This window comes from Olea europaea, chromosome 15, assembly GCF_002742605.1.
Source record: "Olea europaea var. sylvestris chromosome 15, O_europaea_v1, whole genome shotgun sequence".
Lineage (NCBI taxonomy): Eukaryota > Viridiplantae > Streptophyta > Magnoliopsida > Lamiales > Oleaceae > Olea > Olea europaea.
The window spans coordinates 26,349,542-26,421,630 of NC_036251.1; the positions used below are offsets into that span (position 1 = coordinate 26,349,542).

Here is a 72,089-nt window from a genome sequence, read left to right on the forward strand (position 1 = left end):
TTTAATGGTGCAGTGAAATGGCGTATTTGGGGATTATAAGGGTTTGCAAAACGTCGTACCTTTTCAAAGCTATGGAAGAAAACAATGATTGAAATTCTTGGGAATTTCGAATGTTGCTGGAAACACAAAAGTTAATATGGCAAAATTTAATAATTGATATTAATTCTGCCATATTGGGGGGTAATTGTTGACACATAAAAGTTCAGCCCAAATCGAACGTCCCAAGGAATGAAGCCCAATTGGAGGATCCCCAAATCAGATAGCCCAAAGAATGAAGCCCAATCAGACAATTCAGGATGAAGGCCCAAATAGGGAGGCCCGTGAACGCGGTAACACCATTGCCCAACCTTGCAAGTTGCCCAGGATCTGAGCGAATGGAATGCCATGCAGTCGCCCAGAGCTGCTACTCTATTCTCGCCCAAACCTTCAAGTCACCCAAGGTCTTAGCAAATATGAAGTTTTATGGTTATCAAGAAGCGCAGTTATCAAAGCAGTTATTAAGCAGCCCTATCACGTTCCACAATTCAAGAAATTCAATCGAAAACGGTTGAATGACAAAGAGTAATGGCAGCAGTTAAAAAAGGCAATTCCATGACAAATTGGCCATTACGAGGAAAGTGGGCAATTATAGAACAATCAAGTAGTTTTTAGGCGATTGATTACAAAGAAATCATCCAGGGAGTATAAAAGGAAGAAAAGACATAGAGCAAAAGCCCGAATCAAAAAACTCTCAAATAGAGAACATGTAATTTTAAATTTTTTAGTCTAGATTTAAACACTTCTTTCAGTAACTCGTGTGCTTGCGCATCTTGAAAGCATTCTGTTTTTACTTTCCAATTGTAAAGACATCGCCAATAAAAAACACTCATTTTTGGGACTTTGTTTCAAGAGGTTTATCCCTTACACAATCGTCTGATCCCTTTTTAATTGTTAGCGACGAACCCGCGCGAAACACACGCATAATTATCTTCTTGTATTTTTTTGACTTTTATTTATTTTTTATTGAAATTATTTGATTTTTTGTTTATTTTTCAATCATCATTTTCACGTGCAATGTATACAAATTTAAATGGCAAAAAATAAAAAATTTGTCTTCTAAAATACAAGTGTTAATGATGTAATGAAACAAAATAAGGATATGGAAAAGTAATTCATTGGGAGCTTGTCTCAATATATGTCTTTGTTTGAGCCCCATTATTTTGGGATAATAAATTTAGGAATAGTGATGTTTTAAAGAATGTGTAGTTCAAAAGTAGGGAAAAAATTTTGGTTAATATGTAAAATTATTTTATTAAAAGAATGTATGTTGAAAATAAATTTTGAGAAAAATATGTTTTGGGGTAAATATGGCTTAAACAATGGGCATTTTATGTATGCACCGAGCCCCCGTTTGAGCCACTATATTGTAAAAATGAGAATGAAAAATATAATCGTTATGAGTCCTACATAAGAGATAAAAAGTCAAATATGGTGATTTGATGTGATAAATAACGATCATATTTTTCATTTTAACGAGAAAATAATGGGGCTCAAACAGGGCCCTAGTATGTGTTAACCTCAAAATCTAATTGAACTAAGCTATCAACAATCTTTGCCCTCCTCCATGTCCATCTATGTTTTAGTACACACTTTGACACTGTTAACATGTAAAAATAACCATTCCATTAGAAGATTCCAATTTACACTTCGATGATCAAATCAATTGCCATGAGGTATAAATATAAGTGCACGAGTATTGATTAGAGTATGAATATTGCATACATTTTCCTACGAAGTGCATAAAAGAATTTAAGAATTTATAGGAAATATGGAATGCAGGGTATTTCGGCATTTCCAACCTTTTTTGGATTGGCTCAATCATTGTTACTAAACTTACGAGGGTGTCCTCAATTTAGAGTTTAATAGATTTTTTAATATGTATAAATTTTCATGGATTGTATGGTATTTATAGAATTTAATAGATTTCATAAGATTTGAAAGAATCTTTATTTTGTAGATTTTAATAGCTTTTGGCTAAAATTTCTACAGTTCTTTTTTTATCTGCACGAATCATGGCTTACTCAAAATTCAGACGCAGTAGGATTCAAAAAAAATGGAGAGTCCATATACTCTTTTCAAGATTATCATAGCTTTACGTTTAGTTCATAAATATTATGTAATGGATCATTACAATTTTTCGAAAAAAAAATGGTTTTACCCACATATTCAACAGAATGCGAGAGAGCGAGAAGGAAAAAAAATAGTAGTATCTTTTCAATAAGAAAAAATAAGAATTGTGGGAAATTAGGGAGAGAAGAAGAAAAAGTGTTCACATTGGGGAAGAGGGGGAGAGAGAGAGAGAGAGATTTGTAGAGACATGAGAAAAGTTGTGAAATTTTTAGGTTTAAAATAAAATTGTTAAAGATTTTTGGTATTTATATTTATGGCTTGAAATTTTTCAAAATCTATCTAAGTAATGAAATCCTTTTAAATCAATTAGTTATCAAGGACACCTAAATTTCCAAAGTACCTATTAAACTCTATATTAAGAACACCTAAATTTATAAGTATTTCTAAAAATCCAGATTAAGGATACCTACATTTTAATGAATTAAATTTTAATCTAAATTGAGGACACCTCAATTTATATAGAGTTTTAAAATCTATCAAATTCTACATTGAGGACACCCCCCCTTATTCTGTTCTATGTTGTTCCCTTTCCTAACGGTATTGGTATACGTGGTAGCTGTCCATCTTACCTGGTGGCAGCAAGAATATTCAGATTTTCACTAATCCTCAAGGAAGTCTAGTGCACCATCTACCTTGCCACCCGAGGCATTTGAAGGATCAAAAATCAGAGTAACCTTTTTTTCACCTAGCTTCAAGGTTCTCCAATGAGCAAACTATCCTCAATGAGTGCTTTCTGCAAAACCGATGCATTTTGCAGGACTTCACGCTCATAGCGAGTTTGGTTTTGCCATAGGCTATAAAATCTCTGACGAGATGCTCGAGGTTCGTACGAAAGTCTAATGATATTCATTGATAAGTGTATTTTACATACTTATTTGTGTTTATAAACCAGATGTACATTTGCACGTAGAGCGAATTTCTAATTAATTTATTACTCTAGAAATTGGAGGTATTTGGAGCTAAAAATAGGATTTTGTGCGTAAATAGAATTGGTTCGAAGCAATTGAAGTTGAATCAAATTGTACGAATCGATAAGAAGCATTAAGAGATGATGGAGGTAGTCATAAGTTTCGGGAGTAAAATTCAACTCGTAAAAAATTTGGGAATTGATTTACTCACTTCTAGATCTTATGGAAGGCCAGGCCAACTTAAAATGATTATGGAGGTTCGTGGACCAATGTGAAAACTTTTGAAGTTTTGGTGTCAATATTGAAGATTTGGATTTAAAAATGAACAAAATCGTATGAAAAACTTGGAGTACCAAATTGCAAAAACCCAAAAGTTGCAAGATGGTCGGAGTGTAATGAAGGGCACAAATGTCCACCCAACTATTTGCCATTAAGCCCCCTGTTCGATTATCACTATAAAGAAAAAATAGGAAAAATGATATTTCGAATAGTAATTTTTTTGAGAATGTACGATTAAAAATTAGGGAAAATTTTGAATTTATGTGAAAAATATTTTATTGTGTAAATGAGTGATTGAAAATGAGTATAAGAAATAAATAGAGTCAAACAAGGGCTAAAATCGGATTTAAATAGATGTAACTATATTCATATCACAATTGTTATTAGTAGCACCACCCACTTAAAATTCTCGATCTTTGTTCATTGTAAAACTTTTGTCAGACTTCTTTTTCATCAAATTTTTATTATCAACGTTTTGTTTATTAGCAAATTTTTTTTTATTTTTTTTTTAATGATGGTTTCAGTTAAAATATAGTTTGTGTGTGTTTGAAATGAGGGGGGAAATTTTTTGTCCCATTTTTGTATTTATTATTAGTTAAAATATAATTGAAAAATAAGTCATTTTATGCTTTTGAAAGGATTTGTTTGACACAAACATTTATAAGAAATGAGATGTGTTAATTAATAAAATGTTGTAGATAAGAAAGCTTAAAAAATAAAGTTGAGGACACAAGGGTTATAATAAACAAAGATTGAGGATCTTTAATGAAATTAAAATATTGTGTAACAAATAAAAAATATAGTATGAATATATGGTACAGATATTCTGCCCTCGATGGATAGGATATAAACTTTTCTCTTTAGACATGACCCAAAAAAAAAATTACTTATGAACTTATGATTCTCTAAAATGGTTGTAAATTCAGAAAATCATTACTAAAGTTTGATTGTCACGTTAATAGTGAGATCAATTATACAAGAATATAATTACCCAAAATTAAAATCCCAAATATAGAATGGGCGGCCTAATTCGCCCTTACATTAAAAGTGAAACTGAAGTCAGCAAACCCAGTTAGCTGCAGAAATTGGAAGGGTACTGTCCAAAATGGGGATATGACTGCTACCCTAGGCAGAGGTTGGAGATCAAAAGTGCAATTTATCTCCATAAATAAAAATGAGTTAGTTCCCTGTCCATCATTTTCTGGACAGGGGTACTTTTAAGAATGACTAGATCAAATGGCCACTTCACCGATTCACCACTTTAATTCAAAATTTTTGCCAATCTTCACAATAGCTTTTTCTAGATTAAAAGACAAAAATAACCTTAAGTTGTTTATAAAATTACAATGGTATAATTTTGTTTTAAAAGACAAATATACTCTTATGTTACAAATCAAAAAATCAAACACTTTTCATTTCTTAATATTTAACTACTTTATTTAATTATTTTTTTAAAATACTTACTTCAATAAAAAAAATTAATATTTAATTTAATTACTTCTTAAAATATTCACAAAACTTCAATAAAAAAAATTAATATTTAACTTAATTTCTTCTTAAAATATTCAGAAAAATAAATAAAAATGAAATCAAAAAAGTCTTCCGGACAGTCCGAATCCGAACTCGTGTAGTCCGTAACAGATCATGGGCTAGCGGCCCGGAAAATTACTTTTTTTTTATTTTTTTTTTTAGAGAACGAAATTTGAATCTTATAATTTTTTTTAAAAAAAAATCTAATCTAATTCGTTTCCCATAATTTATTTTTTATTTTTTTCTTTTAATTTTTTTGCTCATTTATGTATGTATTTTTTTTTCTTGGATTTAATTTATTTTTCATTAATTTAAGTCAATTTATGTATTATTTAATTTTTATTTACTCTTTTTAATATGTGAGGAAATGATTTTATTTCTTACATACTAATGCATGTAATTTGATTTGTTAAATTTTAAAATATAATAAATGTTGATAATTTCTTATAAATGCTTTTAACGTGTATTATTTTTACAGAATGGAGTACCACCTAGACAATATCATGTGAGCTCATTTTGGGAAAAGTTACGTTGTATCGATATTGAAATGACTCGATGAGGAACATATAGACATACTCCGTCGATCATTCCTATGGTCCTTCTATCCGTTGTAGGACATGCAATTTTTCGCCCAGATTATTGATTTCCTATTATTTTGGCTTCGAAAGCCAGTCGATGTTGATCAACTTTTGAATACAACTGTGACTAAATAATTAATTAAATAAACAAAATAATCAATGAAATATTTAAAGAGGAAATTAAATTAAATATTAATTTTTTATTTTAGTAAGTCTTTAAAATAAATAATTAAATAAAGTAATTATGATCATGTCTGATTATGATCCTATGAGCAAATTAGAAGACTGTAATCAATCCAGCATGTGAATTCCCACAGACTCATATCTCTTTCTGATTACGATCCTGTGAACAAATTTTGTGTGTAATAGTGAGATCACGATGAGTAACAATTATTTCGAGAATAATGTTTAAATGTGAAAGATTAATAGGGTTTCGGCTTACTGAGAATTAGAACTAGTACATTTTCTAACTATTTTATGAAAGTAAAAGGCAGTATTGGTTATGTATATTGTTCATTTAATATTTAATTACTTTATTTAATCACTAATTTAAATAAAAACTAATATTTATTTTAATTTCTTATTTAAATATTTTTTAATCAATTGTCTTAATTAGCTATGTATATTATTTATTTATTGTTGAATTATTTATTTAATCACTTAATTAAATAAATTAAATAAAAAATTAATATTTAATTTAATTTCCTATTTAGATATTTCATTAATTAATTATCTTAATTGGTTATGTGTATTATGCATTTAAAATTTAATTACTTTATTTAATTATTTATTTAATCACTTATTTTAAAAAAAAGAATTAATGTTTATTTTAATTCTTATTTAAATATTTCATTAATTAATTATGTATATTCTTTATTTAATATTTAATTACTTTGTTTAGTTATTTAATTAATCACTTAATTAAATAAAAAATAATATTTAATTTACTTTCTTATTTAGATATTTCAGTAATTAATCATCTTAATTGGTTAAATCTATTATTAGGAATTAATATTTAATTACTTTATTTTAGTTACTAATTTAAATAAAAACATTATATCATAATGTACAAGTGGCATAACATTATTGGAGATTTGAAAAACAGTTTTTTCGATCCTCCACTCATGGAATTTCACATGTACATCATGAACATCCTTATAAATTAGCACATGTAGAATTTTCTAATATTTAATTTGATTTCTCGTTTAAATTCTTTTTTATTAATTACCTTAATTGGTTATGTATATTTAATTACTTTATTTAATTATTTATTTTAAACATACTCATATAAAAAATTAATATTTAATTTAATTTCTTCTTTAAATATTTCATTAATTAATTACCTTAATTTGTTATGTATATTGTTTATTTAATATTTCATTACTTTATTTAATCACTTATTCGAATAGAAAAGTAATATTTAATTTAATTTATCCTTTAAATATCTCATTAATTAATTACCTTGATTAGTTATGTAGATTGGTTATTTAATATTTAATTAGAACATAAATCACACGTTGTATTAGAATATCTAACAGAAATGGGAGTCGAACTTTAGGCATGGTCACATTTCAGTACATTGAACATTATTTAAGAATGCCGAAATTATATTTCCTCTATTAAATGAAGTCAAGGGAGAAGTTCCTGATTATAGTATTTTACTCTCTACCCAACGGATGTGTAATATTTATTTAAATCTTATGTACTCTCTATTTATAGTGTGTTACTGATTTCCTCAATTTTCTTTATTTATAGTGTGTTATATATGTAATTAAGAGTATTAGTTATTTATTATACAATTACATAAAAATTAAAGTATTACAGACATTTTAAAAAAATGCTTACATTTGAAATTATTATAATTACGAATCAAAATGTAAATAAAAGAACGCTTGCATTTTAATGTGTTTTTAGTTTATCAGCTCTACGCCACATTCGATGCTAAAAAATCAATGTACTTCAATTAGGGCCGTCAATGGATTGAATTTTTATCCGAATTCGATGTAATTAATGGGAGATGGATTTAGGGTCTCAATCCGATAACCCAATCGAGGTTCAAATTCGATAATTCGTTAACTAAATAAATCAATAGATTGGATTTTGATCCGAATCCGATCTGAATTCGATGAAATTAATGGGAGGTGGATTTAGGGTCTTAATCCGATAACCTATTCGAGATTCAAATCCAATAATTCGCTAAGTAAATGAATCAAATATGGATATAGGTCAATCCAATCTGATAAATAAATAAAATCTTTATTTTTCTATTTTTTTCAATTTCGGATCAGATATCTGATAACATAGTTAATCGGATATGAATTTAACATTCAAATATCCGTCGGATTATTGAATTGGATCGGATATAGCCTTAACTTCAATGCGAAGATTTTCACAATCACCCGGGTCGATTTCGCAGAAGAGGTTGGTCAATATACTGTCAGTAGATGTTCTCTTCTTTGTTTCGATCGTGTACGGAGAAACAATGTGTTGTGACAACAATCTAGTCCTCTTGTTAACCATTTGCTCTGGCACGTCAATAATATGTTTCGTACAGGGTATCATCCAAACTCACGACGTTATCTGTCAAGTTGGGGGTCCTCTCCGACATAGTTATGTATATTATTTATTTAATATTTAATTACGTTGTTTAATTAATTATTTAATCACTTAATTAAATAAAAAATTTAATATTTAATTTAATTTTTTATTTAGATATTTCATTTATAAATTATCTTAATTGGTTGTGTGTAGTATGTATTTAATATTTCATTACCTTGTTTAAATAAATTTTTCAATAAATACAATTATTTCATAAATAAAAAAATATTTACAGTTATTTCGTCCCCACCATCGGCACATCTTCTATCTCCACTGATATCCATAACGATTCTAATGACATATCTGTGTACATCCCCACACCTCCACCCTCCCTGTCACCATCTCCGTTACTCTCTGTCACTATCTAAGACTCTTATCACCTGCAGACTGTATCTCCTCAGATATGACTCTGACCTTCTTCCTTAATTAACGATGTCAGCTCAATGAACAATTCAAGCCGACATATTAACATTTCACCGAGTTAATGACCATGCATCAAAATTTCAAAATGACGTACAACACAAATCACAAATTAATAATACGTATTTCAAGATCGCTGAGGAGAGCTGATAACTGTCAGCCTTGTCCACATGGATAGTTGTTGAATGTGTAAATGTCATCAATAACTTTCAAATGAAAGACATCGATCGACGTCTTCTTGTGATGACATCTAAGTATGCTCTTTAGTATAAATATCCTCAACTTCAACTTGTCAAGCATATCGTCGCATTCATTAAATGCATATCCTAACTGTGCTAGAGTTACCATCATAAGCAGGATCGATGTAACAGGTTTGGGCCTAAATAACGATCGGCCTAGATGACTGGGACATCTGGGCGCCAGGCCACTCAGTCAACTGGGTGCCCAAACGGCCTAGTCAACTGGGCGCCCAAATGGCCTAGTCAACTGGGCGCCCAGGCGACCTAGTCAACTAGGTCGTCTGGGCACAGTTGATTGGCCCAGACGGCCCGTTTGGGTGAGTCTGGGCCAGTCAGCTGGACCAACCGTCTCCTTTAGGGTTGGGCAAATCTCCCGAGCCGAATCGATCGAATCGAACTGAACCGAACTCAATGGTTTTTATCAAATTAAATGCCCGAACGGGTATCTGAATTGAGAACCGATGAGTACGGTTCGATTCTCTGTTCTAGACTAAAAACCGAAAAATCGAATAAGAACCGAATCTTTCTAATTTTTTTTTATATTGAGTAAATCAAATTATTTTAATTTTGATTTTAATTTTTTCTAAACAAATTAACAAATTAACAATTTCTAAATCAAAATTTTTGGCCCAATAATTTGTTTCATTTCTAATTTTTTAATTTTGCCCAATTACCCATTTTATTGTTTAATTTCTTAGCTCAACAAGATACAATCCATTAAATAACCCTAAACACCTACACTAAAGTACATAACGTTGTCTCGACTCTCGCAGCCTCGCTAATATTCCAAAACCTATACAATCGTCGACCGACATTGTGACCTCCGATCGAAACTTTGACCGTAGCGATTATTTGAACAATGTAGTATACTAGTCTCTGACATTCCAAAACCATTGAATGTATCATTAGTTGTATTTATATAATGTTATAAATGTTAAAAAATTTAATTATAATACAGAACCGAACGGACCCGAGCGGAACCGAACCCGAACGGTTCCATAATTATATTTGGACCCGAAGGTTCCATTTACTAGATACCCGAAAATTTTGGTTCGGTTCGGTTCGGTTCTCTTTAGAATCGAACCGAACCGACCTGCGCCCACCTCTAGTCTCCTTCGTGAAGATCGTTGGAAAACTCCATTTTCGACGATCTCCACTCCATTTTCCTTCTCCCAAACTATTATCCTTACCCAAAAATCATGTATTTTTCCAAAAATCAACACATGTATATAAGATCGTGTTTTTTCCCCCCCAAAAATCAACATAAAAACATTAAATATGAGTCGTCTATTTTTCCTTTTTTGTCGGTGCCACAATAATTTTTCTCTTTTCTTATTATCTCCTCTTTCTTCTTTAAATGGTAAGAATAAATTTGAATTTCTCTTAATTTTAAATATTTTAAATATTTTTACTTTTTTTTTTTAATTGATCAGATGCCTCTTTGGAAAAATGGCCAGATCAATCGACCATCGGCCACTATTTCCTCTTTTCTGGACAGAAAGATCATGCTACATGTACTCACACTTTTGTACAAAAAGTTTTACTTACACTCACAATAGGGGTGGGGACCATACATCCGACATTTTTGAATTCATGTGGGGTCCGCATTTTTTGTGGGTGTGTAACCCATTTTGTCAAAAGTGTGAGTAGATATATATTAATCCCTGGACAGAATTTTGAAAGATAAAAAACCCTAATCCAATCTCAGATGATCCTCTCAAACTCATCCGCTCCTAACCAGTAACCACTTGCCAGATATGTGCTTAGTCATCGGAACCTTAAACCCCATCTTGAATTACCCCCGAAGAACCAATCTTTTTCAGCCAAAACTTCAGAATTCCCAGCCAAGACTCGGTCTTTGGGCTCAACCCACACATAGAATGGCTTCCCCTTCATCTTTTCTTGGAGTGTTAAACTTCAGAATCAGGGCTGGTGATAATGCTAATGCTTCTGGTCATGATAGTGGCAGTAGGGTCTGTGCACTGATGGAGTACATGGGGGAAAAATGGGGTAAATGTGAGTGATGAATTGACGTTGTTGTTCAGTCATTTGGAGTATGCTTGCAAGAGGATTTCTGCTCTTGTGGCTTCACCTTTAAACTACAGTATTGGGAAAAGCTTCAGTGTTTCAGGTGGCAGTGCTGAAAGAGATAAAGCTAAGCCTCTTGACATTGTTGCGGTGAGCTTAATTCTTGCTTTCTTGATCGTCAGTTACTGATATTTGTAATTATTTTCATTCTGAAGTTCTAGGATTCTTGGCATTTCTGTATTGGGGAATGTTCATATATGTGATTATAAATCCAGTTGTGCAGAGTTTGTAATTGGCGTGTTTTAATCAAGGAAAAATAAGTGTGTGTATGGATATGGCTTGATAATATGCTAGCATGCGGAGTGCCTCTACATAATGCTTTATCACGGCCTTAATAAACTTGGGATTAGGGAGTTCTCAAAGGGAAAAAAGGTTAAAAGGTGGACTATGTAATGCGTTGAATTCAGAAATTTTTATATTTTTTTCTATCTTAGCTGAAAATATACAAGAATGAAGGTTTTATACTTATAAATACTTGCTTAAAACTTGATTCCCACGAAATTAAACGTTATAAGCTTTGTGTGGATATTTTCTTTTTCCAAATGCTGAGTCAGATTGGTTTGTGCTTCATGGAAGAATTCAATTTTCACAATGTCAATCTTTCCATCTTTCCTGACCCAATATCTTTGTTTGGTAGGTAAATCCACAAGTATTGTTCTGATAGATTGAAACCTTTTTTTCCGTGATGCAGAATGATATTGTTCTGTCTTCCCTTAAAAATTCTGGAAAAGTTGCTGTGATGGCCTCTGAAGAAGATGATGCTCCAGTTTGGCTAGCAGATGATGGCCCTTTTGTGGTGGTTTTAGATCCTTTGGATGGTTCCCGAAACATTGATGCCTCTATTCCTACTGGAACAATCTTTGGGTTTTATAACCGGCTTGAGGAATTAGATCATCTTCCATAAGGCAATCCTTAATTCCCTCCAGAGTGGGAATAAGCTTGTTGCTTCTGCCTATGCCCTCTTTTCTCCAGCTACTATACTGTGCACCAGTTTTGGGTCTGGAACGCATGCATTCACCCTGGACCACTCAACGGGAGATTTTGTTCTCACACACCCAAACATTAAAATTCCTCCACGAGGGAAGAGATTAAACTTAACTTCTACCAATGAATATGGCAGCGCATTTCGAACATATGCAACATTGAGTCAATCTAATAATAGAAGTAAACTGCAAATAGTTTTGATGATATGATGATATCAATGTTGATCCCTTGTTATGCCAGGGCAAATCTATTCTGTCAATGATGCACGGTATTTTGACCGGCCTGAAGGTAAAGGTGGTTTATTGATACTATAAGACAAGGTAAGGGCTTACATCCTAGGAAATATTCTGCCCGGTATATAAGTTCCCTTGTTGCTGATTTCCATCGCACTCTTCTATATGGCGGAATTTCAATGAATCCAAGGGACCATCTTCATCTTGTCTATGAAGCAAATCCACTCAGTTTCCTAGCAGACCAAGCAGGATGCAGAGTTTCTGATGGTAAAAGTTGAATTTTGTCTCTCCAGCCAGTTAAGCTACACCAAAGACTTCCTCTGTTTTTGGGGAGTCCAGATGATATAGAAGAATTAGAGAGTTACGCAGATATTCAACAGAAAGTAAACCCTGGCTATGAAGTGTAAAATGGAAGCCATCCTATGTTTCTCTGTCCTATGTTGAATTGGTTTCGAGATATCTCACTGTACACTCTATTCAATTGGAATATATTTTTTTCTTGGATAGGAGATTCCCCTCACTGTCTCACCTGCATTTTGTATGCCCTGCAATGTATAACTGTAAAAATTGGTTTAAATGCCGCGTGCTATATTCTCCTCTAGATTTATGAAAGTTCTCACAAGACAAAATGAGTTTGTATTGTATAGTGAAGCCTTGCTCAGTGAAGGATTGCCATTGGATTCAGGTGGCTAACTTGTCGTTTCTTCCATTGGCCATTATTTCTTTTTCAACTTACACCATCTCCACATATATGGTCAACACGCAGAAAAATGTTCACATATGATGTTCTAAAAAACTTTGCCTAAGATATACCCTTTCCTTCAAGATTGATATCCGAGTTGGGCTGTCTTTTTGGGATTCTTCTTGTGTTATATCACCTTAAGCATTAGTTTACTGTTTACATATCTTCAGTATGTGACATTTATGAAAACGTGTTGCCCTGAAGTTCGCTCAAAATTTAGTGGACAACCGGGTATTTTTTTTCCTGTACAAATAATTGCAATTGCATTTATTCACTGGAGATTATCTTTCCTACATTTTCTCTTCTGTTTTCATTTGTTGTCTATCTGATATGTATTTCAAGAAGCGTGCTGTAATTTCATTGATGCCGTAGTTTCCATGATATTATATTAAGCTTATATTTTATTCAAATAGCTGATAAGCACTATTTCTCTAAATGTATTGGAATTGTATACAAGTTAAATCTCGTCTTCTAAAAAGTAAAAAGAATTAATCTATGCTTCAGAGCTGTTCTTTCTTTTGGCGTGACTATTTATATCTAGTGCTATTATTAAACTTCAAAACTAACTTAATGACGGGTACATAAATTTTGATCTTACTCGATATCTGAGCATTACAGTATCACAACACACGTCTATAGAATTGACGGCCTCTACAATTACTCTGGCAATTGGATTTTATTCTTATTTCTTCCTGAACGATGGTTTAATAAATATCTTCACATTTCATTTTTACAACTTACACCTGCTTGTGCCCTTCAGAAATTTTATGCATCTTCAGACGCTGGATAAACACGTTTATGTAACTGCCGTGGAATCCTGATTGTTGAAAATCCCATAAGTGAGGTCTTCAAGTTTTATTGCTCTCCCTCTGGTTCTAACACAACTTTTCTGACAGATTTGGCAATATCCTGATTGAAAGAACCATCTTCATTTCTGGGGACCATGTGAATTTTATACCCTAATTAGAGAGCAAAATGAGAGAAAACACGAATGGGAAAAGAACGTTTCTCTCTTAATTCTGTTCGTGATACAATTGTGTATATTTATACATTTAACCAAAAAATGACAGCTCAACTAACTGGTGAATTACATAAATAACCCTACATTCCCGTAAGACTCCCCCTCAAGATGGCAGATGAATATTCAAAACACTCATCTTGGATAATAACATCTGAAATCTGGCTCCCCCTAAAGCTTTAGTCAACAAATTTGCTAGCTGATTTTTTGTGGACAAATACATGGTTTTTATGTCACCAGATTGTATCTTTTCTCTCACCAAATGACAATCTAGTTCTATGTGTTTCGTCCTCTCGTGAAAGACAGGATTGCTAGCTATATGCATTGCCGCTTGATTAGCACAGAATAGTAGAGCAGCTTTAGAATGATCAACCCCTAGACCAGTCAACACCTTCTTAAGCCAAATTATTTCACAGACTGCTGCTGCCATGGCCCTGTATTCTGCTTCAGCTGATGACCTTGATATAGTATGTTGCTTCTTTGATCGCCAAGATATCAAGGACCCTCCAAGAAATATGCAAAAGCCTGTAACTGACCTTCTTGTATCTGCACACGACGCCCAATCTGCATCACAAAAAGCTTTGAGCTGAAAATTAGAATTTGCTGCAAAGAATAATCCTTGCCTTGGTGTTCCTTTCGCATACATGGTGTGTGGCATCTAAGTGAGGCTTTCTAGGGGATCAAGATATTGACTTAGAGCCTGCACTGAGAATGACAAATCTGGTCTTGTAATGGTCAAGTATAACAGCCTTCCAATTAGCCTCATGTACATTCCTGGATCATCTAGCAACTCCCCTTGATCTTTAGTCAATTTTAGACCCTGCAACATAGGACATTTGGCAGGCTTTGATCCTAAATAACCTGCATCTTCAAGGATTTCCAAGGCATACTTACGTTGACAGACAGCAATGCCTTTGGATGATCTTGCAACTTCAAGCCCCAAAAACTATTTTAAGACTCCTAAATCCTTCAGCTTGAATTGATTGTCCAGATTCCTTTTAAAATGCTCAATGTATGTCAGATCATTTCCTCCTATTATGATGTCATTAACGTAAATGAGCAGCACAGTATAAGAGCAGTCAGTTCTCTTGCTGAAAAGTGAGTAATCAGACTTAGATTGAACAAATCCTTGAGATATGATGAAGGATGACAGCTTGGCATTCCATTGCCTTGAGGCTTGTTTGAGTCCATAGATAGATTTGTTAAGTTTGCATACCAATGTGACACCATTCTCCCCCTGCTGCTCATACCCTGGAGGCATCTTCATATATACTTCTTCCTTGAGGTCTCCATGAAGGAAGGCATTGTTTATGTCCAGTTGGTGTAGATGCCAACTTTTACTGGCTGCAACTGCCAACAACGCCTTGACAAAAGCTAACTTAGCCACAGGAGAAAAAGTTTCCTGATAATCAAGGCCAACCTATTGAGTAAATCCCTGGGCAACTAACCTGGCTTTCTTTCTATCTTCAGTTCCATCTTGCTTAAGTTTGATCTTGTACACCCACTTACAATCCACAGCCTTCTTATTTGTAGGAAGTGAGGTGACTGTCCAGGTATTATTATTAACTAAAGCCTGATATTCATCATTCATAGCTTGACACCAAGCTGGGGATCGAATTGCCTCTATAAAATTCCTTGGCTCAACATTGGTAGATAGTGACAACACATAAGCCCTGTGAGCTGATGAAAGTGAATCATAACCCAAAGTGTTGGATATATCACAGGATTTGCCAGCACCATGATTGGGAGTAGGTGAGGTAGAATGTTGTTGGGAACGTTGAGAGGCTAGGTCACAATGGAACTGTTGGAGATAGCTGGGAGGTTTTCGAAGTCTAGTAGATCTGCAAAGAGGATTGACATTTGAATGTTGTGAAATAGATTGAGGGATAGGATTAGATATAGGTGAGGATGGGGATAACCGGATAAGGACACAAGAGTAGAGGTAGAAGGTGGCAAAGATGGACTAGGCTATGATGGTAAAGATGATGTATGAGGAATGCAATCTGATATAAGAGGAGATGAAAGAGGGAATAAAAGGGCTTGTGGAGATTGAGTAAAAGTTGCATCATAGTAACCAAAGGTAGCTAGGAATGTAGGATCATTGAATGGAAATATATTCTCATGAAAAATGACATCCCTAGAAACAAAAACCTCATGTGTATGCAGATTGTACAGCTTGTATCCCTTTTGAGTGGGAGGATAACCAATGAAGATGCAAGGAATAGCTCTAGGGTCAAACTTATGCCTATGCCTTTGAAGAGTGGAAGCATAGCGTGGTGAACCAAACACTCTTAAATGAGAGTAACGGGGCTTTGCTGAGAATAGGATCTCATAAGGGGAGTTGTTTGATAGAGATGTACTGGGTATACGATTAATGAGATATGTGGCTGTCAAGATACAATCTCCCCAAAAATTGTCAGGAAGTTTGGCTTGGAATTTTAAAGCTCTAGCAACGTTCAATAAGTGTTGATGTTTACATTCAACTATGTCATTTTGTTGTGGTCTCTCAACACAATTCACTTGATGTATGATCCCTTTTGAGGAATAAAATTCAATCATGATAAAGTCAGCACCATTATCAGATCTTAGTGCCTTAATTTTGGTACTAAACTGAGTTTCAACCATATTGGAAAAGGTTAGTTCTCATTAGGAAAGTCCATGTGGATCTACTATAGTCATCCACTATAGTCAAGAAATATTTCGAACCATCAAGTGAATGTGATTGATAAGGACCCCAAATATCACAATGAATTAGCTCAAAAATGGGTTGAGAAACATGTAAACTATGAGGAAAAGGTAATCGATGCTGCCTTGCCATAGGACAAATATTACAATGAAAGTCAGAATTCAACACAATTTTAGGTACAAACTTCTGTAAAGTGGAAACTTTAGAATGAGGAATATGTCCTAACCTATAGTGCCATAGTTCAAAAGGCAACCTAATGACAGCATTAAAACTAGGAACATGGTCATTGTTCATGACTTTATTACAACCAGCATTGAAATGATGAAGAACAGATTTGTTGGAACAGGTAGTGTGTGATGGACCACTGTTTGAAGGAGTACGAGCTGGTAATGATACAATCCAGCTTCAAGTTTCCCAACTCCAATCGTTGTCCATGTAGAAAGGTCCTGAATGAGGCAATGGTCAAATAGGAATATTAGGCAACAATGGTGAGAATGAATGAGTTTGTTAACAGAAACCAGATTGCATTGGAAAGAAGGAATGCACAACACATTGGTTAATGATAGATTTTCAAACAACTTCACAAATCCTATATGAGTCACACTAGCCTCATCTCCATTAGGAAGTTTAACACTTGCATTTACCTCAACAGTAATGGAGGATAAATGATTGATAGAACATACCATGTGGTCTGTGGCACCAGTGTCAATTATCCATTTATCTTTAACAGCTGAGACTGCTAGACAATAAGTGTTACCTGAGAATGAGGGAACATCTGGCATAACTAGGTTTGCTTGGCTTTGATTATCAGCATTACCAGATTGAGGGATCACATTTGAGAGTTGAGTGTGAAGTTGTGGCTTCAGTATATTGAGAACTTGTTGGCATTGTTCCGGTGTGATAGTCAAACTTGAGAAAGCATTTGATAGATCAGAAGAATTAGCATTTCCAGTTGCTTGATGTGCACTTGAAATTGGTTCCTTGCTTCTGTCCTTTGCCAACCTATGTCGTGGAGGATATCCATGAAGTTTATAACATTTCCCTTGTATATGTCCAAGCATCCCACAGTAATTGCATTTTGGCCGTTCCTTCCTTGAATTTTGGTTTGTGTGTGCCGATCTCTGGTTATTTCCAAAATTTGTTGAATTATTCATCAAACTACTCACAAATGCACCAGTTTCCACATGGACTTGGCTCCTTGATGCAACATCTCTCTGCCTTTCATCTTGTTGAACTAATGCAAACACTTTGTTCAACATTGGTAAAGGCTCCATCAGTAATATCTGACTTCTTACATTGGAATAGCACTCATCTAACCCCATTAGGAACTGCAATATCTGTTCCTCTTCATAATAAGGATTGTGAGTTTGAGGCCTATAATTTGATAATTCTTCCCAGAGCCCCTTCAACCTGTTAAAGTAAGCATTCACAGATCCATTTCCCTGTGTAATTGAAGCAATTAACTTTTTCAATTGATAAATTTTAGGTCCATTACCCTGATTGTACCTATCCTTCAGTTCGAGCCAGATTTCACGGCATAACACTAGGATACAACTCCTTAGGGATCGAATTTATGATCCATGATGAAACAATGTGATTACATCTACGCCAAGCAGCATATAGAGGTGAATCTACTGAAGGTCTTGATAAAGATCCATCAATGAAACCTTCTTTGTTTTTCACGCTCAAAGCCATTTCCACAGCTCGACTCCACGTCGAGTAATTTTCATCAGAAAGCATAACCGATACAATCTGCATACCCGTGTTATCTCCATAGTGCACGTAATAAGGACTCGCAGGATCTGAAATCATTCGTTGAGCTGCAATTATCAGGTCTTCACCACGATTATCAGCTTTCGGTGAAGAATTGTTAGTCGAAACTTCAATTTTAGCATCTGAATTCGTTGCCATGAACGAAAGTCTTGATTAAGGCTCTGATACCATGTGAATTTTATACCCTAATTAGAGAGCAAAATGAGAGAAAACACGAATGGGAAAAGAACTTTTCTCTCTTACTTCTGTTCGTGATACAATTGTGTATATATATACATTTAACCAAAAAATGACAGCTCAGCTAACTGGTGAATTACATAAATAACCCTACATTCCCGTAAGAACACATAGCCGATTTCTTTTTCCATCATCAGCATGGCATTGAGTTCTTGGTCAGCTACCATTGGCAGAAGAATCAGTGCATGTCCAGAACATAAAGCTTCAAAGTTCGTACCCCAACCAGAATGGAAGAAACACTCTCCAGTTGCAGGTAGGATGAGTAAGTATTTCAGATTAGGGTAGCCAACCAAGAGTAACAATGCCCTGGCTTAAAGTATGCTGGCAAAACCAGGAGGCAGAAAGTCTGAACTTTCTATACCTTCTTGCTTTCTTAGAATCCACAAAAAGGGTAGTCGACAACGCTCGAGTGCAAAAATCCAATTCACGAATTTGCTCGATTGGCATCTTGTACTCACTCCTGAACCCACAAATAATTCTGATTTGGCTTGTTGTCCATTCTACCATTTTAGTTTACTGAACGAGCTTGAATCGATTGCCATATAACTTGTGTTTTCATCTGATACGGGTGGGAGAATTCCAATTGGAAGAAGTGGCTTCTGATAAAGTTCTTCAACGAGATTTATGTGTTCTCCCTCGAACTCTTTACAGCTTCTCACTATGACGAAGCTGCATCCTTCCACAAATTTGGCTATGTAGGACCGAATTCCACAGCCAAGCAGTGCAAAATCGGGCTCAGTTTACCAAAAACATCGACACCATTTCTTGAGACAACTCCAATACCACCTTGTGCCACCACGATCCGGTTGCTATGGATTGGGAAGACCACAAAGGTCGCAGAGAGGGAGGGAAGAAACGACCGAGAGAGAGAAGCTCACAAAGAGGGGTTTTTCACTCTAAATGGAGGCCGAGAGGTTGAGAGGAATATATGCCAAGAGTATTGTCCAAACAAGGTAAGTTACAATTAGGGCTAAGTGGTGGATCAAAGGCTCAACTCAAATAATTGGGCCTCAACAATAATAACATAGCCTTCCAAGGAATGGTGCGAGAACCGTGAGCAACACTATAAAATAGGTTACTTCGAACGGTCCATAACAAAGTGGATTGTGTTGTCTCGTTAATTGTGTCGATGTGCTAATCAATCATTAGGTCGAGGCCGATTGATAATAAACAACCGAGGTTACATCATCGTCCGGGGAGGTCGTTTGACAACAAAATTGCCTAACAACCTCCACCTTGGTGTCAAAGGACCTGCAAAGAAAATTGTTTCCCATTAGTGACACCTCTAATAAAAAACAATAAAATTGGAAATCATTTACCTGTACCAATGTTTAGAAGTTCCTTGCAACTCCTAAACTTTGCCAGTGGCAGTACCTTCGTCCCCATATCAGATGGGTTATAGTGGGTATGAACTTTCTCAAGTCTTACCACCTCTTGAGATACTATATCTCTAATGAAGTGGAGTCTTACATCAATGTGTTTAGTGCGCTCGTGAAAAACAGGGTTTTTGCATAGATGACTGACTATCGGAATACACTACCACATAATCATTCAGAACACATAATTCATGAAGTAGACCTCTAAGCCATAGAACTTCTTTAATAGCTTCAGTGGTGGCAATATATTCTGATTCTGTAGTGGATAATGCAACAATATGTTGTAACTGTGATTTCCAACTTACACATGAATTAGATAAGGTAAACACGTAAGATGAAGTAGATTTCCTACCATCCCTATCACCCGCATAGTCAGCATCTACAAAACCTTTTAATTTTATGCCTTCTCTATTAGCACTAAACTTTAAGCCTACGTTACTAGTACCCTTCAAGTACTTTAACAGCCACTTTAGCGCTTCCCAATGTTCAGGTCCCGGATTAGCCATATATCTACTGAGAGTACTAACAGCAAAACCTAAATCAGGTCTAGTGCAAACCATCAAATACATTATGGAACCAATCACATTTGAGTAAGGTACTCTACTCATGTATTCAACTTCACGCTCATTGCAAGAAGATTGTTCTTTAGATAGAACAAAATGATTAGCAAGGGGCAACGTGACAGGTTTGCATTCACTCATATTGAACTTCTTCAATACTTTGGATATATATGGAGACTGATACAAAAACAAAACAAAATTTGACCTATCGCTTTCAATTTCAATACCTAAGATTCTCTTAGCCTTACCTAGGTCTTTCATGTCAAATTCACCACTTAATTTTGTTTTTATGTCATTTATCCACTTAGAGGATGATCCAATCAAAAGCATGTCGTCCACATAGAGCAACAAAAACAGATAATTATCATCAGTCTCATTGTGTTGAAAGTACAGGCAGTGATCAAATTTATTTCTTTGAAACCCTATAGTGAGTACAAAGAAATCAAACCTCTTGTACCACTGTCTAGGAGATTGTTTTAACCCATACAAGGATCTCCTCAAAAAACACACATAATCAGGTTTTGACTTATCCTTAAAGCTCTTAGGTTGATTCATGAAAATTTGTTCATCAAGCTCACCATGTAAGAAAGCAGTTTTTACGTCAAGTTGTTCAAGTTCCCAGTCAAATTGTGTAACCAATGTGAGCATGACCCTAATAGTGGTGAACTTAAAAACTGGTGAGAAAATTTCATTATAATCAACGCCCTCCTTCTGTGTGTAGCATTTAGCCACTAACCTAGCTTTAAACCTTAGGGGTTCCAAACTGCTAGTTCCTTCCTTAACCTTAAAAACCCATTTGCAATCAACAATTGATTTGTTCTTAGGCTAGGTACTAGCTCCCAAGTATGATTCTTTTCCAGAGAACTCATCTCTTCTTTCATTGCCTTAAGCCATTCATTAAATTGATCACTGCCTATTGCTTCTTCAAAAGTCTTTGGCTCTTTTTCAGCTAGTTCCTCATAACTAGCCTGGGCAAAAGCTAATTCAGATTCAAAACCAAACTTTCTAGGTTCCCTCGATTGTCTCCTCTCTCTATCTCTAACTAAGTTATAGTTAGCTAAGGGGTTCTCTTCCTCATAGTGTTCTTCTGTCACTATTTCGTTACTATTTTCAACTTCGGGTTCCTGAGTTTGAGTCTCCACCTCATTTGAGACAGTAGGGGCAGGTGGACTGAGTTTTCCTAACTCCACCTTAAATTGGTCTCTCTCTTCACCCGATTCTATATCACTTTCGGGTTCAGTTTTCCCTTTAATACACCGCATTTCTTTTTTGTTAAACGTGACATCTCTACTTATGATGATCTTAACTCCGTTTTGGCTTCTATCCCATAATCTATAACCCTTAACACCTTCGGGGTATCCTAAGAAAACACACTTCCTAGCTCTAGGTTCTAGCTTACCCTCACTTTGATGAGAAAAAGCTGTACAGCCAAATGTTCTAAGTATCGAGTAATCACTCAGTTTACCAGACCATCTCTCATGTGGAGTATCACCATTCAATGCAGCAGAGGGTGTAAGATTAATCAAATAGCAAGCTGTCATAACAGCCTCACCCCAAAATGATTTGGGAACACCCGAACTGATCATCATGCAACGTACTTTATCAAGTATGGTTCTATTCATCATTTCTGCTACCCCATTTTGCTGAGGGGTGTAGGGAACAGTCTTATGTCTAGTTATGCCGCTTTCTTTACACATACTATCAAATTCTTTATTGCAGAATTCTAGGCCATTATCAGTCCTTAAAAATTTGATTTTCTTGCCAGTCTGGTTCTCCACTTGTCTCTTCCAATTATTAAAACTATTGAAAGTATCAGATTTATCCTTCAAAAGATAGACCCACACTTTCCTAGTGTAGTCATCAATAATAGACTGGAAATACCTATTACCACCCGATGTGGGGTTACTGGCAGGGCCCCAAAGGTCAGAGTGCACATATTCGAGCATGCCTTTAGCTCTATTAACACTCGTGGAGAAAGAAGTTTTGTGATTCTTACCAAGCACACAATGATCACAAAATGGCAAATCTGACACACAATCATTACCAAAAGCACCCTTTTCATTAAGTAGCTTAAATCCCTTGACTCCTACGTGAGCAAGCCTATTGTGCCATGTGTGTGTGTGATCAATCTTGACAGAGGAGATAGAGGAGTTCATATCTCTAATCACTTCCCCAGTAGTACTGTATATATCGTTTTTCTTAATTCCCTTAATGGAAACTAAAGCACCTTTGATCATTTTTAGCATACCATTTCCAATTTTACTAGTAAAGTCATCCTTCTCAAGTCTCCCTACTGAAATCAAATTCCTAGACAATTCAGGAATATTATCTAACATCATTTAACGTATACACAAAACCCGTGTCAAATTTTACGTTTATGTCACCAATTCCAGCGATAGTATAGGCAAAGTTATCACACAGCACAACATGCCCATTTTTAGATTCATGCAACTTACAAAACCAGTTCTTTTTCGACGTCACATGAAAAGATGCACCAGAATCAAGTATCCACTCATGAATGCGGGAATTAGCAGTTAGATTTAATTCAGCAGTGTATGCAGCTGGACTTGTAATCATATAGACCTCACCACCACTTATATCAGAAGTGGATGCTAACACATTTACCTCATCTCTCTCCTTAGCTTTTAGCTTACCCTTCTCCTTATGACAATCCTTTATAAAGTGCCCTGTGTTTCCACAACCATAGCATTTTCTCGCCTTAGTTCTAGATTTTGATCTGGACCTACCTTTGCCCTTCTTTTTCCATCCATTACCACTTGACTCGCCACTAATTTGATATCCCTCATGACTATTTTGCCTAAATTGAGTTCTACCCCGCATCATATGTACTTCACCATTCCTTTTATCATGTTTTTCAGCCTTAATTTCCATTTCTTTACTTCTAAGAGAATCTATGACAATTTCAGGTGTTAATGTGTCGCTGCCATACTTAATGGCATTCTTAACTTCCTTATAGGAATCAGGGATTGCATTTAGCAAAATTATAGCCTTATAAGTTTTGGACACAGTCTCATCACAATTAACTATGTCTTGCACCAGTTTGTTAAACACGTCTAGATTGTCATCCAGATCCTTTGAAGAATCCATTTTGAAACTGAAAAAACGTTCAAGCAGGTAAAGCTTATTAGGTGTAGACTTAAGCAAATACAAGTCTTCTAATTTCTTCCAAAGTTCTTTGGTGTTTTTTAATATACCCACCTTTCTTAAAACAGCGTCAGACAAGTGTAAGATAATTGAGGTATAAGCAAGCTCATCGGCTTCTTCTTTTTGTTCTTGTGAAAAATCAGTTGAAAAATTGCCTTCAATGGCTTTTGAAACTTTTTGTTGGACTAAAATACCCTTCATTTTTTGTTGCCAAATAGCAAAGTCATCCTTTCCGTTAAAAATTCCCAAATCAAAACTATGAGTTGTCATCTTCACACAATAGCCAAAAATACACAAACCACAATCAAACCACATAAACTAGTCCTAGGGGTCACAATAATATACTCCGTTCTAGATTCCCAGGGTTTCGTAAGACTCGCGGTCTTAGATCAAGGGAATGTTCGAAAAGGGTAAAGTCACGATATTTCTAACGGAATAAGTAAGCAGCGGAAATAACAATGCAGCAAAAAATATGTCTGGCAGATAACTAGTCCCACAATAATTTTGATCACTAAGAATTACAAAACTGATTTCAAACCCAAATCAAATACTCAATCAAAAAGATCAATCAAGAGCACATAACCTTAATTCTAGCACAAGCAATAGTTGCCAAGCAATGACAACCCCCAACCTATTGTCACCCCACACGGTGACGCGCTAATGCTGAAAAATTAACGGGTTAAGCCAATTTACCAGAGCGGACGTGTCTGAGTCCGTATTATCGAGAGAGATTCGAATCTACTGCTTTAGGACCGCAATCTTGGCCTAAAGTAATTCAGTAGATATGTACAGATTCAACCGTCGATCCACCGGGGGCAAAATTGTCCAACTTTTTCTGTATAACCTGAAACAGAAAATAAACAGTGTCAGTGCGTTCAGTGGAATAAAATAAGCAAACTGCCCGAAGGAAGCTCGCCCGGAACCGCCGCCACGCGCCGTCGCCGCCACGCGCCACAGCCGAGGGAGCGCCTCAGCCTGCTGAACCTGGATATGGGTTCGGTTTCGCCGGAAAGTGGCTTGATTGGCTGGAAATCAAGGTTGCAGCCGCGGTTCCTCAACCCCAAAACGCGATTGCCGCCGGTTTTTGACAAATTTCAGGCCGGGAAAACTTCAACTAGCTCTGATACCACCTGTAGGACCGAATTCCACAGCCAAGCAGTGCAAAATCGGGCTCAGTTTACCAAAAACATCGACACCATTTCTTGAGACAACTCCAATACCACCTTGTGCCACCACGGTCTGGTTGCTATGGATTGGGAAGAAGAAGGCCAAGAAAATACCCACGATATATCAACCACAAAGGTCACAGAGAGGGAGGGAAGAAACGGCCGAGAGAGAGAAGCTCACAAAGAGGGGTTTTTCACTCTAAATGGAGGCCGAGAGGTTGAGAGGAATATATGCCAAGAGTATTGTCCAAACAAGGTAAGTTACAATTAGGGCTAAGTGGTGGATCAAAGGCTCGACTCAAATAATTGGGCCTCAACAATAATAACATAGCCTTCCAAGGAATGGTGCGGGAACCGTGAGCAACACTATAAAATAGGTTACTTCGAACGGTCCATAACAAAGTGGATTGTGTTGTCTCGTTAATTGTGTCGATGTGCTAATCAATCATTAGGTCGAGGCCGATTGATAATAAACAACCGAGGTTACATCATCGCCCGGGTAGGTCGTTTGACAAAAAAATTGCCTAACAAGCTATATGTTGGCCACTGGACATGCCCAATACATCAGGAAAGTGCATGTTATGCAACATTTTTGGTACATAATCAGACCGTGTACTACGAGAGAAGGGAAAGGAACCCAATCTGGTGTCCTCGTAATTCGTGAACTGTTCTGGTCTTGTTCGTAGGTTTCCGGACTTCAGTTCAGCCAGTGGCCCCTAGTAAGCTAATGTCGCAGCTGTGCTAAAAAACGTAGTCAGCACACCAAATCTCACAGCTGTTTCTGGGATCCAATATTGGTGCAAAATCAACGAGTATCTAGTCTGGTAAGTTTACTTTGAAGATTTCCTGAAATTTTTGGCTAATTCGTCATATGCATTTTTTAAATACTGCACTCCTATTCTTGAAGGCCAATGGTTGCCTCACAGTTTTCGTGCAAACCAGGAATCAGTGGCATTGGGATCTCTAGCAGCTTTGTTTGGTCAACTAAATTAGATGGAATTGAAGGCAACCTCTGTAAGTTTATTGGGGTGGAAACAAAGGATACTAAGATGTCTTTTGCTGCTAATATTTTTGGAGAGTTCAAGGATACTAATTTAGCATGTGTCCAAATGCTAACCATGGGAACATCATTACATGACATTGTTCTGATGCCATGGAACCTTTCAAAAGGCATAATCTGTTAACTTTGTGCTGTTAAATCCTGCTAAAATAGAGAATAATCAATACTAAATGTCACATTCTTTACATGAGAGTTGATTTAGCCATGAACACGTATTCACAACCTTTTAAGTTTTATGTGAAGAGTAGGTTCAATTACAAATTTAAGACTTGTTATTATCCTTGGTACATTCTGAATTATGTAAAACTAAATTTCCTGAAACTTCGTTGGAACAAGCTATCAAGTTCTTTATCTTGATTGTGGGAATTGAATTGACAAATGCACATCTCCGTCTCTGAATGTTGTAAATGAAGGGTGTAAGCAAAGCCTGCCAAAGTGCATATCGAAATCTCCATTTTTAAAATAATTGATTCGGTCACTTCTTTTGATCGAGCTTGTTCTTGGTCACAAGGAGAAAAGATGGGATCAAAGAGCTACTACTTCACGCTTGGCCTGGACTCTTCGATTGGTCAACAATGGCAAATAGCAGCTGTGGTGCTTTTTCACTTGGAACCTGCTTTGGTTGGAGCTTAAGATTCGCCTAATTCGAATGCCCCTCTTCCCCTTGCTTTGGAATCAAATCATAAGACCTTTCCCACCTTCGAGAAGGCAATGTTTTTTTCGAGTATGCTAGTTATTATGAATTACGTTGTTGTCCGTCCTTACGAGTGTCCCCCTTTTTTAAATAGAAGCTAATATAGTTAACTATAGAAATTGAGGGATTCTTGCTTTTATCTCACATCTAATGAATATGTATGTTTGAGGGTGAAGCCACTGAGTATCCAGTGGGATTAGAGATGGCAATTTACGCCGCCCTTGTCCCATTGCCATCACTGAGTGGGATCCATCGTTACCACTAGACTTTGAAGGGGAAATTTTTCTACCCGTGCATAGAGGGGATAACATTGGTGGCTATATTTGGTTGGATAAAGTAAGAGCATCTTTAATACATTTTTTGGACTGTTATTTAGGTGACACGTAAATTGAAAGACTTTAAACTTATGTGACATATATATTTAATAAATAAGTACTTAAATCTAAAACTAATCTTTAATGTGTTCTATGAATTTTTATTTTCGTGCCCTTTATTTTCTTAAAATAAAAACATAATCATGTCTAAATTTACATAGGAAATATAAATCTATAAAGAAAGTGTTTTTTTTCCCCAAGTCGCTCCGTGTGACAGAGGTACAGCTCTAGATACCATCTATTTTTTCCTTTTGTCATGACAACTTGATGAAATCTATATCGCTTGTATTGAAGAAAATTTTTTCAATACTATCAATTTTGTTTGTGATTACACTTTTTAAGTAATCCACGACTACATTGGTGATGCTCTAATGGCCAGTGGCATGGATTAATTTGGCCAAGGCATTATGACTATAGGCAGTCCCTATTAAAAAAAATTTTTAAGAAAAAAAATATTAAAACTTTTGAAAATTATTATTTTAGAAAATTATACACGGTTCGCCCTAATATTTGATGGGCCTATGGACCGGATAGGGCCGGACACTTCGAAAAGGGTCCTTCCCTACAACGGGCTGAATCGGACGGAAATGGTAATTGCTCGTGGGCAATTTGGTCATTCAGAAAGTCTGTGGGCTCTATTGAAATTAAATGCAGACTCGGGGGGCCAAAATTGATTTATACGCAAAAAGGGAAATATGTGACAAAGACAGACAATATCGTCAAGGTTTCATGTACGGACCACAGACCACCATGAATAGCGGCAACACCGTACAACACCCGGGTACAACTTACGTAGACGAAGAGGAAGACGATGACGTACGGTGCTCTAATGGGAAATCCATTGATAATCCTCCATCTCAGATCCGTTATGAGGGTCCGAACAGCTCTCACTCCCCGCACGCGCTTCAAACTGCTGGTGGTGGTGGTGTCATGGATGCGGTAGACACCGTTGCACTCTACGAAGCCGGAAGCACTGATATGACTTCTGCTGTTGCGCCGGCTAGCGTGGAAGGTGGCCCTGATCAGCTTACTCTGTCTTTTCAGGGAGAAGTCTATGTTTTCGACTCCGTGTCCCCTGAGAAGGTATGTTTTGTATTGTTTAATCTTAAGTTCTGGATAACTTTTTTCTTGTAATTAATTAATTTATGGATATGATTTTTGAGTGGTATTAAAGAGAGGTTTGATGTTTACAGTGAATTTAGCTTGGCTTGTTGATTTTATTTGTTTTACTTTGTAGATATGCAAAAAATTAATTTTGGTCCTGGAATTTTCTAGAATTTATCGCCCCCGACTGTTCATGCTCAACGAAGTTTATGGAGACAAGGGGGAAAGGTCAAACGACAAATTGGGGGAAAATGGTCTGGTTAGAAATATGAGTATATCTCTTTCTGTGGTTTTCATGATTTTGAGTGAAGAAAAAGTCCATTTTTGGGGTTTTTGATTAAACATATAGGAGTTATTTGGTCCTAAAAGAATTGTTGCAGTGCTTGTGGGTGTTTGCGTTTGTGTGTGCATAGAAGATCAGATTTATGGTTCTTAATTACTTGAACAATTTAGTGTGTTGTGGCTTCTTTCTGCCCATTCTCTTACAAATTCGGTCGAATATAAATGTAACGAGGATGAAAGGTAAGTTCTTCTTCGTTGATTACGCAGGTTCAGGCAGTGTTATTACTGTTGGGTGGATATGAAGTACCCACTGGCATTCCTAGTGCTGGGATGACTCCTCAAAACCAGAGGGTGAACATTAACTGGCTGAGCTTAGTTACTAAACTTTACACATGACATGACTATTGTATCTGTTGTCACTTTTGCATTTTCTTTCTTCATAGGGGTTGGGCGAATATCCTGGAAGATTAAATCAACCACAAAGAGCTGCTTCTTTAAACCGGTTCAGGGAAAAGAGAAAAGAACGATGTTTTGATAAAAAGATTCGTTATACCGTGCGCAAGGAAGTTGCTCTCAGGTAATGAAGATAGGAAGTTTGGAGAACGCTATTATTGATGGATGATTTGTTGCTGCTTCACTTAGTCCAGCACACAATTTTATATCTAAAACAATGACAAGGATACTGATGCATGATTTTTGGTTTACTATATATATATTGACTTTTTATTTCTGCTGGAACATGTTATTATTTAAGAAAGAAAGTGATTTGGTGTTCTGGTACATCAGCAAATTACCCACATTTAAGAAAGTAAGTAATTGGGTGTTCTGGTACATCAGCAAATTACCCACATCTCATATTAAATAACACTGCACAAGACACATGGAACATATTTTTGACAGCACATTAGTTTTGTCATTTGTGAGAGTAGAGTTTGAATATGTTTTATATAGGTATCTAGCTTTGTGTTGGGAAATGAGTTGGAAGTGTGTTTCTGAGCTTACTTTTAATAGACACTTCTTTAGTTCCTGGCATTCCCACCCTTTAAGAAAGGTCCGTTGCCTTGTTTGCCACTGATTAACCGATTTGAGTCCAAATACGGTAAACCGAATCTAACGTTTTTGTGGTGAGAGGATGAAGGAGTAGTATGGAATTGTTGTCATGCTCTTAATTAGTCATTTATGGATCATCATTCATTGTTCAATATCAGGAAGATGCAAATTTTCAACTAATTGTGAGTAATTGGACATCTTTGAAAGATTTTGAAATAAGGATGATTTTGCTTGAAACGTGTAAAAATTCTCTCATCTACAATAAAAATATCATATGCTAACTGTAGAGATTAAGCTTGTCTGCAATGGGATGAAGCAGATTGAATGACTTGCATGCTTCTATAATGGCTAACACTTTGTTTGTATGCAAGCTGCATGTCATTTCTTTTTAGTTATACACTGCTATCTTTCAGGATGCAGCGTAAGAAAGGTCAATTTACATCATCTAAATCACTTTGTGATGAACTGGGTCCATCTTCTGCGGACTGGAGTGGAAGTTCTGGTCAAGAAGGACAGGAAACTTTGTGAGTGCTATTTCTTCTGAACTTTTCTGGTCATGTTAATGTAGTTGATCCTTAACTACTTATTATGTTTCCTTGTCATTATTCCAGTATTGGAAGATAAAATGATGAACTGAGCATTATTGGACCTGTATAGATCTTTACTCTAGCTTTTGTTGTCTTTGTTGTCTTCGGAAAATTAGGTTTCATTTTTTTTTTTTAACCTCTTACCAGATGTAGGCATTGTGGAATTAGCTCAAAGGCAACCCCTATGATGCGACGTGGGCCACATGGACCAAGGACATTGTGCAATGCATGCGGTCTCAAGTGGGCCAACAAGGTCCGCTTATTTTAATATTGAAGTTTAGCTCACTCATTGTTTAGAGTGACCTTATATTGTTACAGTTCTTGTCCTACCCTGTTGCGGCATATCCTAGAATTTTTATCTGGAGAAATAACAATTTCCATGTGTATGCAAAGTCACACCAAACCATCCTGAAAGGAGAGCACTTCAATATGCTGTTCAAGTGCTTTCTGCAGGATTATAAAACTCGGCCCGCTGAAACCAGGCTGAACGTGCTGTGACACTAATTATATTACCACTGCTCTCTTTTATTCAATGGCCTGTTGCCTGTTAGTCAAATTTGTGCATGTATGCTTGACTGAATGCATTCTCTATCTGGTTTTTCCAATCTATTTGAGCGTGAACCTGAAACAATTTTCTTTACTGTGAACTCTTTCACCGGCCTTTTCTCTTGCGCTGCTTGTTGGTTTCTTTGTTTGACTAAGAAACATATTATCTGTTACGTGTGTTGATCTTTTCTTCTGGGATCTGTGAGAAATTGCTGATATAGATATAATTTGTTTCTTTTATGCAAGGGCTTTCTGAAGAATCTATGTTATGTCGTTTTCAACTGTTGGGTCAAAAAATGGAAAAATATTTAAAAATTTCATTTTTCCTTTCTTCTCGTGTTGAATCTTTGAATATTGCAGGGAATCTTAAGAGACCTTACTAAAGTTCCAGTCGGAGCCCAACATCATACTCCGAAGGCTAGTGAACTTGTATGTAACTTCTGAAGAGAAACTTGCTCTGTTTTAAAGTTTTATCCTGATTCCCTCAAATTATTATGATAAACGTTGGAGATGTGCATATTCTTACCGTTCCTGTTTTATCGTTCTCCTCTCAGAGCGATGGTGGAGATATCATGACACCTTCTGCTAAGGCCATGACTACTTGTAATGGTGACAATATAGCTTTGACTGCTGAACAGTAGTCGGTAAGATAGATATTATGTTCTCTGCAGTTATTTGAGTGCCAGTTCTAATGGCACTGATAACCTGGAAACACCTGTGTAATTTCTCTCAACTTTTCGTGCGAGAATGTACACGTTTCTCTGTATCATTGATATCATACATAGGCTTTCTTTTCTAATTTGTTGGCCGCCCCTTGCCTACTAGTGTCGACCTTATATATCGAAAGGTTCCCATCTATCTTATGTGTGCCCATTGTGGTTTGATCGAGTTGAATATTCGCGTTTTCTTCGCTTGTTCAGCTAGTAGGGGAGTTTGGAGGCTGGTCGGGCTATCGGGAGTGGTTAAATATGGGGGTGGGGTGATCGATCTTGAATACTGATGCAGTGATCGGAGCTGAGGGGTGCCAGAGCATGGGGAGGTGATAAGAGATCAATCGAATAAGGGGCCTTCTTGACTCGAAGGTTGGTGAAACTTTTGCAGTGTCTATAATCAATTTCCTCGAGGTTCAAGTGAAACAAAAAGTACATATTGCTATTATTTGGATAAAATACAGAGTTTCAAAATCAATGCTAAATAAATTCATGCATACACAAGCCTATCCAAGTATTTTCTGTGCCATAGCAACATCAAGTGACAATTGGAAAAAGGATGAAAAATCCTTAGAATACGAGGTACCTATTCTTTGGCTGCTGAAAAGCGTAGTGTTTGCCACACGCCCAAAAAAGGGGAGAAGCTATGGCAGCTATCTTATTTTAATTTAATGCATTTACTAACTATAGTAGGCAAATAATGGTCAATTCTTCTGTCTTCCTCGTACCAAAAAAAAAAAAAAAAAAAAAAAAAAAAAAAAAAAAAAAAACCAAAGTAATAACGAATCTGCTCCAGAAAGTAGGATTCCATATCAAATGATTGGCTCTTGGTAGCCGAATGAACTCTTTCAATAAGACCTACATGTCAAACCCTCCCATTAGAATCTGCATTACCATGAAAGGGCGAGCGCATCTCCCCTGAATGTGATGACTTGCGGGGCTTAGGGGTTTTGGGTGAAGCAGGATAGTATTCGGTCGTACCACTGCTGGTGGTATATAGAGATGAGGTTGGAAGCCCATGGATCTTCGGCAGACCCGTGGGATCGGTACTTAAATTGTAGCCCCTCTCGATTGTCTCTGCTTCAAGTGGTAGTTCGTCCAACGTCTACATATTCATCAAGACAAGTCCTTTAGGGAAAAAAAAATTACAAAAGACAAATAATATTTATTTGACATTCTATACAGACAGTTTCGAGGCCTAATCATGGATAGCCAAAGAGATCGACCGTATGGATACATGGGTGGGGATCTCCTCTGTCAATAACAAAATCGAATAAATACATTCAAAACAATGGAAGTGGAGGGAAGATTCCAATCAAACCATCATGTCAAAAGTAAATATTGATAGCGTAGGGGGGACTACTGAACACTGACTGTATGCCGCATGAGAATAGGTATATCTAGAATTCAGGCTATAGTTGCAGAACCTTGATGTAATTTCTTCTATCGAATTAGAGGAATTGAGCACTTACCCGGAAAGCTTGTTGCAGAACCCGAAGTGTCTCACGGGTACGTTTTCTCTTGACTGATACCTCATCAGGTTCCTGCAACATCTCTTCGAACAAGTTGTCCCTGCTCCAAATACAACATTAACATACAAGCAACAGAATTTATGCACTGATGAACGCAACCAAAGAATCAGAATTCAGCTAAGTTACTTGCTAGTCAAAGCCAGATACTATAAAAGAAAAATGAGAGTAAAGAATGGAATCTTCATTTTGGGACCGACAAACTTCTATCCTTTAGGTCGTTACATTACTACAAAATTTCTTGCATTCTAAAGAAAACGAGAAAGCCTGTGTTTTCCCTCCGTTCTTTTTTCTCTCTCCTCTTAGTCCAACACACAATCATGCACAGATTTTTTCCTATAACAAATAATGGATTCTTTTGGTCTACCTAATAAAATTATGAAACAGAAAGTACCTGTAAAGTTTTCTGATGAAAACATTGTGAAGCTCTTTTTTGGTGTGGTTCACCTAAGGAACAAATTAAAGCAACGGAAGAATTGATAAATAACTATTTCTTTGTGAACGCAAAAGGCAAGGTAAAATTTCTGAATTACCGATAGAGCAGAGATAATAATTACAGCCAAATAGTTGTAGGGGACAACGGCTAAAGATAGCTTTTGTATCTTTCAGGGGAGAAGTAAGACTCCTAGATTTTTTCAGCTAAAGATCCAAGACAATTGTTGGGTACTATTGAGTGTCATTATTATGGCAAAAAAAAATTCAAATCGATAATTAATAAAAGAGAACAGAAAGCTGAGATTTCATGAAATGATAAATATTTACCAGAAAATGCATGATTGCTTTCGGCACAAAATCTTCAATGTTTTTCCGCACAATATCATAGTATGACTTCAATAACAGTCTCGTAGCAGTGATTTCAATAGCCGCCTCATCAGTGTGTGTTTCTGAGGGCCTCAAGACAATAGGGGGCTTTGATAAAGTGAAAAAGGAGCTCGTTAGGACACAAAGAAATAGAAAATTGATCTCTAACTTTCAAATAGTATGAATGTTCCCGAGGGTCTATTCTCTTAAGGTAGGTACCTCTCTCAAATGAATCAATGAAACTCCATGATCAATGATGCTCTGAATAGGTTCACTAGATGGCTTGCTAGTTGAATTCTCTTTAATAGATGAACGATCGGAGATGCCAAAAATTGATGATATTCCCCAGGTGGCACTGGTACTGCTAACTGGTTAATCATTTATATTTACAATATCAGGACTTTTTGATAGTATTGGCTACTAATTATTATCTACAGAAGATGCACAACCAGGACTATTATGTAAAATGACAATTATACCTCCTTTTAATTAAAGAAAAAATAAAAAATCTGCCTCACTCATCTACACTTCCTGTTCGCATCACCCAACTCCCATTGCCATTCCCCCATATCCAGTCCCCACCATATTGATTCTTTTCTTTCTTGTTCATACTGGAAACGAAATCAAAATGTATAACTCCAATAAGCGAGATATCTTCACATGAATAAGATGTCAATTCGCCACATTTATTAGAAGCCTTGGCTGGTTTTTGGTGTCTATATATCACATCATTGAAATAATAATCAAGTGTTCAGATTTTAATTCATGGGGTTCCTCCCGAAATGAATTGGACATCAAATATTGAAACTGTTTACTCCATGAAAAGATAATATTGAAACTGTTTACCCCATGGGAAACAAAAAATTAAATTACCAGATGGTGTAGTATTCTCAACATTTGCAGGAGGTCGAACACCCTGTTTTCATCAGTAACAAAACAATTAGTAATTTGAATAATGGAAATCACAAGTTTGTGTTCTGAACTTTTAACAACATGCAACTCAATAGCACTTGTTGCGTCCCATAGGCACCTGAGTCCTAACGGGTGGCTTACCTGCTCAGGAACAATTCCATTGACATGCCTTCCAACAATAGCCCGAGATTTGATATTTTTCTCAGGGTTTGGTGCTATCTCCAAATCTCCCGTATCCTAATTGGTAAGTGCAAGTTGTAAATTGAGGAACAGATCATTAGTGAAGAAAACCGGGGGGGGGAGGGTACTCAAACAGTCAGTTCAGCGGAGTATACATTTACCTTTTGCCTGAAAATGGTTGCAGCAACCCTGGGGGCCTTGATCTGTTGGCGTGCTACCTCTAGAGCTTTACTCCCACCAATAAAATTTGGATGGGAAGTGTTGATGTAATCCATCTGAGGAACGGAGAAAGTAGATTGAAGAAAAACACATAAACCAACACACTTGTATCTGCAACAAACAGTAAGAAGTGGAGCATAAAGTAATCCAAGGACAATGATTTAGGAAAAGAGCCTAGGAAGCATTTAACAAATAAATTCAAGTAGTTCTTATAATTTAGGAGATCTTAATTCTTGCCTTTTTCCCTGTTCGGAGGAAGATTCAGTACCCTTCATGATCTATATATCATATTAGAAGGTGATAATGCAGACCAAGAAAGCGCAAATTCTCATCCTGGAATCCAATTGATATGTGAACATTTTGAAGCATGCACAAATTTATATACATTTGATGACAGATTTCCATTGAAGACTCGGAATTGTTTGTGAATTACCTGCTGCATAAAACTCAAGTTCGGCCAGATTACATCCAGATTAATCCAATCAGGATATTGCAATACCAAGGTTCTACAGGAGAAGGATGTGGCTGAAATCTAAATGTACACCGTAATGCATCGTGGTTTTGAGTATACGTGTAAAAATGCACTTTGAAACTACTGAAATTCAGCAGAACCATTCATACAAGCTTGAAATTAAGAGGAACTTTCAGATTCTAGAATGAAAAATGTTTTACATTACCTGCAAGTTTAGTGATTACAGCCAGGGTTTAGAAAATTATGAAGTAAGTACTGTAACGAGCAGGTAGGGAAACCCTTTACAACAGAAGAAAGACTATTAAGAGTAGCTCCTCAACCAATTCGTTAGATTCTCCAATCTTTGCTTCCCAGTTAACTAAAATGTTCTTTTTTTATGCGAATGTGGGTTTTGACTCTGATATTGCTATGGTTGTGCTTCAGGCACCATCTTAATGAACTACTACTTCTAATTTTCATGAAAACTTCTAAGAACAATGATAACATATTCTCATTATTTCAGAAGATCAAAAGAATAGTGGATATTACTGTGTCCTTTGACAACCAAAACCTAAATAGGGCAGGGGACACAAAAGTTCACATATAAAGACAGATGGAGGCCCGGAAGGATGAATGATGAATATGCCATTTTTTGGGTAAAATGTGTATTTGGTGCGCACTAAAGAGAGGAAAGAGTTCAACAAAGAGGCTCACAATACTAAAAAGACAATTGAGTAATATTAAACTTCATGGTGAACATACCTCCATTTCAATCATGTGTCCTATCATTGTCTCTGATGGCTCAAGGCCTTCCCATAAAAAATTTCCTATAACTTCATCAATGCGCTTTCTTAGGATTGGAAACCGTTGCAATTCATTGACCATACAACGATGACTCATCTAAAAGAAAACATAGAAGTTAAGGAAAAAAGACAATTGAGTAATATTAAACTTCATGGTGAACATACCTCCATTTCAATCATGTGTCCTATCATTGTCTCTGATGGCTCAAGGCCTTCCCATAAAAAATTTCCTATAACTTCATCCATGCGCTTTCTTAGGATTGGAAACCGTTGCAATTCATTGACCATACAACGATGACTCATCTAAAAGAAAACATAGAAGTTAAGGTCCACGAGCACAGGCATAATAGCCAAAAAGCTCCAAGCACATACCTTCACTAACTCATCATAGATGAATCTGGCACACTGGAGACTTGGGTCCAACAAGAGAGCTATTTGTCTTCTAACAAGAACTTCAAATGGAACCTACATGTTAGCATTTAATGCTTATACTAAAAGTCAAATGGAAGACCCTTCATATAAGAAAGGAAAATTTCAGAATTTTTAAAGATAATAGTTACAATACTAGCCAGAGAAGAACTCTGGTATAGAAGACCTACTTCTGGCACAAATAATGCAGATCTAGGACCAGTTGCATTTCGAATGGCAGTGTGGATGTCATCATCAGTTAAATCCTCACAAGGGTCAAACTCCTGCCACCAAAAACAAATCATCTCTATTAGTCCAAACCAATCACTCCACATTATGACATCAGATGACTGCGTAGTATGGGTAACATCCAGAAGCCTAAAAAATGCTTTTAGGAAAAGTGAAAGCTCGAGGAAGACCAATCAAAGTGGAAGTTTCACAAAGATTAATTTGCAGAAGGCAAACGAAGGAAATAGTAGATAGACCGTATTATGTTAGTAATAGTTCTTTTTTATTTATTAAGTTGCCTTCAACCCTTCAAATCCTGCACCCTTACTTTCAGACATCTCTATTTTCATGTATTAGCTTATTTCAGCAGTGATGTACACTGCCTACGTTTTCAGGCAAGTGAGAAGATCGAGCATGCAGTTTTTACTCGTACACTGAACAAAAAGTAGAGTTCGACTCTGAAAACAGGCTTGCATTCACATTTTGTTACTGGGAACATATCTTATATCAGAAATATAGATTCTACAATTTCAAAATGCATGTCCACAACATTCAAATAAGAGCACAAACCTCCAAGCTCTTCACAAATATATTTTGGAATATGTAATGGATTCTCGCTCCACCAGACAGCTCGGATGTTGACATCTCTTTATTTTTCCCTTCTATCATTGAAGAGTATGCTGTTTCCAACATCAAAATTTGGCACCTCCATCAACAAGGTCTGGCATTCACTAAAATCTTGTGGGGATGGGATATCATGCGAAAGTAAGGCCACAAATAAATGGAATCTGAGCTAGGATTTTTTCATTTGGTAGTTATGTTTTCTAACAAAAACGTGTCTGCAAATTAAAAAAATTAAGCAACAAAATAATATATCACTAAGTTATTAACACGTTATGTAAAAAATTAAGCCCTTGTTTGGTTTGGATTAAAATCAAATTAAAATCTCAAATCAAAATCAACAATTAATTTTAACTACACATTTCATGGGACACACACTTTTCAACCACACATTTCGTCAACTTTTATCAAAATCTATTAAAAATCTGATTTTAATCTACACTAAACAAGGGCTAAATTAGACAACTGATATAAACTTGTAAAACAAAGGGAAATATTGCCCTTCTTTCTATAATATGAGTGATAAAAATAAGACAATTTTAAAAGTTTGTCAAGAATCAGTATCTCATATTAAAATCAGACAAGGAATATAAACATGAATGAACCCTAAGCAACGGTAATTGCAAGTTATTAACAAAGAGCAAATTCATCTGCTCCCAACATGAAAGCATATAATGCAGTCCTCAACAAGAAATCAAATAAGAAAATGCATAGAGTTGAACCTAAAAAGTTTTCAAATAAAGAGAAATAGAAATCATATACCTTCGGAGTATTTTGAAAGAATGTTAAGTAGTAGCGCTCCCTGGCCAGCCTATTGGTCCCAAAAGGTGAAAGATTAATAAGACAGGTAAACCAACAGGAAACCAGATGGAAGGCTTGGTGCCGTCACCAACCCAAAGAAAAAAAAAAAAAAAGAAAAAGGCAATTAATCTAAAGGTGAAGAGCCTAGACCATTTTATAAACAGGTTGTCAATTCCACTTGCTATTAAGGAAAATCAAAAGTGAGGGGGTAAAAGTAGATCTAGTGATACGGAAAATCTGTTATTCCAATATTCAGCCTGTATACAAATATTTTCCCATTTAGTAAATTTGAGATACATAGTTAGCAAAATATCACCAAACAAGATATAAGAATATAACCTTTGATTCAGTAATCTCCCCATAGCTAGCATGCTCCTTTGCAACAGTAACCAGTGAGGCACTAATGCGTGACTTTAACCCTGGAAGAACTGTCTTGATATGTTGCACGAGAATCTGCATCACAAGGGGAAAGCTCAAGTCACATCGCCTCATATTATGAGAAAGCGCTTAATAATAATAGTGAATTACAGAAATATAAGACTAAAGAACAATCAGACATCACAAAAGAAGAGGACAAACAACCATGATATCTACAACTAGATAATTGTATGTTACAGTAGGTACTGTGGCATTTGTGCACTGAGTTGCTCTATTGAGATGTCCATACCCTTCAAGACATGTATATATGCATAGGAGAACATATATGTGGTTGGCTGCATAGATTACTCAAGCATCATGTGGAGCAGGTGTTATGTGAACAAAAGGGCAACAAATGTTCAGCTCATGTGAAATGGAAAACATAGGCAAGAGACACCAGAAAATGCATAAACTGAAAAAGCTGTATGTATGCTTACAAGTCCATGAATTCAGAAGGCAAGTTACGTTAAGATGAAATAGAAAATACAGGGTCAGGTCACAATATGTACCTGGTTCAACTTCTTTGCCAACTGAGAAATGCCACAGCGATCAGCAAGATCACCATATACCTAAAACCAAGAAAGTTTATCCACCTGAGTGATTAAGTGGTGGAAGGACAAGTCATCAACTGTTAATGAAAAAGATTAAGGTCATACTGGCCGACTACGAAAGAACTTTTCCTCAGCTATTAATGCATCCTTGATGCTCCGGTTCATCATAATATCCTGTTCAGATACAATAACGTCCAATCAGATCAGAAGTCTTAAAAAAAAAAAAAGAAAAAAAGAAGGCATTCATATACAATAACCACCAACCAGATCAAAAGTCTTCAAAAAGAAATACAATGAGATAGTAAGCAACAATCAGTGTGAATATATAACAAATCAGTTGAAAAACTTATGGATGCTCAACATTCCGCCAGAAGTGCGCATATTCATCTGGGGCAACATCATCTCAATGTAGATATGGGGGTGTAGCAGATATGGTCATATGGACAAATGACGTCAAATTCTCATAATTTTTTCAACTGTCATGCGATCAAATTTTTCAGGAAAAGGGCTAGTTCGTGGGATATTATCAAACCGGGTTTCAAAGATTGTTCGGCAGATGTGCTATTGGGAATTTTTCATAATTGTTCTAAAAGATAGGCTTGAGCAAACAGGTTGACTCGTGGTGGGGAAGGGAGAGGCGCAGAGGTAATTGCAGATTCAACAACTACAATTTTACCCTCCTTTTACTTGGTAAGGGGCGGAAATGATCAAGGGTCGGAATAGATGGAAAAGGGTGAGCGGTCTCTCAAGGGATACACCCCAATAGTAGAACTCTGTGGCCCATTCTCTTGCTACTTTTGCAACCCTCATTTTCCCTCGTCTGATCATTGGATGAGTGTATTCCTAAATTGTTTGTTGGAAATTTTGTGACCATAAGTCACAAGACATCCTTAATACATGCCTCCAATATTAACAAAATTCAATAATGTAAAAAGTTTAATTTTTCCCTTGAAGTTAAAATGTTACCTCTTGACTACGATTCACAACACCTACATAACCCAGTCGAAGAGGGATCACTTTTCCAAGTAAAAAGTTGCGGGCATCAGTTCCTCGGTCCATAATATCCAACTAACCCAGCAAAGAGAATACGAAAGCCATGTTAGGATAACAAAATGCCAACCAAAAGATACAAAATTATTACACAGAAAAAATCTTCACGATAAAGAAACTGCACCTTAGTAATTACTCCAATCGTTCGATAACCTGCAGCCAGAAACTTGTATGCATAAGCTTTAGAATACAACAGCAAGCTCCACAAATGCTAGATATTGATTTTTGGTGATAATTCCTTTAAATAAGAGAAGATTTGAGAGCTGAACCTACCATCAGGATCTGCAATTCCTGCCATCTGAAGAGCATCCGAGTTGGCTAAATCAGAATTTGCAGGCGTAACAGCCAGTATCAAGCAAGTTTGAAGTTTTATATATGACATTATCATTGTTCTAATACGTGCTTCAATATCAGATGGCTGGTCACCAACAGCAACTTTTGTTAAGCCTGGCAGATCCACAAGAGTAATATCAAGAACATTTGGTGAGAAAATCTTTAGACGAATCTGCTTGTCTGACACGCCTTTGTTTCCTCCTGCTTCTCTCTCGGTTTCAGCCTAAACAGAATTCCAGAAGGCTGGGTATTAAGATAAAAACCTATTAACAAAATCTAAATAAAAGATAGATAAAATGAAACTTTTTTAACAACTAAATCAATGAAATTGGTTACATGAAGCAATTCATCTCCAGTGCTAACCATAAAATAAAATACTGGAATTCTTCTAACACAGAAGTATCATGGATATATATGGAGTGATTTATCGAAATAGGATCGCTTATATGTATTTTATATTGCACTACTCAAAGTAAAATAAATAAATAAATCTAACTCCATTAAGTTTAAAATGATATTCCTAGTTTCACAATATCAACTAACATAGGAAAAGGATCAGGCCCTAGGTGAGCATTTCGTGATACAAGTAACTTTTCCAACTAAAGGCTAATGTTTTAGATACTAGAGTAGAGATCTTTCCCTTATTCTCCACTAAAAAATTTCACTTTTGAGAGCCCAAGACAAACAGAAACCAAAAAAAATTAAAAAATAGAGAAAGAGTGACGAACCATGCATGAGCTGTACTCTAGAAAGTATGTTCCCTCAGAAAGCATGTAGAAACATTTTTATTAACTTATGATCAGATTTAGCATGGTCCACGTGGAGAACAGTACAACTCTAAAACAAACGTGCAATTTGATTTACGGTGGTAATAATCCATATAAGCACGGTTTTCACCAGATTGAGATCCAAGTTAGGATTTTACATCATAATGCGTGAAAACTATACTTATCCTTTGAAAAAGTTATAAGAACAGAAGCACTGCAGAGCACTCCCCATATCACTGCCATGTAGTGAGGCTCAAAGTCTTTCCATTTTGAAATTCCATTCCCACCCCCAACCCAATCCTTTGTTTCGAGCAAAAACGTAAGCAACATCATCATCTCCTTGTAGGAGATGTTAATTGGGTATCCATTCCAAGACCCAGAAAGAGTAAAGGAAAAACTGCAACATAAAGAACTAACTTGATTACGGCTCTTCAGGCATCCTGCTATGAACATGAATATGAGAAAAATGTGTTTCACCAGCATAATATTACTTTTGTTCGCTTATTTAACAGTTGATTGCTGTATCAGTTACCTCAGCAAAATTAGCTCAAAGTAGTCAATCACAAAACGAACAAGAACCTTCGAACAGTATCTTCTCTAAAGTGGAATCGCCAAGTTTATATATACCAAGATCGCTAGAAATAACCGCAAATAGTATGTACACACATAAAAAAATGCAATTTAATCACGAGCAGATGCTAACAGCCCTCATTTTCAACAAAAAGATAACCCTGTTCTCCAGTAAAACTACCTCACTCTGACATATTTCCATTAAAATTCAAAGCCCCTTCCTCAATTCCCTGTTTCTGTCCATCCCAAATCCCTCCCTACACACCAAAAACTCACACATCCACAGAGCCCACTTGAAAAAGCAAGCTGATTACTTATGATTCAAGTTACACCAAACTACCAGAAGAAAATATTCAAAATACTACAGTTAGCCATTGTGAATAAAGGACAGCCAAATTTTCCATATTCCAAAGCATTTTTATTGAAAAGTTTCTAGCCAAGCTCAAATCTCTGCCTCCTTTTAGAGATCCTAGCACACACTAATTACTTTTCTCTTCATGTCAAGCTAAAAAGTTTAAAAAACAGTAATTTTCCGCGCACATGGATGTAAGAATCTGCCGAAAGGATGCTACTAGAAGAACACAACCATATCTATGAAATCACCTGAATCTCCCTTCGTATTTCATTGAAATCAAAGAATTTCTTCCCAGGCAAGTGCAAGAACTCTCCCCACTCATCCTCAGTCCCATCAGCATTCCTCTTCCTTTGCACGAGCTGCAGCACCAGTGGCCGGCGCGTGCAGATATCATTTCCCCGCGGCAAGAAATCACGTCCCACGATCGCCTCCAAGACACTAGATTTGCCACTGCTCTGGCTACCAACCACAGCCACCTGCGGCAGTTCGATCGTGGACTGGCTCCCGAGCTGCGCAAAGATATCCTGCAGCTTGTTCACCATCGGTATCACAGAGTGGCCCAATGGCGCTGCCACATTGTTGCTCGACTCCGCTGCTTGCTCTTCGGCCATGCAAGTAAATTACCGTATTGAATAACTAATTGATTGGTTAACTTTGAAATTCGATCGATATACTTTGAATTGATATCTGGAGTTGAAGATCGTGTAATGAAAGTTGAATCCCTGAAGAGAATTTTCGGGATTTGCGGTGAAGGAGGGCGAGAGGGTTTGAATTTCGGAATACAGAGAGAAATGGCAACGACAGGTCACAAACTAATTTAGCCCAGCCACGTTATTCTAAAAATAAGAATGAAATATACATTGGTTATGAATTTCATATAAAATTAAAGATCAAATTTAATGACTTGTCGATATACAACGATCATATTTTTTATTTTAATAAAAAAATATTATAAGGATCTTATTTGCTCCCAAAATAATTGAATAGCTCCCAAAATATACAAAATGTACATGGCAACGACAGGTCACAGACTAATTTAGCCCAGCCACGTTATTCTAAAAATAAGAATGAAATATACATTGGTTATGAATTTCATATAAAATTAAAGATCAAATTTAATGACTTGTCGATATATAACGATCATATTTTTATTTTAATAAAAAAATATTATAAGGATCTTATTTGCTCCCAAAATAATTGAATAGCTCCCAAAATATACAAAATGTACATGGAATAGTCCCAAAACATATAAAATATAAATAAATATTAATTATTATTATACGTGCATGTAAATAAATAATTGAGCTCCTATTTGGTTCCAATTATTTCTCGTTAAAATAAAAAATATGATCGTTATTTATCATATCATACCACTAAATTTGAATTTCTATTTTTTGTGTGGGGCTCGTAACGACTATATTTTTTATTTTCATTTTTCAAAAAATGAGAAATAAATGGGGGCTGAATTTTAATTATAGGGTTAAAATCGTCCAAAAATTAATTCTCACTTGACGTGATATTATTATTATTATTATTATTATTATTATAGATGTAAATTTACCTAAATAGACAAAAATATTTATACTCATTAAATATTTTTTGACGTTTATATTCTTTTAGATTTTACGTTTTATTAGAACCTATTTAAACAGTGGATAACACAATATAAACTTTTGTTTTGAGCATGGTTCATAACTTATATAAACATGACTTAATTGGAACAACCTACAACTTCTTTAGTTCATTTCGCACTCTCCATGCCTTGGTTGTACAACCAGGTATATTCTGGAAAGTTCGAGAATTTCATCCCTTGTATGTTTTGACGGACGGCCATAATCCTATCAATAACGAATATGGATGCCCGAGCCATTCACAAATGTTTGGTCCGAATATCATACATCAAGAAAATGGAGGGAGAAAAAGAATAAGCAGGCTACCAAACAGAGAATTGATGCAACATCGGATCCAAGTTGTTGGAATTGAGTTTCAGTGGTTATAGATGGACAAGATAATGATGATGTTGAATATCTTATGCTAAGTGAGGTGGAGAAAGTTAATTTGACATGTTATGCAAATTCAAGGGAGGAGGGTAATTGATGTCCTAAATATCCCATTTGATGTTGCTCCCTTCAACTAATATTCAAATAAATTAAGGGGACGTTTGTTTCTCAATTTCGTTGAAATGAGAATAAAAAATATAGTCATTATGGACCCCATACAGTAAATAGAAATTCAAATTTGGTAGTTTGATGTGATGGACAACGGTTATATTTTCATTTTAATGGGGAAAGAATGAAAAATAAATAGGGGTTGAGACATACCGATCATTTTGCCACTAACAAATCAAATTCTAGAGGTAAGGAGAGAAATAGCTCCTTTGGATTGAAGAAAAAACTATCGACATTTCTATTGTACTAATAATGGAAAGTTAAGATAGCCAGAGCTCATGTTTGCAGGGTAATCTCTGCAAATTGAAATGAGTCGTGGTTCTATTATTGAGTTTATTTTCATTCCTTGCATCAAATTAAGAGTTTTTTTGGAATGTAATAGAGATTGATATAGTACTTTTTTTTAAATTGTAAAATGGATATATTTAGAATGAGATAAATATATAAAAATCGTGTGAATATATTGCCCTTATCTGGTAGGGATTAAATTTAATTCAGGTCAAATTCAATAATTAATTTTAACCCCCGTATTTTATGGGATACCAAACTTTTCAGCTACTCATCGGTTTTTATCAAAATTCGCTAAAAAAATTATTTTAATTCTCATCAAACAGGAGCATAATGTTTAGATGAATGAATTTAATACGAATAACGTTGGAAAAATATATAATATATTTCTTAAAACTTTAATAGAGATACTTCAAATGTGATAGACATATATTGATGATGGATAAAAATAACAGTTTCCGAATAAATTTTTTATAGGTAATTGACACAAAACGTCCCTACTTTTAAGGTTTATTGTGAAAAACGTTCCCACATTTCATTTTTTGACATTTTTGCTCTTATTTTCACCTTTTTTTTGCGGAAAACTATCTTTTCCCCACTTTTGAATGTAAAATGATTAAAATACCCTCCCATTTAAATAAAACCCAAAAAAAGAAAAGAAAAATAAAGAATAAATTATAATCTTACTCTTAAATGTTTTAAAAAGTGCAAGTAAGTCCAAATAATTATTAAAATGTCTAATAGCACAAACGTCCCTACATTTGGTCTATAGTATGAAAAACGTCCCTACGTATCAAATTGGTGAAATGAACGTTTTCCGCAATGAAACATGAAAATAGGGATGAAAATGCAAAAAGAAAAAAAAGAAAAAAAAAAAGAAATGTAGGCACATTTTCCGCAAGAAGTGTTAAACGTATGGATTTTTTTGCTATTATTATTATTATTATTATTATTATTATTATTATTATTATTATTATTATTATTATTATTATTATTATATCTTCTATTCTTCTCCAAATGAGACTGCCACATTAGAAGTGAAAAAACATCGACTAATCATCGCCCAAACCGTCGAACCTCCATACCGCTGAAACTATCTGTTGATATTTTAAGATCATGAAAAGAGGCGCCCTAGTGAGTATAATCGATTGGTGTGTTGGAAATGACATGGGTCTCTCCGAAATAGGTGATGCCGCCAGTATTTACATTCGCGAGTTGGGTATTTTGACTTGCAATTTCTAACAAATCTATTGGCATAAAGGTTTTAAGATTGGATGTTAGGTGGTATGTGTTTAAGGAAGTGAGGGTTTTTCGCTGATATGGTAGTCCAGCAGTTTTAATGGTGGTTTGCTGGAGTTTTTTGACTTTTAAGGTGGGAGAAGAAGAGAATAGAAAGAGGGGGAGAGAGAGAGTTTTTGTTATTTTTAATATTTTAATAAAGGCTAATAGCAAAAAAATCCCTACGTTTGATACTTCTTACAGAAAAACGTCCAACTTTTCAATTTTTTAGCGTTTTCATCCCTATTGTCACATTTCATTGCTGAAAATATCCCTTTCACCAATTTGAAACGTATGGATGTTTTTCACACTATAGACCACATGTAGGGACTTTTTTTTTAATAGCAAAAAAATCCCTACGTTTGATACTTCTTACAGAAAAACGTCCAACTTTTCAATTTTTTAGCGTTTTCATCCCTATTGTCACATTTCATTGCTGAAAATATCCCTTTCACCAATTTGAAACGTATGGATGTTTTTCACACTATAGACCACATGTAGGGACTTTTTTTTACTATTAGGTCTTTTAATAATTATTTGGACTCACTTGTATTTTTTAAAATATTTAGGAGTAAGATTGTAATTTATTCTTTATTTTTCTTTTCTTTATTTTTGGGTTTTATTTAAATAGGAGAGTATTTTCATCATTTAACATTAAAAATGGTGAAAAGAATGTTTTCAGCAAAGAAATGTGGAAATGATGACAAAAATGTCAAAAATAAAAGATGAAGACGTTTTCCACGATGAAACAAGGAATTATCTAGAAGTTGATAAACCCTATAGGATATTCCTCGGCATCTATACCAAGCAATACATACTACCGTAATTCAGTGGGCCTCACAACTGATAGGTCTAAATAAGTCTTATTGACCACTAACATTTTGACACGTAATGAGCGATCCATTTGATATTTCTAGATAGGAGTATTTATTCTTATATATAGGATAAATATATATGTACAAATATATTGTTACAAAATGGATTACTCACTCTCATAAAAGAAGCGGACCCTACATAAATTTAAAAATGTTGTTTTGTGGTCCCCACCCCTATTGTGAGTGTAAGTAAAACTTTTTGTACAAATTTGTGTGTACATCTAGCATGGTCCCTTATATATATCTCTCTCCATCTCGTTAATGTTGTGGATTCAAAAGCAAACACCGTTTCCTCTATATCACCACCACCTCTCATAATGCCTCGCCGCAGCTCTGGTGGTCAGTTTGCACATTTTTCTCTATCTTTCTTTACACATTGATCGATTTATTTCTGTTCTGGATATTTTCTTCTGTGCGTATATGTTGAAAAAAATAGTAAATTTTGTTTTTTTTTATTACTTACAGTCAAATTGAAACTTGGATTAGTTTTAAGCCTTTTTTTTAATTATGTTTTCCCTCAAGTAAGAAGCTGGGGGTTTTGAAATGGTAACTTGTGATATCATATTTTGGTAACTTGTGTATCATTTATTTTGTGAAAACTTCATTATTCAACCTACAATGTTATTTTTGGATACTTGAAAGGTAAAGATGAAAGGTATGTGTTGACCCTAGAAATTGGTCATTCCGCGTGGCCAACTGGAAGCGAGTCCACGTGTTCCTCCCTGCGCACAATCAGCGAATAGTCAGGCGCACACGGTCGGAACCAGTGGGGGTGGTGGCGGCCGTATACACTCCGACGGTCAAGTCAGGTTTAAGTGATCGGAACAGTACCCAAGAGCTATGCAAATCAACGATAAAGGGGGAGGAGAAAATATATAAACTTGCTATGGAGTGCTATGTAGTAAGAGTTTCATTACCTTTGCCTCTTACAAAACCTTGGGTATTTATAGGTGGTATGATCCATTAGATGTGAAACGTGTGTATACATCTGACGGTATGAAGCGTCTGCTCATAAGTGTCAATCAACCGCGTTTGTAGAGCGGGCAGACAGTTTGTTTCTTCTGAGTTGAATTGATATAAAGTTGATAAGTCACATCAACTAGCCTCATGGAAACGTCAAATCAATTTAAGCCTTAGGTGCAAGACAAATCTCAAATTGGCGGCAGATCTTCTAACCGGGGTCCACTTGATCTCGACCTCGGAGGTGAGATGCTTCGGCAGGTCAGTAGTAGGAATCGTTATATCACTTTGGAGACACTTTGGGAGGGTCGTTTTCAGGTCGGAATATGTGGTGCTGCGCGGGATGACACTTCGGTATCCAAGGTGTGTAGAATTGGAGCATAACAGTTGTCTCCTAACTCTGGGGATGAATATTTATATCATGCGTGAACTTGCTTTCCTGACCGGACCGCAAGTTATGGGAGTTTTGGGGGTTGATCTATTATAGCAATCGAGATTATGATAACAAGCAGACGTGCCAAAGCTTCGTTATTTTGCGTAGCGTACGAGACGGTTAACCAGCATGGAACGTCGCGTAAGGTGCATCGAAACTTCACGAATATGGTGCGCTGACCCCACAGAACGACGCGTTGGGGAGATGGCTGAAACTTTGTAAAGCATGGGACGAAACGCAGTGTCCGAGGCGATGACCAAAAATGGCCTTCGCATCAGGTGCGTCTGAGCTTTGTAAAGTTGGAGGAGGAGCTCATCTGCCACCGGTGCGTTGACCCAAAAGGTCAACGCGTTGGGAGATGACTGAAACTTTGTAAAGCATGGGAGGAAATGCAGCTTCCGAGGCGATGACCTAAAAGGGGCCTTCGCATCAGGTGCGTCCAAGCTTTGTAAAGTTGGAGGAGGATCTCATCTGCCATCGGTGTGCTGACCCAAAAGGCCGACACGTTGGGAGATGGCTGAAACTTTGTAAAGCATGGGAGGAAACGCAACGTCCGAGGCAATGACCCAAAAGGAGCCTTCGCGTCAGGTGCGTCCAAGCTTTGTAAAGTTGGAGGAGGAGCTCATCTGCCACCGGTGCGCTGACCCAAAAGGTCAACGCGTTGGGAGATAGCTGAAACTTTGTAAAGCATGGGAGGAAACGCAGCGTCCGAGGCGATGACCCAAAAGGAGACTTTGCGTCAGGTGCGTCCAAGCTTTGTAGAGTTGGAGGAGGAGCTCATCTGCCACCGGTACGCTGACCCAAAAGGTTGACGCGTTGGGAAATGGCTGAAACTTTGTAAAGTATGGGAGGAAACGCAGCGTCCGAGGCGATGACCCAAAAGGGCCTTCACGTCAGGTGCGTCCAAACTTTGTAAAATTGGAGGAGGAGCTCAATCCGAGGCAACTCAAACATCAAATGATTTGACAACTGTTGCGTGTTTTCAAGGTGACAGTTGGGTGCCATGCCCATTCTCCTAAAAGGTTGTTGCGGCTACTAATTATTATTGACGGCTGGTTGTAACCGAGGTGAAGCGTTTCATGCAAGCGTGAAAGTCACAGCGACATCTTGGGCGTAGATCAAATATGGCGTTTCATTTCAACGGCCTAGATCGAGGATGCGACGAACGACTTAGATTGATCGCATTTGAATTCAACGGTGGAGATAGGATTTGTTTTTCTATAAAAGGAGGACTCTGGGGTTTTTTCAGGCTTTTTACCCTTGCAAAACTAAGATTATACTTTGCTCTCGAATTACTGACGATTTTCGAAGTTTTGCAAGCAATTCCGACGAGAAAAACTAGACTTCCGGCGAGAAAACTAGACTTTCGGCGACCTTACACCATTTTCGGCTAGGAAAACCTCCAAACCCGTAAGTTTCAGCACCTATTTAGGCTTTAAAATTTTTAAAGAATGGCCTCAGAGGGGAGTTCTGGTTCGTGGAGGGGTTTAGAAATAGTGAGGGTGGACGAGCCCATTGTGGCGACTTCCTCAGAAATAGCCGAGGTAATAATGGGGGGGGAGAACATATGGAAACGACCACCTTCACTATTTTTAAACCCCTCCCCGAACCAGAACTCCCCTCTGAGGCCATTCTTTAAAAATTTAAAAGCCTAAATAGGTGCTGAAACTTACGGGTTTGGAATAGAATTTAACGCAAAAGTGGAAACAGGGAAGAGAAGAAGAGAGGAGAAGAAATGGTAGAAAATAGAAAAAAATTTAGGGAGAAGAAATATCAATTTTTATTCACCAATCAATCTCTAGTTACAAATGAAACCCTGTATATTCAATCCTCATCTTTTTCGATATCTTCAATCCTATCCTAGTTCCTCCTCACTTTGTATCCCAACTTCTTCGCCTTAGATGTTACAGTGTTCAATATCTTTGGTTGCACTCGAGAGTAAACTGCATCAGCCCAGTTTCTTGCTCTCCTGTATCCTTGATGTAGGGTAGAACACTCCCGAGGTCTTACTTTAATATCACTTTATACATGCATAAATTTAAGGCCAAAGTGATTTTGCATTTCAATACCTATGATGTTGGACCATAACTTATGTTGTGTCCAGTGCTATCACACTGTTGAAAGTGTCATTTGGTGTATTCGATTCCCCATGTTTATAAAATTTCAATTTTTCACACTTTCATAATTTTTCAAGAAGATCCGCACGTCCAGCTGCAACACGTAACCCACCCCCTCAACCAGGTATCTCTAATCTACTTCACTGTATCATTTGACAATTATCTAAGGACTTGGAACATGTTACAAAATAATCTCCATTAGTTAATTGGTCTCCTTTATATGTTCTCCTGTCTTTGGGCTCAATTTGTATTTAACATTGCATGTCAATGGTTGTTATGTTCCTTCGTATCTCATTGTTTTGTTGTGGATTGTTCCAGTGAATAATGCTCCTCCACCAGCTCCAGTTCAAGGGAACACGGGTGGATCTGTGCTTGGAAACATTGGTTCTACCATAGCATAAGGTACATTGGGATTAGCTCTAATTTTTCTTACTTGTATATTATCTCTCTCGTAGAATGAACAAAGAAGATGTTAATGCATATGTTTCATTTTCATTTTTATTTTTTTCATTTTTTTGCTCTGTAGGAATGGCTTTCGGTACCAGCAGTGCAGTGGCGCACAGGGCTGTTGATGCTATTATGGGTCCTCGAACGATTCAACACGAAACTGTTGTTTCTGAAGCAGCTGCAGCACCAGCACCCACTGCAACTACCATGGGTGGATCAGATGCTTGCAGCATCAAGTCGAAGGCATTCCAAGATATGTGTTTGACTCTTATCTCCCATTGTTGGTTCGTTGTAGTATAAAATTTACATAATTGCAGAAATCTTAAACTTTATACATCATTCTAACTTACATCTTCAAATTAAGCATCACTTGGTAGTTATTCTTGTTGGAAAAATGAGTAAATGGGTCACTTTTGGCATAAGTTTGAGTGGGACACATTGGTCCGATTTGGAAGATCAAAGTTGATCTGTGTTCTCCTCCGTGAGAGCATCGAAACCATATATTTACTTGTCGAAATCGATTAAAAAATGAATGAGAAATTTAAGCTCAAAATTGGCCATTGGAAGATGGTTTATGTGGGAAAAGTGACATTTGTCCTACATAGTAAAATGAAGAAAGCATGAACCACTTTATATATGTCTACACTTTGGAATGATGTAATCATGTGTAGCATAGAGACTCTTTCAACGTGTGCGCGCAGGGGGGTGCAAATCTCGGACCGAAATGGCCTTCGGACCTTGAACTTGAGTGCGGGCGCGACCTACGGATCGAACAAGGCAAAATTCGTCCCTTCGGAGAGTCCACGTTTTGCAATTTTTTTTACTTTCTCCAATGACTTTTGAGTTTCTTAAACTGCAAAAACTCCAATGGACTCCCAATGGGTAGTAATTCCAATGGTCACAATGTTAATGGACAGTATACCTATAAAAAAGCTCATTCTCCAGCAATCTAACACACTCAAAAATCTCACCTACATTCCTGCATACGCAGTTTCTTTTTTCTGCATTCCTTGTCCAGTAAGGTCTTGTTCTTGTGGTGATATTGTTCGCCAGAGTAATATTTGCGGTGCTCAGATTCTACTATATACCGTTGTATCCTGCGAAACAGAAGCTAAGATTCTACTATATACCGTTGTATCCTTGTCTAGTAGTATCTAGAACGTACGGTGAGAGGGCGAATCTGATTTAAGGACACTGTGTTTACACAGGCCTTGGGTTAAAAGTTTATATGAAATTATAAGCATGTCGTTAATTTTTTTTGTTCTCTGAAATTTCTGTTAATTTTCAACTTTCCCGTTTAGATGTATTAAATTAACGTGTTTTACATAACTTAATATATTTAGTTCTAAATTAGATTAATATATTGTGGTTTATGATAATTTAGTTATTGTGTAATTAACTAATATTATAAACCGGTATGAGAAAACCCGGTATCATTCCACCAACATAATTTTTAACAATTCTTACGGCATAATCCTACTCTGCTTGATACTATGCAATGAGAATCCTACTCTGCTTGATACTAAGTTCTAGAATCCATTGAGCCAAAACATTCTCAGTGTTTTACATGATGAGATATCTTGAGATATGCTGTGCCTATGTTTCGTGGTAGATTGGTATTTCATAGAGAGTGATAACCAAAGGTCCGAAGGAACAATGTTTTTTGTCGAGTCTTTTCTGCTTCCTTCTACATTTGAGTTTCTTCCCAGCATGTTCTTAATAATACTATGAATTACAGCACCTTACCGACAGAAAGTTCTGATACATATATTTAATGTTTGATTTCTTCTGCAGTGCTTGAATAGCTATGGCAATGACATTAGCAAGTGCCGGTTCTATATGGATATGTTTCTTAAGCCTCGTGTCCCTGCTTCATATGCTTTGATGCATCATTATGTTGGTTACGAGTTGGTTGCAGTGGAACCATAGCAGACGCTACCTTTTGGTAGACATTCAGATGCTCGTTTGATATGGAATTACTATTATGTTGACGATAACAATAATTTTAAAATGCAACCATGGTGCTAAATGGACGTATGGCTTCATTCTTTATTGCTTTATTGGCTTCAGTTGCTTGATCTTTTCTGCTTCCACTTTTTCTTCATTTTCCTTTCTGGAAGGGGTGGGGTGCGGTCAAAAAAGCATCCCCATAAATATGTTTATCATGTTATACACCATATCAATATAAGAATTAAGCCAAATGAACATAGCTCTTGACACAATGGATGATATAGTACTCACATTCGAGATGGTGGATTCCCATGAATAAAATAATCCGACCTCCCCCACGTGTGTGTGGTATGTCGTCCCCGATGTCAACCTCTATGGTTGAGTACCATCAATATAAATAGCCAAAACAGTATGTTAAAGAAATTGGGTTTTGTCATGATCGAACTTTGTTTTAGGTTCGATGGGATTGTATGCATAAAGTCAGTTGATGGGATATCTTCGACTAGACACCAATATCCCAGGCTTACAGCTCTCCAATGCAGAATTTGGAGTCCATTCTACTGTTTTTTATTTGTCATATCAAATATGGGATAATTCATACTGATTCCATTTCATTCTCAAGTCATTAACTCCGTCAATTGCCTCTTCGACAGTTCTCTATTCCCATCTAGCCTTCTGTACGTGGTTTTAACATTTTATAGTAATTAAAATGCCAGTCTTTTAAGCATTGTTTAAACTTTGAATAACCATAGACTTTAGAAGAATTATCTATACGACGAATAAAATAAACATTGTTTAATTAGAATGGATGACATAGTTGACCCAAAGAGTCTAACATAACATCTTATATTAGTCACGAGGAATGTGTTAGGACAAGGTTCTAATAATAGAAGACACAAAAGTCAATAAATTCTCTGACCAAAGAGCCAAATATTCTATTTACAATTTCCATTTTGGTAGTTTCAATTCTTATCACAATTTCCCTTTGAGAAAGCTGGTACATAGTTTCTTCCATGCCTCTCTATCTGGCTCATTAGCCTCCAACTTGGACTTGGCCTCTTCCGCAAGAGGCTCCTGCACAGATAGATACAATAAATAAATGTATAGAGTTGATAAGAGTTGAGCAAGTCTGCTGGACACAAAAATATACCTTAATGAGATTGCGATTGAGAAGACGGTCGATTAGATTCAACAAAATGTCCTTAGTGTACTCGGGGTGACCTTGGATGCCCATGATATGGTCACCATATTTAAACATTTCAATCCCAGTTTTGTTCGACCGTGCTATAACTTCCACTTTTGGAGGGAGCTCCCAGACCTAAACCATATTTCACTCATTGAGATACTAATTTTCAAGTTGGAGGTTGTGTAAATGGTCGGAAATACCTCATCTTGGTGGCATTCAATGACCGATAAGAAAGTCGGCATTTTCAGAGATGCGAAGATCTTTGATGATTGTAAATGAACCTGTGTAACTCCGATGTCCCAACCAGAAGTGGCGCGACCAGTCTTGCCACCCAAAGCTCGTCCCAATATCTAACAAAAATAAAGGTTGCTTGTATCATTCATCAACTATTTATTGGACATGACTTCATTACACAACGAACCAAGTTGCTTGGTACACATTATAAGTCAATAAACATTAAATGTAACATGTATATAAATCGTAACAGATGATACTCGTTTATGATTACTAAGTAGAAAAATAACCACCGCGTGTTCTTTTACTTCAGTGCATTTGATAGAAAAAGGAAAGTGGAAGATTCCAAGGATGCATGAACATGGAAAGCATGATTATGACTTGTTGGGATATAATTGAACATCCTAATCACCCCACGATAGGAACCAAAGGATCAGTCACTTTTTATCTGTTATATACATGAGTACTGTGTATGTGTGTGAGAGAGTGGTTGTCATCTAATTTGCAAAATCAAAGAGAAATGATGTTGGATCTCACTAAATTAATGTGCCAATCATGAATTATTCCATACATCTTTACGACCCATTTGGTAAGGTTCTGTATTCATTTTTGTTTTTCATTGAAGAAATACGTATAGAATAGTTTCTTGTAAAATTTGTAGAACGCTTTAAAAAATTATTAAAATATATTCAAAAGTATTTTGTTACTTTCAGAGAGAATTTTTAATTTTTCAAAAATCTCATCAAACGAACCTCCCAGACCCAAAATTTTAAGGCAGGCCAAATATGTATGTGCTATGTACACACACTACTATAAATTCTTTACGAGTGGATAACACAAACTTGTCTTAACCATACATAAAGCATAGCCATGACACCCAGGGCATTTTGGACCACCATATTGATCCAAAACAATATCTATTTATGTCATTTCTCTCTTCGTATTTTACTTAGAGTTGTCAAAATGTACGAAATCTCCTTACACATAAAAATGCAACTCAAACACAGCTCAACCCGAGCTTGAAAAATTGAATCCATCTATTATTATTATACTATTATTAGTCACATGCTCGGGTCAACAATTAAATTCGAATGTCAACTATATAACACTAATGCCAAATTTGTCACGAAAGAGACAAATTAATAGTATTTGGAATTTCTTTCTACTTTCCAAAATCAAATGAAATGATTTGACAGCCATCAACTATTCTATGTTTTACCTCAATATTATTGAAAAATATATATTGAAAAATATATTTCCATATAATTTCCAAATTCTGTTTGGAAATTTATAGAATGCTACCATTAATTTCAGTCTTTTTTTGAAATATGTCTTTAATTTATATTTTATTTCCTCAAGTTTTAAATTATATAAACAACTTGTGTCCATTGATAAGCTCCAAGATTTAAAAAAAAAAAAAAAAAAAAAAAAAATCTCAATTAGAACAATTTGTCCCATTGTAGAAAAGTGTAAACACAAAACTGAAAATGCAGTCGACTAAAACAAACAAACAGACTCATATTATGCCCCCGTTTGGGAGCGATTTTAAGAATTGATTTTTTTGATCGTTAGAGAAAAGTGGGGGCCACATTTTAAGGCTGAAATAGTGAAATAACGATCAAAAAATCACTGTCAAACGGCCCTATATATAGGATTCGTTTGAAATAGAAGACAACTTTTCACGAAAATTTATACTAAACAAATTACTTCTAAAAAATTATTTAAACATATTTAAAATAACTTTTAATTTTCAAGAGCTCCACCAAACAAACATTCATCATGTCTAGTTCAACGTTACGATTCTTATAAAAGTACTATATTATAAAACGAGAACTGCACGACATTAACACCGGAAAACAAGGATAGCTGTATACAGATGAATTTCAAATACACGAAAAACTAAGTGCCAAGTAAAACGAAAGTGGCGTGCAGAAAAATTTAAGAATACCTGGTGACCAAAACAAATGCCTAGAACCTTCTTCTTCATCGCATCCAATTTCTTCAACAAAACTACGAGTTTACAGATCCATAAATCATTACCATGGGCATCATTAGAACTACCGGTTATAACAAATCCATCGTACTCTCCGATCTCGTTATCTTCAGGAAATTCGCCTTTTGAAACCTTAAACATGTCCCATGTTTCGCCTTCTTCACCCAGCATTTGCACGAAAACCCCAAAATAACCTCCGTATAGTTTCTTCACGTAATCTGAATCCTCTGCACAAAGAAGAACAGCAAACTTTTTGCTCCCCATTCTCTCTCTATATCTATATAAGTGTGTGTGTATTGCTTGAGAGAGAGGGAGAGGAGCTGTTCTTCTTGGGGAGTTTTTTTCCTTTTGGGCATGAGAGAGGTGATGTAGTATTGAATATGAAGAAGGTTATGGAAAATTGAATTTACGGACCTGCCCCTTTGTCAATGTAGAAACAAAAATTCGGCTAAAATTCTAAAGTGGTTATGATATTCCTTTTTAATATATTTGTTTTCGTTTTTAAATAATATATTTGGAGATTATAAATTTTTTATAATAATTGCTTTCTAATTTTTATATAACTTTAGAATCTTACTACAAATCTTCGTATTTTGTCCAAAAAATATCTTAATGGTCCGAAAGTAATTTGTAGTATAGATTGGTTTGTATTTGTGTTTCTTTAAAATTATTATAATCAAACATTTATTTTTATTATAATATAAATTAATAATATAACTATTGAAAGTATACATTATTCTAAATACTGAAATGCATATGAATTTAAGAGTTTGTTTAATATATAAATTTTTAGAATAGATTTTGTGAATTTTGATATTTTTTTAAGCTCCGTTTGTCACCCATTATTTGGAAAATTAAAGAGTTAAGAACAGTATTTTTTGGAGAATGCGTGGTTAAAAAATAAAGAAACTTCATTAGTTTATATGTAGAATATTTTATTGTGTGAATATGTGATGGAGAATGATACTGTAGCAAGTAATTTAAAATTTTTAATAAAACCAAACAGGCACTTAAGAATGTATGGTTAAAAATTTTCAAAAAAATTATGGGTTCACAGATAAAAATTATTTTATTATGAGAATGTGGGATAAAAAATGAGTTTAGAAAAAAATAAATTAAAAAAAAAATAAAAGCCAAACAAAGAGCTGCATAAAATTAAATGGATCAAAAGCAAGGGCGGACCCACATGGGGTCATGTGGGGTGAAATGACCCCACAAAAATTTGTCTCAGATTTTTTTTTTTTAAACCTTTATGATCTACTTTAATACACTATGATGTGAACTCGATAGCAACGAACACTGACGAACTCACAAAAGAATGACACAAACTCCAAGAAAGTCAAAAAAATCAAAGTTTAGGACTCAATTCACAAATTTGCGGACCAAACAACTAATAGTATATTAAAAACTATTGACATTTTGATCACGAAACTTATAAATTTAATTCGAATTTGGATTTAACCCAACCAATTAATGAATCAAACAACCCCATAATAACAAAGATACGAAGGACCTTTTGGTTATACAATTAATTGAATCTTACCTGAGTTGTTGAATGCCACAAGATGTTGAATCTTGATAAGTTCAGATGTGTTCCACACGAGAACAATGATTGGAAGCAAAAACCTCTCAAATTAATTTCTCAATTATCAAAGTCTTCCATATTACAATGATGAAATAAATTTTCTATTTATACTAAAGTCTAGGGAAAAAAAACTGATTTAAGAGTTCTAAAATAATAAACTTGCAAAAAAATAAGAAATTGAGTCAAAATAGGATTCTCGCGAGAAAATTGCAACTTTGGTCCCAAAGTATACTATGCGGCCGACTTTGGCCTAATCCGGATCATATCATCCCCTCTCCCTTCGATAAGATTCAACCTCGAATCTGCACCTGGTTCATAGACTATGCTCCTTCTATTTGCTTGATCAATGTTGAAACCTTGATTAAGCTTCTTGTACCCCGCGTTCCAGTGGTTGATTAATTCCTCTTCAATGCTCCAAAATTGCTCCATTTGTTGTCCATCAATAAAATACTTAAATGGTGCTTTCTCATGTAATAAATTTTTATGTTATTGCAACAAAGAATATTTCAAACTGGGGAGGGATGTGTTAGCCTTCACCAACTCCCTTCCACCACCAAGCTCACTCTTCTTTGCATATAAGTTCCCTTTTCATTTTTCTTTCATTTTCCCCTCATCGTTTTTCAGCCTCAGCTGATCATCGTACACTTGTTGTGGTGTCAAAGGGACAAGTGTAATTGTTTTCCCATCTATGTCAAAGTTGTACCTATTTCTAAATCCACCATGCTTCACTTTCCTATCGTATTGCCAAGGCCTACCCAATAATATATGCCCCACATCCATAGGCACAATATCACACAACACTTTATCCTTATACCTCTTAATTGATAAATTCAATAACACCCTCTTGTTCACCTTAACCTCTCCATGATCATCCATCCACTGTAATCTATATGATTTTAGGTGTTTAATTGTTCTTAAACCTAACTTATCGATTAATGTGGTATTAGCTAAATTTGTGCAACAACCTCCGTCAATTATTAAATTACATACCTTATTTTCCACGTGGCATCATGTGTGGAAAATATTCTCTTGTTGTTGCTCCTCTTCATCCGCCTTGATTTGCAAACTAAGTGCATGTATCACCACCAATGCGTCCCCTTCAACTGGATACTCCACCCCGTCATCATCGCTAACATCTTCTAACTTGGGCATTCCATCTTCATCACTGTCACTCACCACTTCCCCACTGTATTTCAAAATCATGGCTCGTTTGTTTGGACACTGAGAAACAATGTGTCCTGTTCTCAAGCACTTGAAGCACTTGATGTCCTGATTTCTAGGTTGTTGCGGTTCCGCCTTTGGTGCAACCTTGCTAGCGTTGTTATCCTTTCCCCTAGGTAGTTCAATTTTATTATTGAGAACAGCCCCATCAACCTTCTCTTTATCTCACCTAGATCTCTACGATGAATTAGGCCCCTGTTGATTACCAGTTCCCCCTTTTCTCTTGAACCGTCTGTCAACCTTTATTGCTACATGCAATATATCTTCTAATTCCACATAATGCTGCAAATTCAACAATATTGGCGATGTCTCTGTTCAACCCATTCAGGAATCGTGCCATGGTGGCTTCTCGGTCCTCCTCCACAATAGCTTCAATCATTAAAATTTTCATCTTTTTATGGTAATATTCCACACTCCTCGACCCTTGGTACAACCCGTGCAACCTTTGATGAAGCTCCCTATAATAGTAGCCATGCACAAACCGTTTTCTCATCACCACTTTCAACTCATCCCAAGTAGTTATCAACCTCTCCCTATTCCTCCGCCGTGAAGTGACCACCTGATTCCACCAAGTGATGGCGTAATCAGTGAACTCCAAGACTGCAAGCTTTACTTTCTCTTCCTCCGAGTAGTTGTGGCACTCAAATATCAACTCCACCTTTTTCTCCCACTAAAGAAATGCCTCTGGGTCACTCCTACCCCGAAATGTTGAAATTGACATTTTAATGCTACCCATACCTCCATCACCGTCGTCTCCCCCACAGTTTCTACCCCTTCGTTCAAACCTACCACCTTTATTCCTCATCCGTCCCATCTCTACTTCTTCAAATTCATCATCATCCCATTCACTGTCATGCCCATATTCATTTTACATATCTACCCTATGCTCTCGTCTAGCCGGCCTCCTAGCATGTGGTATGTCCGCCCGTTGACCCCGGTTAAGGTTTGTAACCGTAGCGTCTAGCCTGTCCAACCTATTCTCTACACTAATTATCATGAGCCCAAACCGCTACATCATATCGTCTGTCACGTTATTTTGATTTCCCATCCTGCTTGAAGTGGATCCTTCCCGTTCTTACATTCTCACAATTTTTCCGCCTGACCAAAATTTCACTTGGGAATCACTCAAAATTAGGATTTACCCTCAATTGGACTCACCACTCAACTTTTTACCTTTCAATTACTTCCAATCAATGATCTTAAAAACAAGTACTCAGAGTAAAATTGTGGGGTAACAATTGAATTGTTGAAGATTCAAGATTAGGAAGTTGAAGGACTAAGAAATTAAATAAAATTTTTTGAGGGACCCAAAGATTTTTTTTTAAAACCGTGAACAGTATCGGAACAGTAAAAAAGTTATTTTTTTATTTTATTTTTTTTAGAAAAACACAAATACAATTAAACTACCTAAAATTTTAGATTTAATACTCAAAACTAATGGAAAACACGAAGAACAAAACAAAGAATCCAAAACAAGAAAAAAAACAAAGGGATATAACTTTGATTCTGGTGCCTAAGCTCTAATACCACCTGATGCGAACCTGGTTGCAACAAACACTAACGAACCCACAGAAGAATTGCACAAACCCCAACAAAGCCAAAAAAATCAAAGTTTAGGATTCAATTCACAAATTTGCGGACCAAACAACCAATAGTATATTAAACTATTGGCCTTTTGATCACGAAACTTATAAATTTAATCCGGATTTGGATTTAACCCAACCAATTAATGGATCAAACAATTCCAAGATAATAAAGATACAAAGGACCTTTTGATTACACAATTAATTGAATTTTACCCGAATTGTTGAATGCCACAAGATGTTGAATCTTGACAAGTTCAGATTTGTTCCACACAAGAACAAGGATTGAAAGCAAAAGCCTCTCGAATTAATTTCTCAAATATCAAAGTCTTCCGGAATACAATAATGAAATAAATTTCCTATTTATACTAAAATCTAAAAATATGGAAAAAAAAACCTGATTTAAGAGTCCTAAAATAATAAACTTGCCAAAAATAAAAAATTGAATCAAAATAGGATTGTCGCGAGAGAATTGCAACTTTGGTCTAGAAGTATACTATGCGGCCGACTTTGGTCTAACCCAGATCATATCACACTCGTTACGGGATGTCAAATGAAATCGAAATATTATATTCTTAATATCATTTCGAAGTGCTCATGGCCTAGTTTTTCACTTATTAATGGCGTGTGAAGTGGTTAACAATAGCAAAAGTTATGACGTGTCAAAGTAGGCCTTTTGAAAATAATATTTTGAGAATTTCAGTATTATCCTAACTTGTAAAATTCATTGACGATCATGTGCTATCCGAATCCACAAATCCTCTATATCATGTAGAAGCTTGTTTCAAAAACTGTATTGTTGTCATATCAAATGGTCCAAATGGATATCGAAAATAGTTAAATATGTATCAAACATACGTTTCAAAAAAGACGTCTAACTCGTCTTCTTCTTTTTAAAAAAAATTCTATTATTTCATTAACATTTATTATTTTTGCACAATAAATTTTTCATTATAATTTATATCATTTTATTAGGAAATTTAACATGGAATATCATTTTAAATTTGAATTTCATTTACTTTATGAATTAAACTTGAAATTTATTTCAATTCATTTACGAAATGATAAACAAAACTATATAAATAGCAAAATTTATTTAATAATATTCATAATGTTGTGATCATGCGACATTTAAAAAAGGATAGGTATAATGCACACAGGCCAAGTCAACAAAATGACTTTCTTACTTTTCTTTCATGGTAGTTTTAATGACTAGTAGTTTGAGGCCTTAAGAAAGCAGTTAAGTGTCAAAATATGTATTAATTTATTTTCATTAATATTATGTTATTTTTTGAAAAATTTATATTTAAATTTTTTACCCCACAACAGTAAAAGTTTGAGTTCGCCCTTGATCAAAAAAAGTTAAAAATTAACGCAATCACTTATTGTTTGGTAGAGATTTTAATTTAATTAACATCAATTTTTTTATCGTTATTTCACTATTTCAGTCGTCATTTTTAGATTCTTCTGTGTACGTAGGACCACTTTATTTATAATGGTCAAAAAATCAATTAACAAAATCTCTATCAAATAATCACTAAATTACCAGGACAGAATTGTAATTCAAAGGACGGATTTGCCGCAGAGTCCGCAGTACTTTTAGGGAGGTGTACAGGAAGTTGTCACGTGAGATTTTATCAGAGCTTCTGTCACGTGGAATCTCATCACAATGGGCAGGAACACGTGTGCCAGTTTGGTCGGATTGGACGCCCCGGATTTAAAGGTTGTTTTTATTTTCTGTATTTTAATTTTTTTTTTTTCACGTTTTCAACTTCAAAGGAAACTCTCAAGCTCAAATCAATAACTTGACGGGATAAGATTTCGCTCTTATTGATAGAGCTAAGTCTTGATCTCGCTTTTAAATTTTTCAATGAGCCATTCATGTATAATTATCAAAATAAATAAGAAAATTGATCAAATCTATTTGTGTTTGGTTCAACGGAAGAATGAATCAAGATTGTAGTTAAATTCCATTATTTTTTCGAGAAATCATATACAAAAAAATTGAGTACAACAAGAAGTAGCATAATCCTTATGTAAATTGGCTAAGTTTTCAATTGTTTTAAGAGGGTAAATCTAAAAAATGTATGATTAAAATTGTAAATCCTATTATGTGGATAAAAATAAAGTTTAACCAGTTTTATAGACTTTGAAAAATGTGCACGTCTATTGAGTAAAAACGATGAACCTTCAAACGATTTTGAAAAGAGGGGGAATTTTTTTTTTTTGCAACTTGGCGTGTGTCTAGAAAACCCATTCAATTCTTATAATTTTGGAGAGACTTCAGGGTTCAATTTAAGCAAATTCGGCGGCCGAATATGGTTGTATTCCGTTTAGTTAATCTTTTTCAATCACATATTTTAATTGATCTTCATGTACTATTCACTTTTTAATCACACATTTCTTTTTATTTATAAATTAAAATGTGTAAAAATGCTTCCCAAGCGGATAGTGTACTTACTTAGCACATAATTTCCTTAATTGATATTAGATATGTAAAAATCGGTTGACCGGTTCAAACCTATTTTTCAAACTATTGAGCAAGAAAGGTATGATAAAGTAAAAGAAGCCAGTTACTTTGCTAGGCCCCTTCTTCATAGGAGTTTTCCAGGCCCTCACACAAAAGTAGGTGGGGTCAACAATTTTGTAATTTTTTTTATTACAAGTGGGTCAGACTTGGGACCCACCTTATTGTGAGGAGACTGTATAAGGCCTGTACTTCAAAGTAAATTGTGTGTTAAGGCAAAAGTTTTTTTTTTTTTTTTTTAACAAGGTGTCCGAGCTTGCGTCCGACTAGATCCTTGTCCTTGAACTTCCGGCCCCTCAGAAGCTCAGGGAGGTAAATCGCAGGATGTGCCCTTGTTGGCTCCCAGGTTCCCACAACTCATTTGGACTCCTTCCGCAAAGAGAGCTCTCCTCACTGGGCGTTTGTTCACACCAATGACTTCCTCTCCATATGGCTCCCAGTGTTAACTCCAGGAATCGAACTCCCCACCCTTGCTTCCAGCGTTCCAGCGAAGTGATTGTTCCACCAACTCGAATGTGCCCTGGGGGGCGTTAATGCAAAAGTTCTCAATGGGTGGACAGGTCAAATGAAAATTAATTTTGTTTGTGGTAGTACATTTTCTCGTAGATACAAGTTGTCACATTCAAGTTTCTTTGAGTTTAGCCTCATGTTTCAATTATAATATTAATAGAGTAGTGCATTAGAATTTTGTTCTTTGCCTTGACAAATCGTACTTTTGACCACCTTCTAATTTTATTAAATATTTGGACTTGATATGTGACACTTCGAAAAATTCAATGTTGTACTCTAAATTAATAATTAATGAAAAGTTCATGTGAAGGCAAATTATTTTATATATCTTTATTTCTTTTACGTCAATTCAATGGCAGATCGAAAATATATCAAGTTTAGACTAATTTTAAAATTATAGAGTAGCTGGAATTCCTTCGAAGATGATGTCAAACTTTGAAAAATTCGACTTCAACATTTACCGTTGAATGTCGGTGGTCGATAAGAATTTTCTACACTTGAGAAAATAGGAAATATAATTGCAGTTGCATGGAAATTCTGGAATAAACAAACCCTTTGATTTCCCATTTTCAACCTATTAAGATAAATGAATAAATAACAAAAGTAAACAAAAAGTCAATAACCAAAGAAAAAATCTATTTACGTATATAGCAATTACAAAAAGCTTTATAGACAATGTAATAGCGGGCATCTACCTTCCTTGTATAACGTTAAAGTGCTTGTCATGTGAACATTATGAAAGGATATAAACAAAATTGTACAAGGAGCAAGCTCCATAATATGAAAGCATCAGAAGGTTGACCTAATTACTAAGAATTTCCTAACTTACCAAAAATAAACAAAGAAATCATAAATAAATTAAAAGAAAAAAGTGTTTTTAATTTCAAATAATTTCCATATTGATCATGATTCCCACAATGAAATTTTGTACCCTGTTATTTAGACAATATATTAAGGCATGCAATGGTTGCTTTCTTCTAAAAGACATTTTTTGTGTTCTATTTATCATTTGGTCATGCCTTTATATGTCTGACATACTTATGATATGTTACTTTATTAAAAGTACTTATCACAAGCTTGAGATTAGTTGATGCCTAGCTCCCTTATTTACAGCGGGTGGCTCTTATATCTTGTTATAGTTTAGACATGACTATGTCATATTTAGTACTTAATCAATTGTGTTTCTAGTTAATCTCAATTTTTTTAATTTTAAGTTTGTATTTAACACATATTGCCCAAATATAACTCTTGAAACTCTAAAATGTTAACCTAGTATTCAATCTCAAGTTAAAATGTCACGTCATATTGTTGCGTAAAAAATCTCGAGGGGTATCTCAGTGATTAGGCCGTGGATTTGCTCCCCAGTGGTCATTAATTCGAATTCCCTCATGGCCACTGAGATGTTTATCTGACTGTAAACTTCAGGGTCCAGTGGAATTAATCGAGGTGCACATAAGCTGGCTTGGACACCCACAGTCATTAAAAAAAAAAAAAGGTAATATTGTTGTGTAACATGAGTTAATAATAATATTTCTTAGAATAGGCTTAAGATTGCGTAGCTCAGCATCAATTATTGATTATTTGGGTACCCACAAACTACATTTCTAACAATTATATGTAGCAACTACAAATCTTCTCAGCTCTTAAAAGGGGAAAAAAAAAAAAGGAGTTCTTCAAATTAATTCTTTTTATTTTTTAATGAAATAGCACAATAATAAATTTCATGTAATTTTTGTAGTCATAAATAGTTCGTAGAAGTAGTTGCTGTGAAAATGATGTATCTGACATAAAAGTGGGTGGCCATCTTTGTATACCATTTAAAAACAACGTTGATATCGCAGGTGGAATTCATTTTTCAAACAAGTGGCAAGAAGTAAAAAATCTCGTAACCAAATTGAGACTAGTATGAATGAAACGAAAGTAAAGATAAAAAGTAGATAAGTAAATAAGCCGTTTTTTCCTTCCCTCCATTATTGCCGCAAGGAAGGCGAAGTTAGCAATTGGTGGGAAAGGGCGAATTTCCTTCTTAGATCAATCGTGAAAAGTCTTATGTATGAGCATTTGTTCGACAAAAATTTGGGTGGCCATCTTTGTACACCCCATTATTATTCAGCTGCTTAATAGCATCCAATTATATCCATCATAGGACAAAACAAATGGAGAATTCAGTCAATTCACATTTAAATATAGACAAATGACACTATGGGTTGTTTTTCTATTAATGTGATATTATTGAGCTATTAATTGTTATTCTTGTGACATGTTATGTAGGTAGACAACGATTCTAATATTTAGGAAAAATAAAATAAATATACTAGTATGTGTATTATTCAATAATGAACAAATTATAAATTGAAGACCATTCGCTTGATTTTACGAAAATCTATATGTATTATCTTGCATAATCTTGATATTAAGTAAATAAAATTTCAAAAAAATAAAAAAAATAATAATAGTAATAAAATATGTTTACATTCAAACACAAAATGAGTCCATCAAGTTATCCATTCACTTGCATACTGTTATAAATTAGAGAGAACGAAAAGAGAAAAGTAGAAAATAAAAACGGTAAAAACTCTCATAAGTAATTTATTGAGAATCAAAGTTCTTGTTTATAGGTTGGAGTTAGAGTTGCAAATATATAATGACCATTCAGAAATAAATTATTTTACAATACTCATGAATGACTATCATCACAACCACCACCCTATTAAAAACCTTGTTAGAGACAAACTAAGGGAAAAAATGTAGGGTTAATTGTAAAAGAATTTGGAGTGTCAAGATATTGCCTCAATAAAATCTTTTCAAGAAATTTCAGTAGGATACTACATGGATGAATGAAAAAGAATAAAATTATTTCCCCTAAATGTTGATCACTGAAGAATATTTGTGTTGAACATCAATATATTGTATGCCAATGTCTTTATTGCCACAATTCTAATCAAATATTTTCATTTTGTCTTGTTGCAACATCGAAGTAATATTATTTGAATAAAGCTAAACGTACGAACATTGTCAAAATCCAAACTTGTGATATAGAAAATAATTTTTTAAAGCGGATAAATATGATGATGTCAAATAGGATATTGGCAACCAACATTATCAACAAACAACATACATATAGCATGATTCTTCAGGGTTAATAATTCAAACGGTCACTGAACTTTGTAAGAAATTTTCACGGGATCACTAAACTTTAACAATCACCAAAGTCATTACAGATGTTTGCAAAAGGTTTACATGGGGTCACTGAACTTTAAAAATTACTTCATTCATCACTACACTTTGCAAAAAATTTCAACGAGATCATTGAACTTTGCAAAAAGGTTTTCAAGAGATCACTAAATGGGAAACCTTTGGCAAAGTTTAGTGATGAATGTGATGATTTTTAAAGTTCAGTGACCTTATGAAAACTTTTTGCAAATTTCAATGACGACTTAGGTTATTTTTAAAATTTAATGACCCTATAAAATTTTTTTACAAATTTTAGTGACCATTTGAGTTATTAACTCGCACTATTCATATTATTTTCTTACAAGATATTGACCTGTCAGTCCGTCACTATTTGATCCAGTCAACATGATGATAAAATACAATTCCATCGCAAACAAATATTACTATTACTCTCATCATGAGTCTCGCACTTGATTTGCAATGCATGAGACTAAAACAATGGAGTAATGAGGGTAAATGTAGGCTGTTGACGTCTGTAACAACAAATATTTATGACTCTTTAGATGTTTATTATATAAATAATATGCATCGCTAAAACTTTCTTTGAAAAAAATATGTGAAAAATCTTTGATATATTTTACGAGTTTATAGACTTGACAAATGGGTCCAAATAATTTAAGCACGACCAGGTTGAACATTGCAATTATTGGTCTTCAAGGAGAAAGTCCTCATAAGAGTTTGTTGTCAGCTCACACTAACTGAGTTTTCCCCTTTGTATACATCACCCATCACTCCTACTGACTAAAAGGTCCGAGCACACATTTGTTGGGATAATGCTGTGTGTACATTTGATGGTGTACACACAACCTTATATCCCCTTCACATGGAAGGAGGGTCCACAAATATTATATTATATATGGGTCCCCTCCTTGTGAGGAGAGTGTAAACTTATGTGTACATTATTGTGTGAACACAACACAACCTTATTTGTTGTACTTAGTTTATACATTCCCTCTCTATTTTGTGACGGTTTCTTCGGAAGAAAGAAAATAAATTAATTAATTAAAAAAAAAATGGATTTTATGGCTGTTAAAAACGAAAGAATTAAAAGTTTGCTTATCGAGAAGGAACACAGAATCAATTTTCAAGTCTGTAGTACGATACTCAGGATCCTCAAGTCTTCTCCTTCAAAATCTCTCAATATTTCATCAAAAATCCAAATCAAGCTGCAAAATATCCAAGAAAACAGATCGTTCTTAAAATTCAAATGGGCATCTTGAATTTCCTCAAATTTACTCTTTTATGCATTGATTTTCTTGCCTGGTAAAATCTTACACTTTTACCTCCGTTTGAAGTAAAAATGTTGATCAGTCTGAAAAACCCAGTTTTTCACGCTGTGTTTGGATCTTTGTATACTGATCCCTTTATTTCTTTTTCTTGTTCTATTTTTGCTTTAGTCTGTTAGTATACATTTGTACGATGTAAAGTATGTCCATACGTACGTATGCATGTATTTTTGTACGTATACTTATATTTTTTTGTCTGAATATTACTTGCAGGCCTGTATTTGCTCTGGGCTATCCTCTGTAAGCTCCACCTTTTGTGTGTGTAATTTTATTTTATTTTTTTCCTGTGGTACTTTTTATGATGAAATTTAATCATTTCTTGGATTGTTTCAGATGTGCTTCAATCCGAGCCATTGAAACGGGCTCCAAATATCACATGAGAAAATTGGTCATCTATTGGGCCCTTTTTTCTCTCATTTCTCTGTTTGAACTTGCTTTCATCAAACTCATTGAGTGGTATGTTTTTGTTGCTATAATTCTCTCATCTATAGTAGACTCCTATTCAATATTGCATGCCAAATATGCATTCGAGGCTACATGACACAATTTCCTTGTGTTATTTCAGGATACCACTATGGTCTTTTATAAAATTCGTAGCCATCTGCTGGTTAGTTATGCCTCGGTTTGATGGTGCTTGCTATGTTTACCAAAGGCTTGTGAATACTTGCTCGAATGTCAATCTTCGAGCTTTAGTCAGCCGGCTTTGCAGACCAAACGAGGATCAAAGCCTTACGACAGAAACTCTCGTGGCAGTGACAGAGAGATACGTTAAAGAGAATGGTTTGGAAGCCTTTGAAAACCTTATGAAAAGCAAGGTCAGTTACAAGTTACATGTTCGTCTATGTAGAGCTTAAAGTTTTCTTAATTTTGGGCTATGTTTGATGAATTGTTTAAGTAACATATTCATGTTATGTCTTTTTGTTTATGGTAACATAAAGAAGTAAAGAACTGTTTATAATTTAAGTTGGTGAAAATAATTAAAGTTAAAACTTGTTTTCGTAGTTCTTTGTTCATTCTCTAATGATCCATTTGTTTCTCTAAAATTAGCTTAAATGCATAGAACCTGATAACATTCAGAAAGATATCGAACAGCTGGAATCAAGAGATAAAATTGATGCAGATACTCAAGAACAGGTAAGATTAAGCACTCCTGCCCGTCTCTTTATAATGCCTAGCCTGTGTTAATTTTTGAAATCGAACTCCTTAAAGTGCCATTTGTTATATTCTCAATCTAGCCAAAGTGCGAAGAACCCGAGGTTGCTGAGAAGGACATTAATGCCTTAGAACCAACTGAGAAAATATCATCAACTACAGAGGCACAGGTTAGATTCCTTGTCATGCGCGTTTTTGGTTTTGCTGTCTTGAAATGTTGTGATTTTCTCTCTATGATTTTGTACCGATTGATTAATCAATGACTACGTGTTATCTTGTCTAAAGAAAGGACAGTTTTTAAGAAAGCATGTTCGTTAATATCTCTTCATTACCCTGTTATACACATTCAGCATGCAGATGCTAAGATTTCAGAAGCAGCAAATGAGAGAAACCCTGAAGTACCTGTGAAAGTCCAACAAGAATGGGCTTGTGCATTATATCAGGTGACAACCACAAGCGAGAAGGATCTGAATTGCCATCTTCAGGGGAGTAAGCACAAGTCCAAGTGCGAAACACTGAAAAGAAGCAAACAAGATACGAAAAGTAGAGGTTCTTTACCATCCACGTCTCATAAATCAAAGTGCGGGAACCTTGAGCCAGAAAAGGGTAATATCGGTGAAGGATCAAAGCAAAATTTGAACAGAAACACAGAGGAAATAGTTCAACCTCATGCGGAAAGTGATCAACAGACCCAGAAGCAAACAAATCTCAATGGTGCTGGTAGTAATCAGACACCTGAACTGTGGTGCCATGTATGTAAAGTGAAGTTGCTTAGTAAGATTGACCTCGCTTCTCATCTTCAGGGGAGGAAGCACTCGACTAATATTCAAAACTTATTCGATAGTTATGTTATTAAGGGTGTGATTTCAGAAGAGATCAAGAACCAGCTTGCGCGACCAAGTTGGTAACCTTTGTTTAAGTCTCATTTGGAGAGGGTGTGGCGTTTGTTGCAACTTGAAAAAGGTGGTGTTTCGTTAACTTTAATTTCTAGCGAATGAGAAAATTTGGACAATGTTGACATATCAGAATCAATCACTTTCATGTTCATCTAGCTATATTTTGACTCTACATTTAATTTTCTGTAATCATCAAGAGAGATGTTAACGCTACTCGAGGATATTCGAAGTTGGACAATGGAAAGATGTTTGGTGGTAAATTTCACTTTATTAAACTATCAAAATAGTACTTCATATATAAAGATTTGTGCTGCTCCTATTATTTAAGTTGACCTTTTAAAAGGGTATTAGTGCTTATTAAGCTCAAACAAATAATTCAATCCGACCATAAGACAAACAAGCACATTGATTTCAAGACTCGTGTTCTGAAATGAGCCACATCTTACGATGTATGTTAAAGGATGAAATTTACATCGAATAATTAAATATATTAACCAAAATATAGAATTCTGAACTACTCTTAAAATTGACCTTTTAGGATGGAACATTGAGTCATAATAAATGTTCAAGTCCTAGACCTTATTCCTCACTTGAGAGGATGACATGACAATGTTTGGTTACCTCCAACAATTAGGAATATTAACCAACATACAAAGGTTAACAACTTGACTTTCCAAATATAATTCAGTATTCTAACAAATATATGTAACAATTACAAATCTTCTGGTGTGAAAATGATGTATTGGACAAAAAATTGGGTGGAGAACGATTTGTAAGTAACGAAGAAAGCATAACTAAATATATTGTTTCTTTCGCTGCCCTACAATCCTGTCACAAGAACGCAAAGAACAAACTTCCTTCCTAGACTTACTGTGAAAAGTCTTCTGTATGAGCATTTATCAGACAAAAAATTGGGTTGCCATCTTTGTACACCCATTTAATGACCATTATTATACTGTTATACAGCTGCTTTATAGCATCCAGTTATATCCATCATAGTCAAATCACATTTTAATATCGACAAATGACACTAAGGTTTATTTTTCTTTTATGTGAACAATGTAATATTATTGATCTATTAATTGTTATTCTTCTGACATGTTTAGTGGGTAGACAACAATATGTGTGTGTGTTATTCAATAATGAACGTACTATAAATTGAAGACCATTTGCTTGATTTTTCGAAAATCTATATGTATTATCTTGCATGATTTGGATATTAAGTAAATAAAATTTGAAAGAAATAAAAATAAATAAATATATGTATACATACATACACAAACAAAGGGATGCGCCCATCAAGTTATCCATTTACCTTCATACTGTTATAGACTGGAGAGAATGAAGAGAGAAAAGTATCGATGGCAGAAACTATTGTATGTAATTTATTGAGAATTGAATTTCTACGTTCGTAGGTTAGAATTAGAGATGCGAGGGTATAATGGTTATTTGGGAAAAAAAATTTAATTTCTAATACTCCCCTGAATGACTAACACAACTACTTCGTTAAAAACCTTGTATGAGACAAACTAAGGAAAAATGTATATAGTCAACTGTAAAAGAATTTGGGGTATCAAGATATCGACTCGGTAAAATCTTTTCAAGAAATTTCAGTGGGATAGTACGTGGATGAATGAAAAAAGAATATAGTTAGTTCCCCTAAATGTTGATCACTGAGGAATATTTGTGTTGAACATCAATATCTTGTAAGCCAACGTCTTTAATGCTACAAGTTTAATCAAATATTTTCATATTGTCTCATTATAACATCAAACTAATATTATTTTCATACAAGATATTCATCTATCACCGACTGATTGATGTCAACATGATGATAAATTCGTAAATTACAATTACATTGCAAACAAATATTGTTGTTACTCTCATGAGTGCAATATTTATAACGCTCTTTCGATTTTCATCATACAAATAATATGCATCGTTAAAGCTTTCTAAAGAAAAAAATATGTTTAAAATTCTTTGATATATTCAATGAGTTTATAGCCTTTACAGA

General features: G+C 35.4%; 4 protein-coding genes and 3 pseudogenes across 6 annotated transcripts; 5 read left to right on the forward strand and 2 right to left on the reverse strand.

The window, feature by feature from the left end:
• The first annotated feature begins 10,406 nt into the window (after positions 1-10,406).
• Positions 10,407-12,047, forward strand: LOC111410674 (annotated as a pseudogene).
• LOC111411470 lies at positions 12,027-12,459 on the forward strand (annotated as a pseudogene).
• A 15,082-nt stretch (positions 12,460-27,541) lies between these two features.
• LOC111410676 (GATA transcription factor 24-like) lies at positions 27,542-31,304 on the forward strand. Of its 3 annotated transcripts, XM_023041134.1 has the most exons (8): positions 27,542-27,960; positions 28,115-28,240; positions 28,531-28,614; positions 28,707-28,840; positions 29,727-29,837; positions 30,048-30,153; positions 30,807-30,875; positions 31,001-31,304. In XM_023041134.1, exons 1-8 carry the CDS (start codon positions 27,607-27,609, stop codon positions 31,085-31,087), a joined length of 1,071 nt encoding a protein of 356 aa, XP_022896902.1. In that variant the 5' UTR covers positions 27,542-27,606; the 3' UTR covers positions 31,088-31,304. The 3 variants fall into 3 exon arrangements, with proteins under 3 accessions (XP_022896902.1, XP_022896904.1, XP_022896903.1); XM_023041135.1 differs by lacking the exon at positions 28,115-28,240 and having other exon boundaries at positions 27,544-27,960; XM_023041136.1 differs by lacking the exons at positions 28,115-28,240; positions 28,531-28,614 and having other exon boundaries at positions 27,543-27,960.
• Positions 31,305-31,577: 273 nt separating this feature from the next.
• On the reverse strand, positions 31,578-42,974 carry LOC111410675 (dynamin-related protein 3A-like). Its single transcript, XM_023041133.1, has 21 exons — positions 42,401-42,974; positions 40,401-40,683; positions 40,252-40,280; positions 40,044-40,145; positions 39,183-39,251; positions 39,036-39,095; positions 38,449-38,562; positions 38,071-38,119; positions 37,258-37,367; positions 36,651-36,743; positions 36,424-36,516; positions 36,217-36,354; positions 34,740-34,853; positions 34,540-34,635; positions 34,360-34,402; positions 33,706-33,854; positions 33,448-33,594; positions 33,080-33,132; positions 32,629-32,728; positions 32,138-32,261; positions 31,578-32,014 (listed from the first exon to the last, which is right to left on the reverse strand). Exons 1-21 carry the CDS (start codon positions 42,761-42,763, stop codon positions 31,815-31,817), a joined length of 2,529 nt encoding a protein of 842 aa, XP_022896901.1. The 5' UTR covers positions 42,764-42,974; the 3' UTR covers positions 31,578-31,814.
• Positions 42,975-47,078: 4,104 nt separating this feature from the next.
• LOC111411471 lies at positions 47,079-52,647 on the forward strand (annotated as a pseudogene).
• An 802-nt stretch (positions 52,648-53,449) lies between these two features.
• On the reverse strand, positions 53,450-56,454 carry LOC111410677 (gamma-glutamyl peptidase 5-like). The gene is made up of 4 exons (XM_023041137.1): positions 56,037-56,454; positions 54,055-54,204; positions 53,819-53,986; positions 53,450-53,742 (listed from the first exon to the last, which is right to left on the reverse strand). The coding sequence occupies exons 1-4, from the start codon at positions 56,343-56,345 to the stop codon at positions 53,641-53,643; spliced, it is 729 nt and encodes a 242-aa protein (XP_022896905.1). The 5' UTR covers positions 56,346-56,454; the 3' UTR covers positions 53,450-53,640.
• An 11,351-nt stretch (positions 56,455-67,805) lies between these two features.
• LOC111410679 lies at positions 67,806-70,230 on the forward strand. Its single transcript, XM_023041138.1, has 7 exons — positions 67,806-68,004; positions 68,241-68,267; positions 68,361-68,483; positions 68,593-68,842; positions 69,075-69,161; positions 69,263-69,349; positions 69,530-70,230. Exons 1-7 carry the CDS (start codon positions 67,949-67,951, stop codon positions 70,085-70,087), a joined length of 1,188 nt encoding a protein of 395 aa, XP_022896906.1. The 5' UTR covers positions 67,806-67,948; the 3' UTR covers positions 70,088-70,230.
• The last annotated feature ends 1,859 nt before the right edge of the window (positions 70,231-72,089 follow it).

Bases quoted from the DNA above. Each gene is read 5' to 3' on its own strand.
- LOC111410676 (XM_023041134.1), top strand. From the start codon at position 27,607: ATGTACGGACCACAGACCACCATGAATAGCGGCAACACCGTACAACAC. The intron at 27,961-28,114 runs GTATGTTTTGTA...TTTACTTTGTAG, and splicing joins ACTCCGTGTCCCCTGAGAAG to ATATGCAAAAAATTAATTTT. The intron at 28,241-28,530 runs GTTAGAAATATG...TTGATTACGCAG, and splicing joins AATTGGGGGAAAATGGTCTG to GTTCAGGCAGTGTTATTACT.
- LOC111410675 (XM_023041133.1), bottom strand. From the start codon at position 42,763: ATGGCCGAAGAGCAAGCAGCGGAGTCGAGCAACAATGTGGCAGCGCCA. The intron at 36,517-36,650 runs GTAGGTCTTCTA...GCTAACATGTAG, and splicing joins CTGCATTATTTGTGCCAGAA to GTTCCATTTGAAGTTCTTGT. The intron at 33,133-33,447 runs GTAAATATTTAT...TTTGTTCCTTAG, and splicing joins AAGCAATCATGCATTTTCTG to GTGAACCACACCAAAAAAGA.
- LOC111410677 (XM_023041137.1), bottom strand. From the start codon at position 56,345: ATGGGGAGCAAAAAGTTTGCTGTTCTTCTTTGTGCAGAGGATTCAGAT. The intron at 54,205-56,036 runs GTATTCTTAAAT...TATTTTTGTTAG, and splicing joins GCATTTGTTTTGGTCACCAG to ATATTGGGACGAGCTTTGGG. The intron at 53,743-53,818 runs GTATATTTTTGT...CTATCTGTGCAG, and splicing joins TCAATCGCAATCTCATTAAG to GAGCCTCTTGCGGAAGAGGC.
- LOC111410679 (XM_023041138.1), top strand. From the start codon at position 67,949: ATGGGCATCTTGAATTTCCTCAAATTTACTCTTTTATGCATTGATTTT. The intron at 68,005-68,240 runs GTAAAATCTTAC...TATTACTTGCAG, and splicing joins TGCATTGATTTTCTTGCCTG to GCCTGTATTTGCTCTGGGCT. The intron at 69,162-69,262 runs GTAAGATTAAGC...TTCTCAATCTAG, and splicing joins ATGCAGATACTCAAGAACAG to CCAAAGTGCGAAGAACCCGA.